The sequence below is a fragment of the Urtica dioica genome, chromosome 3, assembly GCF_054948205.1.
Source record: "Urtica dioica subsp. dioica isolate 48M chromosome 3, U.dioica_male_clone48M_v1_H2, whole genome shotgun sequence".
Lineage (NCBI taxonomy): Eukaryota > Viridiplantae > Streptophyta > Magnoliopsida > Rosales > Urticaceae > Urtica > Urtica dioica.
In genome coordinates, this window is record NC_142758.1 from 36983631 (window position 1) to 37055550 (window position 71920).

Sequence of the window (71920 nt, forward strand, 5' to 3'; positions counted from 1 at the left end):
GAATTCAGACTGCATTTGTCGCACAAAAAGGTCCACCATCTGGTTCGACTTTCCTCCAAAGACAATGTCGTCAACATAGATTTGAGCAATCATGAGGTTGCCATCCTCCTTCTTTATAAACAAGGTTTTATCAACTCCACCTCTAGCATAACCATTCTGCACGAGAAACTGAGTTAGTCTTTCATACCATGCCCGAGGTGCCTGCTTAAGATCGTAGAGAGCCTTTCTAAGCTTGTAGACATGTTGGGGCGAGCTGGGATCTACAAAACCTTTAGGCTAGGCAACATAGATTTCCTCATTCAAGCACCCATTGAGAAAAGCACTTTTAACATCCATATGGAAAAGTTTAAAATGGATATGACAAGAGATGCCAAGAAAGAGTCTGATGGCTTCAAGTCTAGAACCAGGGGCAAAAGTTTCATCGAAATCCATGCTGGAATTGATCTAGGGTTTAAGAAAAAGTTTAACGCTTCCGTAAGCGGCGGAATTTTAAAAAATTTCTTTTACAAGTAAAACAGTTTTTACTAACCTAGACAAAGAGCAAGCACATGTAAATAAAAACTAATATGAGCATAAAAGATTACTAACCTTTTTAGAAGTTTGAACGTTGAGAAGCTTTTGGAAAAGGTTGCAAAGTTCGTCTCCCCTCGCAGCACGTCTCTCCTCCTTCCTCGGCAACTCGAGCAACCACGAAAGTTTCTATCACTAAATCACTTGAGAGAAAAGGAATTAGTGTGTGGGCACTTTTAAACACTACGACTTAAGAACGAGTCTTGAAGTCGAAGAGCTAAACACTATGTCAAATGAGGACCTAGGTGCCAAAACAATAAAACGAAATTGAATAGAGAGAGAGAGAGGAGTTCGACCACAAGGTCTAGAGAGAGAGTCTCTCAATCTCTAACTTATGTGAAATGAATGAAATGAGAGGAATGAGGTGGGGTATTTATAGGAGAAGGGTTGGCCTTGGAAAGAAGTAGTTTCCTCTTATTTTCCAAGCCTTTATGAGCAATCCCTTATTACCCATTCCTCCAAAATAGGCGCACACCTCATGCAAATCCCCAAGGGATTAGTTTCCTCTTTTGTTTCTCTCTTGGTTGCCTTGGCCGAAATTCCCTATGCATGCATGGGTAATTTGTTTCCTCTTTTTCTTTTGGCAAGTATCTTGATACATTTATGCACAAAATATTCTCTCTTTCTTTAGGGTAGTGTGCGCCCAAGTGGCTTTCTAGAAGGGGCTTCTAGAAGCTTCTTCGTTTGTTCATGACAACATGAAAAAGGCACATTAAGAATTTTCAATAAAATTCATAGGAAATGAAATTAATCCACAAGGCCCAATAAAACTAATTTTGGCCGAGTGGGTTTAAGTCATCAAATGACCTTGTCAAAAAATTTATTGACATTCATTACATCCTATGTCTCAAAAGACAAAAATACCCTTTTGACAATTTTCGTAAAACTTGTCTCGTTTTTGTTTTGACTTAGCTTCTAGTTTGACTATTCCTACTCGATGTGATTCGTGACAGTGACCTCATGGATCCAAATGAACAAAGCTTGAGCTAAACACTTGGACTCAAAAGTTCACAAACCTTTTCCAAGTTTAGCTTAATGTCAACTGACTCCACTAAAGAGTTGACACTGAAAATCTCTCGGTTCAAATGAATTTATTTTCTACTCAAGAATTCAACCAAATTATGATGAGCGGATCCACTGAATATTATATATGTTTACCCTTCATGAATATCATCAGCTAGTCGTGATTTACAATATTACCATTTTACCCTTCTAGCTGTTATTTCCTCAACTCCTTTGTCGCTTGTGAATAAGTCAGAAACAATATATTCACGAGGAGCAAACAAGTCACATTGTTTCATCCAAAAGAGTCATGACTCAATTTGGACACTGGCCAGTTCATTTATTCACATTCTAAGGAACAAAGCATGACGTGATATACATTGCATTTCAGCAATCTTGTACATGAATTCCATATCTATGAGAACTTCACAAAGTTACTCATCACATTCTCACAACTTAGTACTTCACCAATAGGCCCTGTTCGGAATCACATAGTGAGTCCGAACTCTGAGTTTCTCAAATGAGAATACGTAAGTTGTGAGATGGCATGTCTCATTTCAGGATTAAGGTAAGCACGATGCAACTCATACGTAGTGACTTCGAGACATAAGAGGTTAAATGGTTTGTTCTTATTTTGTCTCTAGAAGTACACTGGTCAATTCAGTACCTTCGGAAGATACCTAGAAGAACTATAGAGTCTCCAACTCTCAATGCCCCATAACCAGACATCATAGATTCTCCTAACAATCATACTGAGGTCAGTAGTCCTTTGACCCTTAGATTGCTAATATATCGTTTTAAGCAAACTACGAAGAGTTTTTTCATGCAAATCTACATTTTTCTCTTCGTAAGTTGTTTAGTTTGCTTATGGACTAAAGACTAATGTTTTATCATAAAGCTTCAAACAGACAAGGAGGAATGAATGAACGTTTCAAGGCTGTCGGTGCTAGAGTTCAACATCCTAACGGATTTAGTCATCTGGTCAAGCTCCTCATTTAAGCGGATGACTTCGCGCTTTAGATCAACAATGGTTTCTAAGAGTCTTGTCTTGTCTTTAGTAAGAGAGAGAATGAGTGCACTCTGCTTGTCAAGAACCTGAGAGTCTTCAACTCAGTTAGTATGTAAAACATTATAAGCATCATTCATAGCGTCATCAGATAGTTCATCATCAATAACAAATTTCTTTGAGGATTCAGCAGATTCGTCAATGTCGTCGCACGAAAATGAACAACGATTAAATACCTCAGGCGATTCGATCCAAGGCCGGACCAAGTGACTGCGCCCGAGCCAAAAATAGGAGCTCGTAGACCAAGCTGCACCCTCCAGACCCTGAGGTGTGTTTTGGAGGGTGTAACCGTGCCAAAGGTTGGCTGCCTACGTACCCTTTAGTCGGGATCAGGTCATAACGTAGTTCAATTTGAATGGTGGGGGCTATCTTGGGCTCGGAGGCTTGAGAATACAAGGCTTTAGAGTAGGCCTCGGCTTGTAGCTTCTAGTGAAGACTTTAGAGGAGTCGCTTGCCTCGTATTTCGGAGTTCTAGCTAAAGGGCCAAGAAGCAGGAGAGCAGTGTGTACTGCAGAAGCTCGGGTCACAGAAGAGGAGCGCGCTCCCTCTCGTGGAGGGGGGTCCTTGTATTTCTGAGCCGAGGGAGGAGGACCGTGCGCTCTTGGAATGTCACAAGAGCGCGGGAGAGGAGAGAGCTCTCGAGTGATAGAGAAGTGGAGATGTGTTGGTATGAACCAGGATGATTTTTCCTCCCCCTAAAGGGGGGGGGGGGGGGGGGGGGGGGGGTGGGGGTATTTATCGCATTTGGAGGAGGCCTTGGGCCGGCCCCCTCAAGGCCCACCGGGTGGCCGGGAGCGGGGCGCGCGAGGCCTAACATCTTGGCAGGCGCGGGGCGTGCTGTCTGGATGGGCGCGGGGTGCGCGTTGCGTGAGTCATGACCGGGTGCGGGGTGCCCGGCAGCAGGTATGCCCGGCCGAGGCAGCAGGGCTCTCGGCCAGGGGAGCAAGAGCCTCCGGCCGAGGCGGCAGGGGCGCTCGGCCGGGGAAGCAGTGGCGCTCGGCCGGGGCAGCAGGGGCACCCGGCCGAGGCAGCATGAGCGTCCGGTCGAGGTAGCAGGGGAGCTCGGCCGGGGCAGCAGGGACGTCCGGCCGAGGCAGCAGGCGTGCTCGGCCGGGTTGCTGAAGCGCACGGGCCGGGACGCCCAGGGGCGCGGGAGCGCGCGCGGGCCAGGCCTGCTAGGGCGCGCGCTCAGGCCCACTGGGCCGGGGGCACATGTGCGTGCGTAGCCTGTGGGCGCAGGTAGGCTGGCGCGCGCGCAGGCCCATCGGGCTGTGGGTGCGTCGGGGCACTCAGGCCTAGTGGGCCGGGGCCCGTTGGGCCTTCTGGCCGGGGAAGCCCGGCCGGCCTTGAATTGTTTTTGAATATGCGGTGTCCCGAAAACGACGGGTAACATTAGCCCCCCAAGTTTACGGCTCACGGGACGCAAGTCGTGAACTTTAGAAAAGGAGAGGGCGTTGAGGTCATTTACCTTTGGTCGTGTGTGAACGCACATACACACGCATTTTTTTTTGTTGGTCGGACCCTGTTGGCTACGTGCTTCATGGAGTGGCATTGTCAGACGCGGCGTGCGATGACCGTGGATGACTTCCGCAATCTGGTTGCTGTCTTTCCTGTGCCAGGGCAGCCGGGGTTTAACATGGCCCGTGCCCGGGGCAACGTGAGGTTGGTCGAGGACAGTGACCCGCCTAGCCGCCGGGCGTGGGTGTGGGTCTCATCGGACGCCTTTGGTGAGGTGCCCCTTCGCTTTGGTCGTTTAGCCGACTTCCGAGCAGCTGAGGGGGCAGCGGAGCTCCCCTTTGTGAGAGAGATATCGGGGATGTCGGAAGCCCACAAGGCTGGCGAGCGGTTCCGTTCTCCCGACCTGATGGCGCTTACCGGGTGGTTCCCGCCCTTTGCTCCGGGCACCGAGGAGGCGCGCCGGGCGAGCAGGCCCCCGAGTCCCGAGGCTCAGCCAGTCGCTCCTGCTTCTCGAGGTAATTTTACGGTTTTATAACTTTTTTGTTTGACGGGAGACTGGCTTCCGCTTCTCGGGACCCTAAGTCGATGGCGAAGATTTGCTTTAGGGTCGCTGACCGCAAGGTGAGGGGAGAGCGTGCCGAGACTGCTAGTCCAGCTGAACCAGAGCCCCGCGCCTCTTTGAAGAGGGCTTCGACATCGGCGCCTCCTGACGAGCGTTCCGAAGCCAAGAGGGTAAATTCGGCGGTGGAGCTGGAGGCGATAGAGGCTTGAGGTGACTGCTTTCGTCATCTTGAGGAGTCCCCACTGTCCTGGTGGAAGGGCGTAGTCTTGAAGAGCGAAATTGCCTTCTTTCAGGCGGGGGTTACCGACGCTCAGAGGGTCAGTATTTCTATTCATTTTGTTGTAAGCATAGGTTTAGTCTTAACCCTCGCTTTTTGTCATCGCAAGCGTATGTGAGGGCCGTACGGAGCGACAAGATTTTGCACGACTTCATCCGGCGCTTGGGGGCTGCCCAGGAGGAGCTTGCTCGGATGAGGGCTAGGCTGGCTCAGGTCGAGCGAGGTTCGCGCCCGGGGGCGGAGACCGAGACACTTCGCGACCATCTTCGTGAGGCAAAGGTGGAACTCCAAATCACACGGGATCAGCGCGACGGAGCCCAAATGTCTGTGGCCAAGATGGCGGGGGAGCTGACCGAAGAACGGCGAGCTTGCGAGGTGGCGTCCCGATCAGCGGAAATTTTTCGCACTGAGGTTACCGACCTCCGGAGACAGCTGGATGCCCGATCCGATGCTTTGGAGACGTCGCACCGCCAACTCACTTCGAGCGAAGCGGCGCGTGTTCGAGCGGAGCATGAGCGCGACTCTCTGGCGGAGGAGAATGCTCGTCTCACGTCCCAGCTTGCTGAAGCGGAGTGAAGAGCGTCCGACTTGCAGGATGACTATGACATAGGGACCGAGGAGGCCCATCATGCCGGAGCGGTGGAATGTCGAGATGCGACCGCAACCGAGAACGAGGCCCGGGGGGCCACTTTTGACTTCTTCGACACCTTGTTTCCCCCACTAGATGAGGGTGCTGCATGAGCCGTGTGGCTTGTTTATAGCGCATATGTTTAGCGCTTTGCTTTCTTTTCCTTTTTTCAGGATTTTATTTATTCCCCACGCACTTTTTCATTCAGCACGTGTTCATTGGATTCAGAGCAGTGGCTCTTTTTATTTACGAGATACTTTGTCGCTTTCATGTTGAATGTTTATCTCATCTTTGAGTAGTTTCGCTCACATGTGCCTCCTTTGTGGGCTAACGTGGCCCGAAGGGCTTATATCCTTACCAATAGTTTTGGCAGGTTTTGCGTCCTTAGTTGGGATTCGTCCTCCGCTCATTTTATCGTTACGACTCGTCGTCGTTTAACGTTCGAGGTGATGGGGCGTTTGTGCCCAGTTAGGCGATGGGCCGACCCGTGTCGAACGGTGATATCGGCCTGTCGGGTTAGGCCGACGATTCAGTGCGCCTAATGTGGCTGTGGCCCAGTGACTTCGCTTCGTGCCATTTGGCGATCGAAGAGGTCGCACCGGGTAGTTCCCGGGGGCTCTGCGTCCGTGCCATCGGCGACTAGACGTGCATGTTGCGTCGGGTTGGGCCGGCGTCTTTTGAGTTCGCGCCCTGGAGCAAGCGAACGTATATCGCGCCGGGTTAGGCCGGCGTCTTTGGAGCTCATTCTGTTGAGCGACCGAGCATATATGGTGCGCCGGCTGTGGCCACGTCTTTTGGCGTTCGCGCCCTGGAGCATCTTAACGTAGATTGCGCCGGGTTAGGCTGGCGTCTTTTTGGCGTTCGCGCCCTGGAGCGTCTGAACGTAGATTGCGTCGGGTTAGGCCGGCGTCTTTTTGGCGTTCGCGCCCTGGAGCGTCTGAACGTAGATTGTGCCGGGTTAGGCCGGCGTCTTTTTAGCGTCCGCGCCCTGGAGCGTCTGAACGTAGGTTGCGCTGGGTTAGGCCGGCGTCTTTTGGGTTCGTGCCCAGAAGCAAGCGAACGTGGTTGCGTCGGGTTAGGCCGACGTCTTTTGGGTTTGTGCTCTGGAGCAAGCGAACGCGGTTCGGGTTAGGCCAACGTCTTTTGGGTTCGTGCCCTGGAGCAAGCGAACGCGGATTGCGCCGGGTTAGGCCGGCGTCTTTTGGGTTCGTGCCCTGGAGCAAGCGAACGCGGTTGCATCCGGTTAGGCCAACGTCTTTTGGGTTCGTGCATTGGAGCAAGCAAACGCGGATTACGCCGGGTTAGGCCGGCGTCTTTTGGATTCGTGCCCTGGAGCAAGCGAACGCGGTTGCGTCGGGTTAGGCCGACGCCTTTTACTCAAACTCTGTTGCGCCGGGTTAGGCCGGCGTCTTTGGTGCTCGTGCCCTGAGGCTAGCGAACATTTGTTTGGCTCAAATTTGGCCATTTTTAGGGTTTGAGGCAGCGCCTTTACGTGACTTACATGCGTCCCGGGAGACGTCTTTCACCTGCGCCTTTACGCGTCTTACGGCACGCCGGGAAGGCCGACGTTTTACTCGAACCCGTATGCGCGAAGGGCCGTCGGGGTCCGAGCTTCCTAAGTCTATATCCCCGTGGGGGGCTTAGGCCTGGGTAAAAGTGTTCGTGCTGTTGAGCGACCGAACTTATGTGTTGCGCCGGGCTGAGCCGGCGTCTTTGAGCTTGTGCTGTTGAGCGACCGAGCATACGTGTTACGCTGGGTTAGGCCGACGTCTTTTCTCAAACCCGTATGATTGATAAGCTGTCGGGGTTCGAGCTTCTTAAGCCTCTATATCCCATGAGTGGGGGGCTTAAGGTTTTTTTTTGTTGGGCCGTGAATTCTTGAGTGTATGTCGCTGGACCCATAGCCCCCCAAGTTTTTAGTTTACAGGTCGTGCCGTGATGACTAAAAACTTTAATAAAGTGGGTAAAAAGACCGCTAACTTTATTTTTTATTAATTTTTTGCTAACGGGGAACATCCTCAAACAGTTGCGCATAGGCCTTATTGAATAAGGGAAATCAGAGCAATAAGGGGGGACTCAGTCACTGGTGGTACTGCCTCAAGTGTTCGGCGTTCCACGGGTGCCGGATTGGAGTTCCGTCCGTGTGTTCGATGTAGTAGGTTCTGTCATGTATGACTTGTCGAACTCTATACGGTCCTTTCCAATTCGGGTCCAAGACCCCGGCGCCTTGTACTTGGGTGTTTTGGAACACGCGCCTGAGTACGAGGCTGCCGACGGTGAAGATCCGCCTTTTGACTTTGGCGTTGTAGTATCTCTCAACCTTTCGCTTTTGTGCAGCGAGTCTGGTGAGGGCCTCGGATCTTTTTTCGTCGATTAGATCCAATTCGAGGCGTATGGCTTCGTCATTTTCTTTTTCGTCGAAAGTGTCGACCCGGTAGGTGGGGACCTCTGTTTCCACGGGGACCACAACCTCAATCCCAAAAGCTAGGGAGAAGGGGGTCTCTCCGGTGGCGTTTCGAACGGTCGTTCGATAAGCCCACAAGATGAAAGGTAGCTCTTCAGCCCAGGCGCCTTTTTTGGCTTCGAGCTTTTCTTGAGGTTGCTTTTAATCGTCTTGTTGACGGCTTCCACTTGGCCATTAGCCTGTGGGTGTCGCGGGGATGAGAATGTCTTTTTTATCCCTAGTTGGGCGCAGATTTCTCTAACCCTAGCATTGTCGAATTGCGCGCCATTTTTGGTCACAATTGACGCGGGGATGCTGTGGCGGCATATTATGGACTTCCGGATGAAGTTCGTAGTGTTGGCCTCGGTGATCCTGGCCAGAGGCTTGGCTTCGACCCACTTGGTGAAGTAGTCGATAGCGACGATGGCGTATTCGTATTGTCTCGGAGCTTTAGGAAGCTTGCCGATAATGTCTACGCCCCATTTCGCCAAGGGGCGTGGGACGACGATGCTACCCAGAGGAGATGGCAGCTGTCGTGGAACGTTAGAGAAACGCTGACACTTGTCGCACTTTCTCGCCCAGTCGTAGGTGTCTCTTTTCATCGTCGGCCAGAAATAGCCTTGTCGAAGCGCTTTGAGCGCAAGGGACCTCCCAGCGGAGTGGTTCCCGCAGAGGCCTTCGTGAATTTCGCGGAGGACCTTGGTCGACTTGACGCTATTGAGGCATCGGAGCAGCGGGGTTGAGTACCCGCTCTTGTATAAGGCTTCGCCTCTCAATACGTATTTAGACGCGAGGGCTTTCAGCCTTTCGGCTTCTTTGCAGTCTTCGGGAAGTGCCCATCTTCGCAAGAAGTCCGTAAGCGGAGTCATCCAAGTTGGATGAGCGGCGCTCTTAATCGTTCCAACCTCGTCGCGTGAGACAGATGGTCGCGAGAGAGACTCGATTGGGATAGTTCCCAACCCATCTTCGGTGATACCGGATCCGAGGCGAGCTAGAGCGTTAGCCTCGGAGTTCTCTTCTCGTGGGATCTGGATGATCTCGAACCAGGAGAAGGCATCTAACTTGGCATTTGTCTTTGCCAAGTAGGCGATCATGTTAGGCTCTTTGGCAACGTAGTCACCTTTAACCTGATTTACGATTAACTGCGAGTCACAGTGTATCCGTAAATTTTGTACGTTGAGCTTTTGAGCGAGCTCTAGCCCTACGATGAGGGCTGCGTACTCGGCCTCATTGTTGGAGGCCTGGAATCCGTAGTGGAGGGCGTAGCGTAACTTTTCCCGGTCGGGATTTGTTAAAATCACGCCAGCGCCTGCTCCCTGGGCATTAGATGCTCCGTCTACGTGTAGTTCCCAGATGGGACCCGTAGGGTCGACCTTTCTCTTTCGAGCCGACAAGTCGTCGGTCGAGTAGTCTTCTGCTCTTCCCATGTCGGGAGTGTAGGAGAATTCTGCCACGAAATCGGCTAGGGCTTGAGCCTTTATTGCCGGTCTCGGGTGAAACTCAATCCTGTACTCGCTCAATTCTTGGGACCAGATCGCCATGCGAGTCGATGTTCCCTTTTGAAGAGCCTTACCGATGGGGTGTCCGATTCGGACAACAATTGGGTGAGCCTGGAAGTAGGGGCGCAGCTTTTTGGCGGCTACGAGGAGAGCGAGAGAGAGTTTATCTATCTCTGTGTAACGCGTTTCGGTGTCAAGTAAGGCTTTGCTCACGTAGAAGATAGGCCATTGAGCGTTATCTTCTTCACGGATCAGCACAGCGCTTACGGCTCGTTCGGAGACGGCGAGGTAGACGTAGAGCGTATCGCCTTCTTTTGGCTTGGAAAGAAACGGAGGTGTCCCGAAGTAGGCCTTCATTTCTTGAAAGGCCTTCTCGCACTCGTCCGTCCATTCAAAGCCGTCCGTCTTCTTTATTGCTTTGAAGAACGGTTGACACTTGTCGGTTGCCTTGGCCACAAAACGTGAGAGGGCGGCAATCCGACCGGTCAGACTTTGGACTTCCTTGACACGTCGCGGAGATTTCATGTCAAGGAGTGCCTTGATTTTCTCGGGGTTCGCTTCGATACCTCGCCGGCTAAGTATGTAGCCTAGGAACTTCCCGGATTCGACCCCGAACACACATTTGTTGGGGTTGAGCTTCATTTTGTACCGGCGGAGGATTAAGAACATCTCCCTTAGATTGTCTACGTGATTGGTAGCCAATAGGCTTTTAACTAGTATGTCGTCCACGTAGACTTCCATAGTCTTGCCAATTAGGTCAGCGAAGATCCGGTTTACCAATCGTTGGTAAGTAGCTCCTGCATTTGTAAGGCCGAAAGGCATGACCTTGTAGCAGTAGAGGCCGCGATCAGTGATGAAGGTCGTCTTGATCTGATCGGGCTCGTGCATTCGTATCTGGTTATAGCCCGAGTAGGCGTCCATGAAACTTAGCAGTTCATGTCATGTCGTGGCGTCGACCAGTTGTTCGATGCGCGGGAGTGGAAAGCAATCTTTTGGGCAAGCTTTGTTAAGATCTTTGTAATCTATACAAATGCGCCACTTCCCATTAGGCTTTTTGACCATGACCACATTGGCCACCCATTCGGGGTACTTGGCTTCTCGGATGAAACCAGCGGAGAGAAGCTTTTCGACTTCTTCATTTATCGCTAGGTATCGTTCAGGGTTGAACGCGCGTCTAGCTTGTACCTTTTTAGCGATAGTTTTATCGTCATTCAATCGGTGCACAATCACATCGGGGTCTATACCAGGCATGTCCGCATGTGTCCACGCAAAGACATCCTTAAACTCCCGAAGGAAGGACGCGAGTTGAGTTTTGATGGCGAGAGGGAGTTGTGCACCGATCTTCACCACTTGGTCAGGTTTAACTTCGTCGAGGACGATCGAAGTGAGATCATCGAGGGTGTCAACTTTCAACCTCTCGATATTGTCGCAGGGGTCTAGTTCCCCGAGTTGCCGTGCGTCTTTTTGATCACACGGGTAGTCGTCTTCTAGTTGGTAGATCGTGTTGACCCTTTTTTCAACGGGCTTGCCGTCCACGCCCTGGACGTAGCATATCCTCGCTTGGGTCTGATCGCCAGCCATAACGCCAATCCCCTCCTCTGTGGGGAATTTCACCAGTAGGTGATATGTGGATGTGATGGCCCTTAGTCTGTTCAACGTAGGTCGCCCAATGATAACATTGTAGGGCGACTCCTGGTCACCCACAAGAAAAGGGACCATGTGAACGACTTCGATACCTCCGGTAGTTCCGAAGGTGACTGGTAAATCAATGATTCCTTCAGTCATGACCTTTTCTCCCGTGAACCCAAACAGAGGTGTCTGAGTTGGGACAGGGCGGAGCCCCCCGAGCTTCATGCGCTCTAGGGTGGTCTTAAAGATTATATCGGTTGCGCTGCCGTTATCAATAAGAACTCTTTTTACCAAGTTGTTGGCCACCTGGGCCTTAAGGACTATAGCGTCATTATGCGAGTGCACAACTCGCTTGGCCTCTTCATTGGTGAATTTTATCATCTCGTGAGGTACGGACGGAGGTTCCTCATAGGTGAGGTTAACTTGCCCGACAAGGCCTTCTTGAGAGGCAGCTCTGAGGAGCTTTTTTCTTTGCCAGGCCGAGTCCCTGTCTTGCAAGCCACCTAGGATGGTGGTGACGACGTGGAGTTGCCCATCGGCCATAGCCGCGGCCGCGGTGCGGTCGGTGTTGGCGTTGGCCCCTCTACCTTTCTCAGGCTGTGGCCTGTTGTCGGTGGGGGCTGTAGCTCCTACCATGCGGAGGACAAACTCTTTGAGTTCTCCTTTTTGGATTAATGTCTCAATTTGCCTCCTAAGATGGAAGCATTGAGCGGTCGTGTGACCGTAATCCCGGTGGAACTCACAATAACGGGACCAGTCGCGAGATGCAAGGCCGCCTTTCATCGGAGTCGGAGCGGTGAACTTGTCACGCGCCACAGCGTAGATTTGCTCTACCGGGGCGTTCAAAGGGGTGTAACTCGAGTAGTCTCTAAAATTGCTCGCAAGACGCGGATTTTGAGACATAGGGGGTCGGCTATCGGAAGCTTGACCTCTCTTGTTCACCCTTTTGCGGGGGTTTCCTGGCTCGTTGCCGGACTCATCCCGACGGCGGGAGCTTTGGTTGATGTTGCTGCGGCCGTCGAGGTAATCTTCCACCCCCATGAATGTTTTGGCTCGGTTCATTAACTCGGCCATCGTAGAAGGGACTCTGCCGACGACGGACTTTAAGAAGTCTCTGGTGCGCAAGCCCTCGATGATGGCTGTAATTGCGTCACTGTCGTCAAAGCGATCAACCTTATTTGATTCTGCGGTGAATCGGGTGAGATACTGTCTCAAGGACTCGTTATTCTCTTGCCTGATTGACCATAAGTACATCTTGGTCTTCTTTTGGACCATCGATGTAGCAAATCGTGCTAGGAACATATCTTTAAGGTCTTTGAGCGATTGGACGCTCCCTGGTCTTAAATTCTTAAACCACTCAAAACCGGGTCCGGCGAGGGTAAGACTAAAAGCCTGGCATAGAGCCCCAGGTGAAACGCCCTGCATCGTCATCCAAGTTTCGTAATGTTGGATGTGATACGTGGGATCAATTTTCCCATTGTATGGAGGGAGATTTGGGAGTTTGAAGTTTCCCGTGCACACCTCAGCAAGGATTTGGGCAGTGAAGGGCGAGGAATGTTCTTCTACGACCCCGTATGTATCACCGGCCATACCTCCTTCACGCAGATCACGTACTTCGTTGCGAAGATTGTGAATTATGGTGACGACATCGAGGCCAGTGTTGGGGGTCACTCCTTGTTCAGGAGGAGTCACCTGGTGCCTTTCATTCGACCCTTGAGCCATGCGAGGGTCCCCATTGATTGGGGCCGCAGGGTTGTGACCCTTGCGAGCACTTAGCCTCTCCCAGAGGTCTTCACCACGGTCGTTCTGCTGGGCGGTAAGTCGATCTGTAAGGTCCGGCCCGGCGGTATGGGAGTGTTAGCTTCGAGCCACACGCCTTACTCGCCGAGTCGTTGGACCTTCCCTGACATTGCCTCTCTGACCGAGTCGGTCATGGGTTGAACGTCGGGAGGTCTCTTCCTGAGAGGAGATCGGTATTGCCTTTGTTTTAGGCGGCGGGATCGACGGACCGGCTTCAATCTCAACAGGGAGTTCCCCGTCTTTGGTGAGAGAAGTCTCGATGTCCGCTGAAATTTCCAAGCCTTCATAGTCGGGGTCATAGTCATGCCCCTCGTCCATGAGGTCCTCGGATTCCCCGTGGAGGGTGCCCAGTTGACGGTGGTACCTTGCATTGGCTATCTTTAGTTGGCAGATTTTCTCCTCCATCTCAAGGATGCGGTCATCCCGACTGTCCTGAGGTGGAGTGGACGAGGGAGTGTGGCTCTCGTCGTTGAGAGACTCCTCGTCGCCTTGCGCTCGGGAGCGCATGAAGTATTTCTTCACTCCAGTTGCGTTTTCGGGGTTATTCACGCCCTCAGAACGAACGGGTGGTTGACCACTCATGTCTTTCTCAAGTTGAGAAGAAAGGGGTCGAGCTGTAGAAGGGATTTCAGGCTGTGTAAGTCGGGAAGTCCCCTCCTTCTAGCGCCAAAATTTTGTCGCACGAAAATGAACAACGATTAAATACCTCGGGCGGTTCGATCCAAGGCCGGACCAAGTGACCACGCCCGGGCTGAAAATGGGAGCTCGTAGACCGAGTTGCACCCTCCAGACCCTGAGGTGTGTTTTGGGGGGTGTGACCGTGCCAAAGGTTGGCTGCCTACGTACCCTTTAGTCGGGATCAGGTCAGAACATAGTTCAATTTGAATGGTGGGGGCTATCTTGGGCTCGGAGGCTTGAGAATCCAAGGCTTTAGAGTAGGACCCGGCTCGTAGCTTCTAGTGAAGACTTTAGATGGGTCGCTTGCCTCGTAGCTCGGAGTTCTAGCTCAAGGGCCAAGATGCAGGAGAGCAGTATGTACTGCAGAAGCTCGGGTCGCAGAAGAGGAGCGCGCTCCCTCTTGTGGATGGGGTCCTTGTATTTCTAAGCTGAGGGAGGAGGAGCGCGCGCTCTTGGAATGTCACAAGAGCGCGGGAGAGGAGAGAGCTCTCGAGTGAGAGAGAAGTGGAGATGTGATGGTATGAACCAGGATGATTTTTCCTTCCCCTAGGGGGGGGGGGGGTATTTATAGCATTTGGAGGAGGCCTTGGGCCGGCCCCCTCAAGGCCCACCGGGTGGCCGGGAGCGGGACGCGCGAGGCCTAACGTCTTGGCAGGCGCGGGGCGCGCTATCTGGATGGGCGCGGGGCGCGCGTGGCGTGAGTTCTGACCGGGCGCGGGGTGCCCGGCGGCAGGTGTGCCCGGCCGAGGCAGCAGGGCTCTCGGCCGGGGGAGCAAGAGCCTCCGGCCGAGGCGGCAGGGGCAGCAGGACCCTCCGACCGAGGCAGCAGGGGCGCTCGGCCGGGGCAGCAGTGGCGCTCGGCCGGGGCAGCAGGGGCACCCGGCCGAGGCAACAGGAGCGTCCGGCCGAGGCAGTAGGGGCACTCGGCCGGGGCAGCAAGGACGTCCGGCCGAGGCAGCAGGCGTGCTCGGCCGGGTTACTGGAGCGCGCGTGGGCCGGGACGGCCGGGGCGCGGGAGCACGCGCGGGCCGGGACGGCCGGGGCGCGGGAGCGCGCGCGGGCCGGGACGGCCGGGGCGTTAGGCGCCCGCTCAGGCCCACTGGGCCGGGGGCGCAGGTGCGTGCGCGGCCTGTGGGCGCGGGTAGGCTGGCGCGCGCGCAGGCCCATCGGGCTGTGGGAGCGTCGGGGCACTCAGGCCTAGTGGGCCGGGGCCCGTTGGGCCTTTCGACCGGGGAAGCCCGGACGGCCTTGAATTGTTTTTGAATTTGCGGTGTCCCGAAAACGACCGGTAACAGTCAATATGTTCAAGATTATAGGTAGGAATAGAGGGCAAAAAGGCAACAAAATTTCTTATATGATCATAGTCACTGTCTTCTTCTTCCTCATCAGAAAGAGTGGCGTTGTATCCCTTTTGCTGCTTTTTCATAAAGTTTGGACACTCCTTCTGAATGTGCCCAAATTCTTCACACGCATGACACTGAATGCCTTTGCCTTTTCCAGAGCGTTCACCACTTCTGCTGTTTCTGTTAGAATTTCCATTCTTCTGGAACCTTTGCTGAAAGTTGTCTTTGACATCTTGCGAGACATTCTTCTCAGTCATCTGGTTGAATCTCTTCATAACCCTGCTATAGTTTTTGGCCAACATAGCAATAGTATCTTCAATTTTGTTATCAGAATCAGGGTAAACCTGCTCCTTCTGATCATGAATAGAGCTTTTGAGGGCCATTCATTTGTGTTTCTTCTCCATCTTGGGAAGAGAAAGCTCAAAGGTCATGAGGGATCGCATAAGTTCATCAAACTTCAGAGTTTTGAGGTCATGCACTTCTTCTATCGTTGTGATCTTCATTTTGAATCTTGGGCTTAGAGCTCTCAGGGTTTTCCTGACTAGATCTTCATCGGTCATAGGTTTGCCGAGAGAGTAGGATTCTTTCGCAAGATCACGAATACGCACATTGAAGTCGGCAACAGATTCATCTTCATGCATAGTGAGTGCTTCAAAGTTTGCAGTGAGATAGTGAAGCTTCTGCTCACGAACTTTAGTGGTTCCCTCATAGGCGACAGCAAGGATTTCCCAAGCTTCTTTGGCACTCGTGCAGGTGTTTATAAGCTTGAAAAAATTTTTATCAACCCCGTTAAATATAGCATTGAGTGCACGAGAGTTACCCAGAGCCGCCTCATCTTCTGTAGGACTCCAGTCCTTCTCGGGTTTGGGACCAGTCACAGCCCCTTTGTCATCAACAGAAGCTGGAGCTTCCCAACTACAGATCACAACCTTCCAAGTTCTGTTGTCGAGGGATTTCATGAAGGCGCTCATACGGGCTTTCCAGTAACCATAGTTGGTTCCATCAAGAACTAGAGGACGATTGACCGAGCCTCCTTCTCTGGAACTATCCATATCTGGTAATCAGAATAAAATACCCAGGAAACCACCCAAAGATCTAGATGCCTGCTCTGATACCAATTGAAATTCTGATTAGTCACAAAGATAAGATGTCGCACATAAAGTGTTGACAATGTGTCCGACAACTTGCTTGAACACAGATAATGGATAATCAACAAACAGTGCGATAAATAAACGACACACAATATGGCTACCTAGTTCGGTGCAATATCACCTACGTCTGGGGGCACTCTGCCAGTGGAAAGGATTTCACTATATAGTAGTCAATAGTACAAACAAGGTCTTATATGATTACAACACAAAATTAAAGCCCTATAAACTATTACCACATGTGAATGCCTAGACCAGGGACTCCCCCTAAATTTGAGATCATATTCAATTCCACTATTCGACCAAACACCTATGCTCGGATGACTTCAGTCTTCAAACGCACATGAGTCTTCAATCACGTATACACAGAACCCAAATAACTCAAACACTCTAACTTCTCGAATAGTATTTGGTGAATGACACCGTTCTTATCAGAACACAAAGCCTCCCAATCCGCCGATCTTGCACGTCTAGGAACTCTAAGTATTTTGAAAAAGCGTCGAGGCTGCTAAGGGGAAACGCGGGGCTTTTATAGCAGCTGTACAATCCTGGAAGTGTATCTAGGGTTTCCTTACCCGTACTAGCGAGAATATTACGTAATAAAGATATCAGCGAGGCAATAGCGAGGTAATCTGTTCAAACCGAGAACTTGTCAGAAATACAAACGGAAAGATGTCTTATCAGAAGCTGGAGCATGAAGACCGATATTTTTTTTTGCACTAAAAAATAAAATCAACAAAATAACGTAACAACATATGAGTTTTATGATATTTTTGGTAAATGTCAAAAGACTATTGTTGTAGTCAGTTCTCTAACAAATGAACGCCAAATATCACCTCTTTTTATTACATGTACCTCCAAATGTCAAAAAGCTTCAGATTCACTTTCTATATCTCAAACAGCGGATCTGCGTAGGAGACAAATAGAATAGAATGCCAAACAGGTTTTCGCTTGTATTTTAGTTTATTTTATCATGATATATATATATATATATATATATATATATATATATATATATATATATGTATTATAGAAGAGAAATTTCATTAATTGGGCTTAATAACCCATTAAATATCAAGATTAGACCCTAATGTTTAAAAATATCTAAATATGGACTTTTGTACCGAAAATGGACAAAAATGCCCCTGAGACTATATCAGCTCAGCCTCACTCTCACTCTCACACTCGCTCAAACTCTTTCAAATCCACTCAAATCCACTCAAATCCTCTCTACTTAAGCGGGTTTCAAAAGAATCATGGGTAAGATTACTAACTTAATCATTTTTACAAAGTTTATGAATGTATATGATAGAATGTAGCATAAAAAATCGATCAGATCTGAAGACAAAGTCCAAAATCTGGGTTTAACTTGTTTGTACGATGGTATACGATGAAATTTAAATTTGTGTACGATGAAATTTAGAAAAAAAATTGGATTCTGTACGATGGTGTACGATGGTATACGATGTTGTACGATTCCGTACGATGCCTCTTTTACAATGTACGATTCTGTACGATGGTATACGATGCTGTACGATGCAGTACGATGTCTATCAGTAAGATGATGTACGATGATGTACGATAGTGTACGATGGTATACGATGTTGTACGATGCAGTACGATGGTGTGCGATATAGAAGCTTATTTTGCATAGTTTGACTGTTTTTTTGCAGTTTTTGTCATGATTAACGGCACTTGGGAGAAGGAAGGACACCAATGGGTTTTCACCAATGCAGAATTTCGTGCATTTGTAATTCCGAAAGAGGTAACGTACACGGAGTTAGTAGATTTCTTATACGAGAAGTTCGAGTTAGACAGATTCGCGTTCGACTTAAAACTCGAAGTCCCATACGAAGTCGGTACAATTCCAGTAGGCCCTGCCGTATTGAAGGACAATGGTGATGTTTCGCATTTTATGAAGCACAAATATCGTAATAGATTTCCACTCTGTGTAAGTTTGGTACCGAAACAGATCGAGGTCATTGCACCTATTGCGTATCGAGGATTATGTAAAGGGAAAGATGTGGAAGTTGGAATGGTGTCTCGCAATGAACCGAAGAAGAGACGGAATACTCTTGTTATCGAGGATCGACAAAAAGATCCTATAATTGAAAACAAAGACGGTGGCTGTGACGATGACTTGTTTAACGAGTACAAGGGTGCCGGAAACGGTGACGAAGTATACAGGCGTGATAGAGATTGTAATCACAACAGTGACGAATATGATGGACACAATGGTGATGAATACGAAGATGGCGAAGGTGATGAAAACGAAGGTGGCGAAGGTGATGAAAACGAAGGTTGCGATGGTGATGAAGAGAATAGTGATGGATATGACGGAGATAACAATGGTAGAGGTGAAGAATTTGAAGAATTTGCCAATCCCGAAGAATATGAAGAATTTGTGGAAACGTTTACGGTACCAACGGGTCATTGTGAACCATCGGGTCAATGTCAGCGTGAGCCTCCGATGATCGGATCACCTATCGTTCCTTATTCATGGAAAGCACCCGAGTTCAGCGCCGATGATGTTGTGAAGGAAAACCCGAGTCATTATCCAAGTCATTCTTCTACAGGTAATTTAAGTGGATTCAAATGAGATTCAAGTATAATATGAAACCACATATTGTTTAACTAACCTTTGAAAGTAACAGGTAGCTCAGAAGAAATATATATTGGGCAGCAATTTGAAAACAAGCATGAACTGAAGAAACATATCCACTTGTACGCGTTGAAACATAATTTCGAATTTAGAGTGAAATCTTCTTCGAAAAAGAGATGGTATGTTCTATGCAAAAACGAGAGATGCACATGGAGGTTGAGGGGTGTCGTGCAGTGGTCTGAGATGTGGGAGATTACGTCGTACGAGGGTAAACACTCATGTGGGCGTGTTGTTCGAACAGAGGGCCATCGAGGAGCGGCACCATGGGTCATCGGTCACGTATTTAAAGACAAGTACTCAATTAACTCTATGGCGGAGTATTCGGCGCATAACGTCAGGGAAGAAGTGAAGACAAGATGGGGTGTGAACGTATCGTATTTGAAAGCTTGGAGATCCAGGGAGAAAGCTATTGGGTACGTGCGGGGTACGCCGGAACAATCGTACCAGAAGTTACCGTCTTGGCTGTACATGTTGAAGCAAAAGAATCCTGGGACGTTAACAGACTTTGTGCGAGATGGTGATAAATTCAAGTATGCTTTCTTTTCCATTGGTGCGTGTCGTAGAGGCTTCAAAGCATGTCGGCCGGTCATAGCATTGGACGGTGCATTTCTGAAGACAAAATACGGGGGACAGTTGCTTTGCGCAATTGCAATGGATGCGAATTCACAATTATATCCACTTGCATTCGGAGTTGTAGATAGCGAGTGTCATGCTTCTTGGATTTGGTTTTTGAGAAGATTGCGAGAAGCTATCGGTGAAGACGTACCTAATTTGGCGTTCATATCCGATCGCCACGTTAGCATCATACATGGTGTCGAGGTTGTGTTTCCTGGTATCCCTCACGGAGCATGTTACCATCATTTACAACTGAATGTCCAACACAAGTTCAAGACAGACCATTGTCGCTTTGAACTTTACGATGCGGCTTACGCCTTCAGTAAAACAGCATTCGAAGCTAATTTTAGACAGTTGAGACGTAAGGATGTCGAGATGGCAAAGTATCTTGAAGAAGTTGGTGTCGATCGGTGGGCCAGAGCTTTCTTTCCTGGAAAACGGTAAGAGTCTAGAACTTCTTTTGTACTGAATTTTTTATGTCGTTGATTATATAAATCAAGTATGTTTTATATAGGTACGACCTAATGACGAGCAACAACGCAGAAAGCTTCAACAACAAAACAAGGAATGCGAGGACGTTTCCCATTACGACGTTGCTCGAGTTTATTCGATTCACACTCCAAACTTGGTTTTTTGAACGAGAAGAGATAGCGAACAAGTTGAACACAAAATTGACACCAACGTGGCAAAATGATCTCGCACAGCTAAATAATAAGGCACAGTTCGTCAATGCGTACGGACTTGGTCTATATGAATGTCATGTCAAAGACGTAAGAGGTGATTTCGATGTAGACCTTATGGCGAAGACGTGCACTTGCGGACTACCACAACAATTGAATATCCCGTGCGAGCATTCTATCGCAGCAGCCCAACATCGAAGCGTGGACGTGTACTCGTTATGCAGTGACTTTTATTTGAAGGAGACGTGGATTGAGATGTACAAGGAAGCCATATATCCGGTTGGCAATGAAGATCAATGGGATGTCCCGGATGAGATAAAAAACATGAAAGTTTCGGAACCCGTTGAAAAGAAGCAAGCCGGTCGACCGAAGAAAAGTAAACAAGGAAGAAGAAGAATTAATCGATACCCATCTCAAGGCGAAAAGATTGTCGTGCAGCGAAAATGCGGGAAATGTGGTGGTAGGGGACATAACAGAAAAACATGCACTTGGAGGGATTAAAACTTTAGACTTTGTGTGTTATTTTTATTTTTAAGTTTAAAACTTTAACGTTTATTTGAGTCACTTTTTTATCTTGTTTAATGGCGTCAAGATGCAACTTTAGTTGTTTATAAATGTCTCGAGTTCTAAACCCTTTGTGAATGTGTGAATTTTTGATGTTTTTTTTTTGTGAATCTCTTTAATTGAATTACATGTTTATAAGGTACAATAAAAAACACAATAGTCAACAAACCATCTCGATAATATGTTTATAAGGTACTATTACATAGAAAACCAAAAAGATAAAAAATAAACATCCGAAAATACAAAATCACGGGATAAGGTGGTTGTAGAATAAGTCCACGCACCATTTCTTCCTGAACATTCTCATATTCTCACTTTGAAGAGTGTCAAATGATTCGTTCAGTACTACGTGCTCGACATACTTCAATGCGAACATCCCGCAATCACCGCTACAGCACAAGAATAAGTTGTCACAAATAGTTGAAACATAACTTGAAAAAACATGATTGTTTAGAGAAAGTTGTCAAAAAAAAGTTCAAATAACTAGTAAAATAACTTGTCAATTAAAACTTGTAAAAAAAAATAAAAACTTCTAAAATAACTTGTCTTGAAAAAACATGATTGTTTAGAGAAAGTTGTCAAAAAAAAGTTCAAATAACTAGTAAAATAACTTGTCAATTAAAACTTGTAAAAAAAAAAAAAAACTTCTAAAATAACTTGTCAATAAAAACATGATTGTTTAGAGAAAGTTGTCAAAAAAAAGTTCAAATAACTAGTAAAATAACTTGTCAATTAAAACTTGTAAAAAAAAAAAAAAAACTTCTAAAATAACTTGTCAATAAAAACATGATTGTTTAGAGAAAGTTGTCAAAAAAAAGTTCAAATAACTAGTAAAATAACTTGTCAATTAAAACTTGTAAAAAAAAAAAAAAAACTTCTAAAATAACTTGTCTTGAAAAAACATGATTGTTTAGAGAAAGTTGTCAAAAAAAAGTTCAAATAACTAGTAAAATAACTTGTCAATTAAAACTTGTAAAAAAAAAAAAAAACTTCTAAAATAACTTGTCAATAAAAACATGATTGTTTAGAGAAAGTTGTCAAAAAAAAGTTCAAATAACTAGTAAAATAACTTGTCAATAAAAAGATAATTGTTTACCTGTAAGCACATTGTGGGACCTTGTCATCGACGATCCACGTCGGCACAGTGAACTTAATTTCACCATGTTCACTTTCCCGGTAAGAGTGGGGATGGTTCTTGAAGAAACCACCTATGGCCACAACCCTAGCAAATGCTCGACTCCAAGTCTGAATAATAAACATTTTAACAATGTTAAGTAACTCTTAATTTAATTAATTGTTGCTCTAAGGTAATAATTGTGAATAACATAACATTTTACGTACCTCCATCAGCTCAGTGAAGTCCTTTTGATGTCTCGACGACTGCATGAGATCCTTTTGGCAGTCGAAGACGGTAATGGTCCAGGCCTCGATGTCGATCCGAAATGTGAACCAATGAAGGTTTTGGAAGTTCACGACGAACAGGATCTCTCGAGCACCATCCCAAGGCAAAATATCGGCGTCCCTATACCCAGTCATCGGGCTAATAGTTGCCCTCATGTCCCAGTCCACGGGTTCGGGCTCTGCTCCCAGTTCGATGGCCTTGTTGATGTTCGCTTCTTCCGTTCTGAATCGGCCGTACACGTGCTGGACCCACCGACAATCCATGATTCGGACGTCTTGCCGATAACCGTCGAGACCTCGTTGGCGAGCCCGAACCATGTGAATCATAGCATCAATATGCTGAGACATTACAAACATATAGCGTTATTTTAAATTGATTGGAAAAAGTGAAATTATATAATAACGTACCGAATCATGTAGCCATTTGGTTTCTGTCAATATCGTGTCGAAGAAAATCGTGTCTGCGTCGCACGTCTTCAGTCGAACAGACTCCATGAATTTGCCGTCCCACTTTTTTATCCGCAACCACTTAACGAAATTATCAAACTCTTTTTGCTTCGCGTCCTTCAACGGCTTGAACTTGGGGATCGGCTTTTCCAAATACTTGGGCCTCGTCGGATCAGTGAATTCGGACCAACGCGACGTCTTCTGTCGCACTTGCCGATGTGGACGTGCCGGAGTAAGCTGTGCCTTCTGTCTTTTCCTTAGAGGAGTTGTGAGCGGGCGTAGCTTATCCGAAATGTCTTCTCTACGAGGACTCGACGAAGACGTCGACAACCTGGGAGAAGTCACCGGCCTGATCTCCGATCGCTTCGACGACTCGCGATGCGTTGAAGATGGCTTCTTCGACTTCTTCGATGACTCGCGATGCGTAGAAGACGGCTCTGACTTCTTCGATGACTCGCGATGCGTAGAAGACGGCTCTGCCTCATGCGATGGAGACGCCGGCTTTTGACTAGCCGCCGGAGGAGGAGGAGGAGGAGGAGGAGGGGTCCGGCGTTTACGACCATCATCTTGGGTCGTGGGAATTTCACCCCCAGGCAAGCCCGTTGCGTCCTCGAACAAAATGTTCAGCCTCCTCCACATAGAAAGCTGAAAGTCAAAGTAATAAAATATGTCACAAAATTTAAACTTGTCAAAAAAATTTAAACTCAACTCTAAAATTTAAACTCAACTCTAAAATTTAAACTCAACTCTAAAATTTAAACTCAACTCTAAATTTTAAACTTAACTCTAAAACGTTAAATTATATTTAAACTTAACTCTAAAACGTTAAATTATATTTAAACGTAACTCTAAAACGTTAAATTAAATTTAAACTCAACTTTAAAACGTTAAATTAAATTTAAACTCTACTTTAAAACGTTAAATTATATTTAAACTTAACTCTAAAACGTTAAATTAAATTTAAACTCAACTTTAAAACGTTAAATTAAATTTGAACTCTAACCTGTCTAACACTCATGCGCTCAACTCTACGGCCGGTCGTGGCAAGAGAACGTAAGACTATCCCTTGTGACTGAATCATTCGTTTTTGGGATGCTAGCAGTTGTTCTTGAGATGCTCGCAGTTGTTCTTGGGAAGCTCGCATTTCTCCCCACATTTCCCGTGTTATGACAAAGGCCTCGGGAATGTCGGCGCGAGAGGTCGCTGTAGGCCTCGATCCCATTGCGGGAGTGGTCGGACTAGCAAGACGAACACGTGGAGTGTCTGACACGTGTTCGTCGTCGGAGTCTCCGACGATGGCATCTTCTGCAACAGTCGCGACTCGATCTATTTCTTCTTCGATGTCTCGCGGCTCTGTCGCATCTTCGCCCTCGATGTCTATGGGATACAGACATTTGCTCGTCTGTGTCTCGAGGAGAGTGAACATTTCTTTCTCTGGTGCCCTTGGTCTCAGCATTTGAAGAACACCCACCTACAATACATTAATAAACGTTACCAATATTCCAAAATAATGTAAAATACATTAATAAACGATAAATAATAAAAAGTTACCGTTTTTTTATTCAAGACCGCCTCGATGTCTTTGCCCATTATGAGCACATTACTAGACCACGAGTGCATCCGGGGCACACGAATCCCCTGGTTCGACCCGAACCTCATCCCGATCTCTGGGATAGCCTCGTACGCCCAGTAATGAAGGGTATGGAGATTACCCGTCAATGTGTACTTGGCCTCTTTCTGTGCCACATCTGGCTTGTCCTTCAACTTCTTTTGCAGCGTTTCGTGATAACGCCGTAGGTTCACCGACAAGCTGGAATACGTCTCTGCCCAACTCAAATTTCCCCAAGGCATCTTGAAGAAGAAGGGGAGGTCTTGAACGATGTATAGAAATTTCTGCCACCTTTCTTCGATGGCTTTGTTGGCCGGCTGCCCCAGAAGATACCCGTAGACGAATACGAGCAGCCCGAGCTTGAACGCAGCGTCAGGGCTTCGACATATGGTGAACGCGTTGATCAACGCGCTCAACTTGCTTCCGGCAACGCCGTTCAAGTGATCCGTGATCAATCCATCGTTCTTTCGCTCGTCTTGTTCGGCTTTGGTCGGACCGTCTTCATAAGTCATCCCCGAGACGAGTGCGTACTCGAGGCGTCCAAATCGTACCCGTTTGCCTCCGATACCAAAATGTATCTCGCCGCGTACCGTCGCCTCGATCTTCTTCTGAAGGAGAGTATGTACGAGCACCGGTGAGAAACCAAGCTCGCTCTCCGTAAAAAATTGCTCGAACGGAGTCCCGAGGATTCTTTCTTTTATCCCGAGCTCATCGAATCTACTCCGTACAAGCTTCAAGATCCCCGTCCCACCGTACGTGATACGCCCCGGGAATGAGACGTTGTACATGTAGTTCAAATTGTCCTAAAAAAACAACAAAATTAGGTCAGAAATTAAAAACATCGTACAGCATCGTACAGTATCGTATATCATCGTAAAACAAGAAATTAAATTTTTTAAAAACATCATCGTATAGCATCGTACAACATCGTAAGACAAAAATTTATTTTTTTAAAAAACCATCGTATAGCATCGTATATCATCGTACAGCATCGTAAAACAAAATAATTAATTTTTTTTAAAAACCATCGTACAGAATCGTACAGCATCGTACGACACTTTTTTTTTAAAAACATAAACCCATCGTACACCATCGTATCGCATCGTACAGACCTATGCATTTCATCGTACGACATCGTACAGCATCGTACGACATCGTACGATGCATGAATATCATCGTACACTGCCCCCAATTTTTAACCCTAACTTTCTAAATCCGATCATAAACAGCTCAAATAACCACAAATCAGATAAATCCTAAGTCCTAATACATATTCTGACTATTTTTTATGAGATTTAACAAGAAATTAGTTGAAAAACTCACCTTTTTCGACGTTTTGAGATGTCGGGATTTCTGAGCATCACCGCCGCCGGATCTCGAAGAATTTCCATCGTACGCCATCGTTATCTATCGTACCGACTCGTACAAGATCGTCTGCCGTCGTACCGACTCGTACACAATCGTAGAGTTTTTTTTTTAGTGAGCGAGAGAGAGATGAGTTGTTTTCGGGGGGAATGAGACTGAGTTGAGATTCAAATAGGTTATAAGGGCATTTTTGTCCGATTATGGTACAAAAGTCCATTTTGGGATATTTTTCAATATTAGGGTCTAAATGAGATATTTAATGGGTTTTTAAGCCCACTTAATGAAATTTCTCTTATAGAAATCATAAAAGTGTATATGAATATCTTCGCACTATTTTTGGCAGGAAAACTATAATAATAAAACTGTGGGATTAGAAAGTATATGAAAAAAAAAAAAAAAATTAGAGATGATGATATCCCCACATTTTTTTTTATTAGAGAGCATCTTTCAAACGAGAGAAAAAGGTTAGCTGATTTTCTTGAAGTTTGATAAGAGCTTGATAATACAATCATTTCAAAACATTATAAAATGTGCTTGGTAATCATGTTTGCATGAAATTCACAATAAATGTGGAAATGAATTAATAAATCTGATTTGGATGACATCCTTTCTCTAGTCTCCAAGTTTCTCATTTGTATAGAGTTATAAACTTAAAATTATTTTAATTATATGTGGATATGCAAATGCCGAAATGGAAGTGTCTATGACAAAGTCAATTAACCCAATGAATTTTCTTGATATATATCCATAGCAAAGTTAATAAGAGACAATGCCTTTTCAACTTCAATACTGGTGCCGTCACGTGGCGCCGCCTGGCGACACGTGGCGGCCAATTTTTTTTTTTTTTTTTTTTTTTTGCCTTCCGATTTGATTTTTTTTTTTTTTTGCCACCCGATTTTGATTTTTGTTTACCCTTCCAATTTTGATTTTTTTTTTACCTTCCAAACATCAATATATTTTGTATAAATTTTTAATGTATATTATAATCATAATTACTAATACTATATTATACTATATCAATAACATATATTATCCTTTATTTTTTTCCGACCTTAATTTTTTTCTCTCTCTCATCAATATATTTTGTATATCTTTTTATTTGTATTATTTTCTTTTTTCTCCCTCTTTCATAAATATATTTTGTATAATTTTTTTATGTATATTATAATCATAATTACTTATATTATATTATACTATACCAATAACATACATTATTTTGAGTATATGTTATTATATATCTATAACATAGTTAATAAAGAGCAACTCATCTCCCACATGCATCCTAGGGCCATCACGTGGCTCCCCCTGAGAGCGACACGTGGCGTGTTATTTTTTTTTTTTGGCCTTCTTTTTTTTCAGCCTTCAATTTTTTTTCATCTTTCATCAATATATTTTGTATAATATTTTTTATGTATATTAATTTTTTTCCTCTCTCTCTCTTATCAATATATTTTGTATAATTTTTTTAATGTATATTATAATCATAATTGCTAATAATATATTATACTATACCAATAACATACATTATTCTGAGTATATATTATTATATATATATATATATATATATATTCTTGGAAAAACTATGTGGTATTAATATTATACGTAGATTTTATATGTTATTGTTTGATGTATAATACACTTTTGCAATTTAACATAACAATATTTATTATTAATATAAGTATAAGAATTTTTTTATACTTTCTATTTCTCTATATCTTTGTTTTTTAATTTCTTTTATCAAAATTTAACTTCAATTTTTACTTACCTAAAATTTATTTTTCCCATAGTACTTCTAAGAAATCTGACAGATAGGAAAACATGCAGTATTTTGAAAACCTTTGAATCATAAAAGAATTATTTTTCTACGTTTCGTTATTTTTTAACCAACCTTTGCAAGATTTTGCTAGATTTAATTTAATACAATTAAAAGTCTTCAATTTACTCTATTTTATTTATTTTTCTTTTTCACTTTTGAAAAATAAATAAAAAATTGCTAAGAATGAAAAAAAAAAACTATCTTTTATTTTAGCAAAAGAACATGGATTGTGTCGTTACACGTGTCAAAATTCACAATTGGGAAACTTGATTTGAACAATTAATTCTACACGCTTTAAGTAAATTAGAAGAATGAAATCAAAAACATTATGAATGCGTAAGCGGAGATTTTTCTTCTTCTTTTTCTTACAAAATAAAGAATATACAACACATGATCTGAAAGTACTCTATAGATATTGCTTGCAGATAAATAAATAAAAAATATCTACAATTGCTTGGAGTTGGTGATATAATTAAAACTTCAAACGTGCCGTGTGCAATTGATTAGAACGCAAGCTCGAGGACTACTTTATAATCAATAAATCTATATATATATATATATATATATATATATAGTCCTTGATTGAGGTTAATTAAAGAATTGTAAAGCTCCGGTAAATAGATCTCGAATCCCCAACTCCCATCCCATGTTGCAATGGATGGGATTTGGTTTGCCTAGTTTTAGCTTTCCCAAAAGGAGAGCCATGACAATCATTAACCAACTCTCACTACCTTATAATATTCCACTTCATACATACGTATACTATATGTACCGTTCATAAGTAATTATTATTTTTGTAGTTTACATGAATTGACACCAATCGATAGGTCGTATATCCCTTATTTTAAAGGAAAAATTGTACAAATTAACCGATTCAAACTCTGACTTTTACAAAATAGTCATAGTTTTATTATTTATAACAAAATAGTCATGTCTCGATTAATTTTATTATTTGACTTTTACAAATTGTACAAATTGAGAGTACTATGATTTTTAATCCTGTCTCGATTAATTTTAATCCAGTCTTCATAAAACTTACATTATGTCTTTATAGTTCGTTGGGATTAAATTTAATACAGCCTAGATTAATCTTACTTGGGCTAATTTACTTATAGTTGGCAAATTATGACTATTTTGCAAAAGCTTAAGTTTTATTTAGCTATATAGTCGATTGACCCTATTTTAAAAAAAAAAGGCATCACTACACGTGTCGGTTCCCCACTAGACGTGTTTTTGGCCTTCTCATATTGTAAGATAAAAACTATGCTACCAAAGAATCTAGTCCCTATTTAATTTAATTATTACTTTGTTCTGTATGGCTCAGTGGCTTTGATTTCGTTGTCTTCTCCTTTGGACTATATTTTTTTTTAATATTGTAATATTCTTCATAGAAGCACAAAAAGTTAATATAAATATAATACTTAAAGAATGATTTATATATGTGTATGAATTAATGAATAATTATTTAGTGGCACTTTTTTTTCTCTTTTGTTTCCTTCTCTCTGCACACATTGTAAAGGTGACCCAATAAATAAAAATCATTTTCACTTCGTTGAGAAATTTTCTGAAGCCTGGCTTGAGTACAATTTATAGCTGGAGTATTTTAGTATAAAGCTTATTGGTGAGATTCTATTATTGTAAAGCCTAGGTCAATGTGAATTCAAGTCCCTAGGCCAACTAATAATGACATGAGAAAAGAGAGGAGCAGTCCAAAATAGTAAAGTATTACCTAATAAATAATGGATGTTTACATAAATAAATATTACTACTTTCTTATGTGATTTTTTGTTTGTAGTTTCATTTATGGATAACTCTAGTAAGACTTGTCAATAAAGCGTTCCTAACTAATCGGTCAACACTCAGAAATGTAATTAATTTATCTAATATATTCCGAAAATGCTCTGTGATACGGGTCACGACCACGAACGACCCACACACATTTTGACACGTGGCATTGTGCTGCCACGTGTCAAAATGTGAGTGGGTCGTTCGCTGGTCGTGATGCTCAATATATTCGGTATTATGATATTAACATTTTGGTGTCATCTTTCTGCCCGAGGCATATATATATATATATATATATATATATATATATATATATATATATATATATATATATATATATATATATATATATATATAACCAGCTTGTGTAAACAATTTTTTTTTAATAAGCGAATCAGAATTGCGATAAAATATATAAAGATACATATATCTAACATCTTTTTAGAATATACAATATGATTATAAGCCGGACTTGATAAATTCAGTGGAAGCATGGGTATTCCCCCGAACAACTTATTGATCAAACATTAAGTTGAGAGATTTATCTTAAGGCCATATCAGGCTTTGTTATGAGATTTTTTAAATTCTCCAAATACCTCATCACTGAAATATATTTATTGTTAGTTTTTAGTAGGATACCACCGACGGAGAACAAAACGCATCAGTGGACTTGACAGTTTCCTTGTAAAAGCAAATCTAATAGTGGCCTTGAATATCACAATCTTAAAGCCTTTAACCAAGTCATACACGTCCGAACAAATTTACAAAGTTATTTGTTATCCAAATTTCATAACATCTCAAAGCATGTTACTAGTATACATTGCAAAAGCTCCATATTCATTACAAAAGCTCTATTTTTTTAGCGAAGCCTCCTTTTGAGACGATAGTTTTTTCTCCCTAGTTCCCGATGCAGCATCGGGAATCGTGAGAACATTTAAATCCTTCCTGATAAATGGATGTTCGGATCTTCGTCCGTCTCTTTCTTCGAGCGTCCCCAACACTCCACATAATCTTTGAGTCACGGGCTTTCTCCTTGAAAACGGAGAGTAGAACAACCGAGTCATATTTAACTCCGATGACACTGCCCCTCGTACTAATTAAGTATCTCAACCCCCACTCGTGACATTAAAGACCATCTTCATTGACATACTTAAAAGACAGTGAATATGATGTCAATAATGGTTACCACATTGCCGATCAACCACCATTACCCTTCCGCCTCTTTTACTCTACCATACATCGAAATAGTAGAAAAAAACTTTGAAAAGTCAAGTGCACCCTAAAAATAAAAAGTTCTCGTGATAACCAGTTACAGATGGCTCCCAACCAACGTTATCCCCATGAGGAGTAAAATTAGTTTTAAGTCTTTGTGTTATTTTGCATCTTAGCCACCAAAATGGTCATCCACACCAATTGAAAATGTCCCGATGCACATGCCTTTTGGAAAAGTTGTGACATTAACAACATCATTGACTCTTAAAGCAACACAAACTATATCGGCCTCTTCTCCACAAGGGACACCAAATCAGCCCGGATTCTTTCCAATTATACGTACTCCTCAGCTCGTAATTTGGACTTACCGAAATCGAGTCCTCCATGTTCAACCTCGACTCGATCCTCGCTACCTCCTCAATACGACATCTTACCTTCTCGATGATCTCTATTTTAGGAGCAGCTCCACGATCCCCTTTGACGGACTTGTTCCTTCCACCACATATCCCCTAACAGCGTTTTAAAATTTCAACGTCACCACAAATGCTTATTAATGTCCACGTTGCCATTTTCTCCCTCAACAACCAATGTTTGTTTTGGAGATTATCTCATTTAGTAATGAGTAACATTGTTTCTATATATCGTCTCGTTCTCTCTCTATATCAATATCATTGTCGGGTTACGTCTCTCCATAAATGTATATATGTATGTATGTATGAATGTATGTAGGGAGTAACGATAGTTCTACTTAGTTCATTAAAAGTAATGTATACTATTAAATCTAACCACTAGGGCTGAGCCAGAAACTACATTTCTGGAGATTGCAAACATAAATTAAGTGTAAAAGATATAGAAAATTCAAGAGAGAGACAAAAAAAAATTGAACTTAAAATGACTAATTAAAATGATAGTCGCAATCAAGATTTAGAATATCGCTTACCAATTAAGCTACGCTTCTAATTTTACTAATAACATGTGTGCCGCCTTGATATTACGGGATATTTGGAGCATACCAGATGTATATATGTTATGTATACTACATATGAATATAAAAATTAAAAATATTAAAAATTTAGATTTGTTGTAAATGTGTGATATTTTAGGTTTTAGGAAATCATTAGTTTAGAATTTTTCGGTATTCGCAGTATATGTGGTGTATTTATGTTGTTTTAAGAATATTTGTGGTTTTTACATAAATATTTCAAAATTTGACCCAACTCGCGGGAAAATACCAAACTTCTCCCTCAACCAGGTGAGAAGCTAGATATACCACACCAGATACTCATATCATGCACGACATTTCAGGCTTTAATCACCGTTAGGAATCCCACTTTGAAAGTGAAGAAAAAGAACAAGTGTTTATAAATGTAATGTGTTACTCCTCTTATTATGAATTGATTCTAAAATGAAACTTCGTGATACTTTCACACGGTATCAGAGTTCATTAAGCACAACCATGCATTTGGTCCCATTAATGAAATTTGACCTAAGATGAGAAAATGCAAAAAGCAATCATCTTGAGGGCCATATTGAGAATAACACATTGAGAGTGAATGAAATTTGGCCTAAGATGAGAAAATGCAAAAAGCAATCATCTTGAGGGCCATATTGAGAATAACACATTGAGAGTGAATGAAAACTAATAGCTAATTTTAAGATAACAATTTGTGAACTTGGGCGACTCGATTCAAGGTCAGACCACGTGATTGTACCTAAGCCTGATTGTGTGGAATTCAAAGTCTCAAGTGCTATCTCTTCATTTCAAGAATTTTTTTTTCTTTCGCGGAGACCTAAGAATAAGAATAACAAGAAAACAGGTAACTGGTGCAGAGGCGGTCCTCTGACGCGTTTTTTGATGCTCAACATTAGTGTGATTATGTATGAGTCTTTGTAGAAGAATTAGTTAAACGGGGTACGGAGAGTCCTCGATAGCGTTTCAGAATTCTCAATTCAACTATTTGTGATTATCTTGTTCCCTCCGTTAATGGGGATATTTATAGGTATTTGGACGCCCAATGAGCCATAAGTGAGGAGATTGGGCGTGCATGACGAGGAGAGAGGCCGGGCGCGTTGGGCCTTCAGCCGACGCCTGCTTCTGGAAGCGGCGCACCAAAGGCTGAGTGTTGCTCTTTTTTGTGACTTGTTCGCTTTCGTGGGCCCATGTTGGGTTTAATCGTGGCTCGACAACAAATGCTTTTTTTTATACTATACGAATGGCGAGGACTCCATATTTTTGGTTTCTGAGAATGACCAATAAGACTAACAATTGTTTATAAAAATCATGTGTTACTCGTGTCGTCATCAATACTAATTGGTTATAAGATAGAATTTCATGATACTCACAGTAAAATGTAGATATTTTGAAGGCCTGATTTTTAATTTTATTGGATAAATATAAAATAAATTCCATTAATAAATTAGACGGGTTAAAGTTTGAAACTATTATTCAAATGGAAAAAAGGCCAATTCTAACATGCAACTTATTACGATAAACTATTTAGTGCAAAAAAAGATTTGAACTACACATATTTAGTTTTGTACCACTTAAATTGATTTATTTTTATTTCTAACTGTAACCTCTCTAAATTATATATCAAGGTCAAACCGCCTCTCTCTCCATGGAAAAATAAAAATAATAACCGTATTAAACATATATTATATACCATCCTGAGTTCATGTTTAATACATAGTTATTATCTTACTATAAGACATCTCCAATGTAGTTTTGTGTAAGTTATTATTAAAAAAAAAAAAAAAAAAAAAAAAAAAAAAAAAAAAACATGAACACAAAACTGAGATAGTTATCTTACCATAAGACATCTCCAACGTTAATATTATATTTGATGTAAGTTTTACACCGATTTTTTTTTTGCTCCAATGATACCAAGGTTTTAAATCCCCGGGGAACCGGACGAGAACCGGACCGGTTCCCTCTTTTTTGAAGTCTCCGGCACCGGAAGGTGCAAAACCGGAATATTCCGGTGATTCCGGGGGAACCGGACCGTGAACCAGTTAGGAACCCGGTTCCCACTTCCCGGTCCGGTTCAATGTAATAAAAAAAAAAAAACCAGGTATAAAACCCGGAAAACCAACAAAAAAATTGAAAATCAGATGGGATTAGGTCTTATAGTTTCCGCCGCGAGCCAGACCAAATTTTCAGAAATTCCGCCCGGATCCCGCCGTCCCGCGACCTTCCCAACGCGACGAAGGCCAAAATTCACCAGATCCCGCCGGTTTGCCCAGTTCCCGGTGAGCTTCCCGGCGTTTTCATGTTTTTTGATGACTTTGAGTTTATTTTTTTGGAATTTCTTGATAATTCTTGAAGATTAATTATAAATTGGTAGTTGTGAGCATGAATGTAGTGTTTATTTAGAGTTTGTGGTCATGTTTACTATTTTTTTAATTAATCCGAATTATTTTGTAATGTTTTTTATTAGTTAGTGATGATTATGGTTATGTTGAACTTGTTTATTGATTTATGACGAAATTGTTATGACTTGTTTTCAATTTTAGAATTTGTGTTCATGTTTTTTTTTTAATTAATCCGAATTACTTTGTAATTTTTTTATTAGTTAGTGATGATTATGGTTATGTTGAACTTGTTTATGGATTTATGACGAAATTGTTATGACTTGTTTTCAATTTTAGAATTTGTGTTCATGTTTCTTATTTTTTTAATTACTCCGAATTATTTATAATTTTTTTTATTAGTTAGTGATGATTATGGTTATGTTGAACTTGTTTATTGATTTATGACGAAATTCTTATGACATGTTTTTAATTTTAAAATTTGTGTTCATGTTTCTTTTTTTTTATTTAATCGAATTATTTTGTAATTTTTTGATTAGTTGGTGATGATTATGGTTATGTTTAACTTGTTTATTGATTTATGACGAAATTCTTATGACTTGTTTCCAATTTTAGACTTTGTTATGAATTATTTTAAATTTTAATTTAGATCCGGGAATATGTTAGTTTAGATCCGGGAATGTGTTAGAATTTGTGAATATGTTAGAGTTTGTGAATATGATTCATGATTGTTAGTTTAATTTAATTTACTAAAGGTGATTTGTTAATTTGTAAGTTACGAGTTATAAGAATGTCGGCCCCCGGCCCAGCTAGGAGGTATTGTACGCTATTTTTAATTTTATGAATTTTATCCTATGTAGTTTGTATATTTTTTGTATATTTTTTTCGGATTCTTCTCGGTAAATACGGTATTTGACGGTATTACTCAACGGTAACGGTAAGTTCAACGGTACCGGTTTCCTTTTTTTTCCTGCTTTCCCTGGTATTCATTTATGATATCAGGGGTTACCAGTAAATTCTGAAGCTCGGAACGGTAACGGTAACGGTATTTCGATCCTTGAACGATACTATTCTATATCCTTAACTAAAGGGAATATTCTAAAAATATATTTTTTATTAGGCTTTTTAAAACCTAAGTTGCTTTTAGATTAATGTCTTAATTTTATTACTAATTGGTTAATTCTAATTACATATAAAAATATAATTCTATTTTATTTATTAATTATGTGTAACATTTACCATAAATAAATAATATATTATTTAATATAAAAATGTAATTAACAAAAGTGAAAAATTAATCAACTTCATTACACAAATAATATAACGTTTTTTTAGGGAATAAAGAATACACCATTAAAAAAATAGGAAAATTAGATATTACTAATTGAATTGATTTCTATGAAAAATATATAAAAATAAAAATTATATATCACCATCATAGATAAAAATTTTGTGGTAATAGTATTTGTAGCAGTATCTTTTAATTATCGGCTTAATTTGACTTGATATCTATAAATTATTGTCATTAATTATCAGCTTCATTTTGTTTGATATCTATATTTTTTTTTATTATTGGCTTTGTGTAAGTGGTATTGAAGAAATTAATTTGGATTATAAATAAAGCTCCAAACAGTTAAAAACATATTGATTAAACTTGGATTAACTAAAATATGTAGTTCTTATTATGAATTTGTTATATTAAAATAATACTTAAATATTTTTTGTAATTTTTACACTAAATTTGATGCAATACTATTTATTTTGAGTAAAAGTTACACCAAATATGACGTCGTAGAGTTTTTATTATTGGTGAGATTTATCTCTATTTATAGGGTTATAGAATTATGCATTGAAGAAGCTCCAAGCCAGAGACTTTTTTACTATTCAAAATTGAATTTTCCTTATAAAAATAGATGTAGTGACTTTTTTTGCACTGACATAATGAAACAAACATTACCGAGTATAGTATGGCATGTGATATTGGTCAAGCCATCAGAGTTAGTTGCTGCAGATCCTCCTGACTGTGTTTGGCTCGCCATCTGAACGGCTCATTTCATTCAAACTGTTCCATTATAAATTAATCATTCAAACTGTATATTTGAACTATCCATTTAAATCTTCGTTTGGAAAGTTACTTAAAAAAAGCAATTCAAACGGAAAACTGATAAATTAGGGCTCGGAAAAAATCATAATCTAAACAATATATGATGTATGTGATATAAAAATTATAACTCATGTAATTGAGAAAAATTACTCATAATAAGTGTTGACGTGGAAACTGCAGAGGTCAACGATCACAAATATTATATTAATGATATTTGATTTCTTACTTTGAAGTGGGATAAATCTTCCTTATCGGAAATATGAACTTTCTGCGCGTTAATGTGTATAAAACAAGAGTTACTCAAGAATTTTTGTAAAAAGAGAAAGTAGATGAATGCTTTGCATTTTTTTATTGTCGAATCTTGTGTATCTCTTTTTTGGATTTGATTTTACACATTTACCTGCAGATAACAAGGTTAATCTCATTTATCGAGATTCATACGTTAATATTTGTTATCGGTGCGTCCCGGACCGACGAGGGCAAAATGGTCATTTCATCCGGCCCGGCCGACCTCGGGCTCGCCCGGCTGGCCGTCTCACTCGGCCATGGGCCCGTCCCGGCCGGCCATTGGTTCAACTCGCCCGGCCAAAGGCCCATCTCGCCCCGCTTTTGGCCCACTTCGCTCGGCCGTTCACTCGCTTCGCTCAGCCATTGACCTATCTCAGCCGGTCAAAGGCCCATCTCGCTCGACCTTTGGCCCACTTCTCTCGGCGGTTCACTCGCTTCGCTCGGCCATTCATTCCCTTCGCTCGGCCATTGACCTAACTCACTCAGCCGGCCATTGGCCCATCTCGCTCGGCCATTCCCTCAACTCGGCCGGCCATTGGCCCGTCTTGCTCGGCCATTGGCCTCATTTGCTCGGCCGTTGACCTCCTTCACTCGGCCAAGGAGGCATTTGGGCCGACCCTCCATCCTATAAATAGAAACCTTGACTCTCTCCGATAGGTAATCCCATTTTGAGCACTGAAACGCTGTCGACCTCTCAAGTCACTCTATTCACTCACTCTCGGCCTCCATACACTCTAAACTCATCTTACCCACCTCACCACTACTAATGTTGAGCGTCGGAGAGGTAAACAGAGACAACTCCTCTATTTCCCCTTTGTAACTTCTCGTTACCCCATTTTGAGGTACAACGACGAACACATCCACCATCAACTGCTAAAGTAGACTTGGGATACCAAGTCTAAGACGCTCGAGCCCGAACGCGACCACTTGGTTCAGCCTTGGATCGAACCGTTGCGGGTTCCTAAATAGTTGTCCGAAAGTGGCAACAACATTTTGGTGCTAGAAGGAGGGGATCTCCCTACATGGTGACACATTCCTTCTACCACTGTCATTCACACTTCAACAAGCAAGACTCTCGATAGATGAGTCACTTACCAATGACCTCCGCGGGTACCCGAGCGACTCGCTCGAGGTACGGCCTTAGGAACTTAGCACACCGCATAAGAAAACAGCCTCATGATAACGAGAGCCAGCCTCAAGACCCAGCCGCCGACGTTGAGGCCGTCCTCCGAGAGGACTCGGCCCGAAGACTTTCCGAGCTCCTTGACCGGTTGGGCATCAATGACACACTGATTACCAACCTTCTTGGCTACGACGTCGAGGATGGTTCCAACCACGGTGACACCGATGCCGACTACGAAGGAGAGTCGAGGACCGACGAGGCAACTCCTAGCCACGCACGCTCCCGGTCCGAGAGGCCGAGAGGCCCGCCAGAGGGCCCGACCATGGCCACCTCCCCCCGCCAAACACGAAGTGGAGACCATAGAGAGCATCTAACGGCTTAGAGGAACTCTAGAGCACTACTACAAATATAGTTTTCTGATGCGCATGACTATCAGGTGCGACTAGTCGCACCTAAAAGTCGCATCTAAATGACTTTCTGGTGCGACTAGTCGCATCAGATTGTCAACCAGAAGTCCAAAAAAATTCGCTAAATTTTTTTTTTTCCTTTTGAGTATCAGGTGCGACTTTGTCGCACCTGATTGTTTAAAATTTTAAGCGGGCCAATTCTCCCCCTCATTTTTTCATTCAGTTTTAAAATGGGAAAAAATTTAAAAGAAAAGAAACTGCTCGGGAAAGAGAAAGAGAAGAAAGAAAGAAAAGAAAGAAGAGAGAAAGGGAAAGAGAGAGAGGGAGCCGAGAAAGAACGCCGGAGCAAGAGCGACCACCGAGCAGCTCCACCGCGCGCGCGTCCCAGCCGAGCAGAGCGCCACCGCCGCGAGCTCGCCGTGGCCGCCGTGACTCATCCTCCACCGCGCGCTTCAGGCCGAGGAAAAGAGACGTCGCCGGGAGTCGCGAGGACGCCGGAGCCTCATCATCACCACTCGACCTAGCCTCTCTTCTTCTTCCTTTCTTCTTGTTGCGCGCTGTCCCGCCCGAGTCTCCATCGCCGCGTGCTCCAGCTGAGGAAGAACAACGCCGCCGCAAGCCACGGTGACGCCGGAGCAAGAGAAACCACCGGGAAAGAAGTGAGAACCCTCCAAAGAAGCTTGAATTCGTGGATTGAGGTAAGAATTCCTCTCCTTGGATTGAAATTCGAAGCTAGGGTTCTTGGTTCCATATTTGGGGGTTTTTGGTTCCGGGTTGAAATCAGTAAAATTGGTTGGTTTTGTGTGTTGATTGGGATCAATTATTGATGTTAATGATTTGAAATTGAGGATTGAACTCGGAATTTCTTGGTTGTGGTTTGAATTTGGCCGAATTTTTGAAAAAGAAAAACTGTTTGAACAGCCTTTGTAAATCGACGTGGACAGACCTCTATGACCTGAGTTCTTATTTTTGGATATTTTTCATGGATAGTAGACTGTATGAGTTTTCTAAAATGACCAAGAACATGTAAATCCATTGAGTATTGAATGAGTTATGAATTTCCAAAGTTTGTGTTTCGCAGCAGTAAAACGGGATTTCCAGAATTGTAACAGCGAATTACGGGCTGTTTTTGAGATAGCTATTCTTGTCGTATATATGCTTGTAATATATCGTTAGAAAGCTACATGAGTCTACATTCATTTTCCGCTAGAATCAATCGATTTCAAGTTTTGTAGCTTGAGTTATGATGGCTTAAGCGCTAGTGGGTCAGGCTGTCGGGAATCAATCGATTTTGTTTTTTCTCGCCGTGCGCTCAGCCCCTGCTCACTCTCCGCCGTGCGCTCGCCTCGTCCCGAGTCTCTGCAGGTTAGTTTGTGATATACTAATATGTTTAGGTTAGTGTTTAGTTTAAATTTGTTTTTGTTTTAATTAGTTTTGATATATTGTAATTTATCAATTAGGAATCGTAATTAGTTAATGAAATTAAAATTAAGATTAATAATTGTAATAATGTAATAAAGTAATTAGTTAATTGATTAGTAATTGTAATAATGTGATTAGTTTAAATTTGTTTTTGTTTTAATTAGTTTTGATATATTGTAATTTATCAATTAGGAATTGTAATTAGTTAATGAAATTAAAATTAAGATTAATAATTGTAATAATGTAATAATGTGATTAGTTTAAATTTGTTTTTGTTTTAATTAGTTTTGATATATTGTAATTTATCAATTAGGAATTGTAATTAGTTAATGAAATTAAAATTAAGATTAGTAATTGTAATAATGTGATTAGTTTAAATTTGTTTTTGTTTTAATTAGTTTTGATATATTGTAATTTATCAATTAGGAAAGGTAATTAGTTAATGAAATTAAAATTAAGATTAATAATTGTAATAATGTAATAATGTAATTAGTAATATATAATCAGCATATTAATTTATTTTTTTAAAAGATAAAGAGCATCAGGTGCGACTAGTCGCACTTGATAGTCAAGACTTTCAGGTGCGACTAGTCGCACCTGATAATATAAGACTTTTCGGTGCGACTAGTCGCACCTGATAGTCAAGAGGATTATCAGATGCGGACTTTCGGGTGCGATTTTGTCGCATCTAAAGTCGCACCTGAAAGTACTTTCAGGTGCGACTTTTGCACTTTCAGGTGCGAAAAAAGTCGCACCTGATGCTATATTTTGTACTAGTGGAGGCGAGGACCTCAGGCAGAGGCTGAACTCCCAAAGGGACGCGCTGCCCGCCACCACGTTAGGCCGAACTCCGGTCAATGTTGTGGACCAAGCATCCAATGAGCGCTAACAGGTGACTCACGTGGCCCTGGCTGTCAGCTCGGTTAATGGGCTCGACATGGTAACGATGATTCAAAGCCTCCAAAAGAAAATCATCGAGATGAGGGAGTCGGGGGCCAAAGACCTTATCGCGGCATTAAGGAGTCTTAGTCACCGTTCTCCGCTCAAATCCTGGCCCAGCCATGCATTTGGAACTTCAAGTTACCCTCGATTCCTCCGTATAATGGGCGTACGGACCCAAACTTCCACATCCAGCACTACGAGACATTGATGGCCATGCAAGGGCAGTTTGACGCCATCCTGTGCCAAGCATTCAGCCTGACCCTCACCGGGTCCGGGTTCGAATGGTTCAGAAGTTTGAGGCCGGGGAGCATCCAATCCTTTCGAGCCCTCCGAGAGGCATACCTCGCTTGATTCGCCACGCTAATGGCACAAAAGAAGTCGAAGACGTACCTCTTGTCCATCCGACAAGAGAGTGACGAGACCCTGAGGCAATAACTCGCTTGCTTCACCGAGGAATCCCACAAGGTTGAGGTGTTTGATGACAAGGACGCCATCACAGCCATCACCAAGGGAGTTCGCACGAGCGACTTCCTTAAGTCTACAGTTGGCAAGATCTCGAGGGACATGGCGGGGCTCATGGCGAGAGCCCGCACTTACATGGGGATCGAGGACTACCTCGACGGCCGAGATTGCCGAAAAGCTGGCGGACAAGGTGGTCGTCGTCAAGACGACCAAGATGGAGATTATCCCGATCCTCGAAAGAGGAGGACCAAAGAAGGCCAGACCCCTAACGGTCGCTCCCTTCCTGTGGTGATGCCATCGCAAGCCGATAGCTTTCGAAAGTTCTTGGCGTTCACCCTGCTTTACACCCTGCAAGAGCAGATCTTAGGTTTGCACCAGGACAAGCTAGGAAGCCCTGCTCCTCTAACAAAGTATCCCGCAAAGCGGGATCATGGAAAGTTCTATGAGTACCACCAGGATCACGGGCATCTGACGTCAGAATGTTACCAACTCAACCGTCAGATTGAGGCTCTCATCCAGGATGAGAAGTTGAAAGAGTACATCTGTGAAATCCCAATTTTTTTTTAGCTTAACTAAAAAGCTAAAATTTTTGTGTTGAGTTACGTTAGTTTTTTTTTTAATAAAGTAGTAGTAAATGATTTATTTATGTGGTAGTTTTTGAAGTTTTATTTTTTTATGTGTGCTTTAGAGGGTTTTTGATTTTTTTTTACTATACTCTTTAGATTACAAAATATATATATTATAGAAAAGTAAAGTTAACGTATATTAGTGTATATATATATATATATATATATATATATATATATATATATATTACTTTATATTGTATAACATTAGATTCTTACGTTTTTATATATATATATATATATATATATATATATATATATATATATATATATATTTATATAAAAGTTACTTGATGTGATCCGTGTAGTTTTAGGTTTTAATAATAATAATAATAATAATAATTAATATATTAATATTAAAAGTAGGATTAGGGTTTGGGCTTTTAGGGTTTATTTAAACCCTATTTAAACATCCCCTCTTCTTTTTTTTAACGCTTCTTCTCTGCTCTCTCTCCCCCATTCCTCTTTTGGCTTGAAAAATTCGTAGCTCCTAATAGGTATGCTTTCTTTTCTCGCTGATTCGGATTCCCTGAAAACGTTTTCTTAAAACGCTTGTGCTGATTTCAAAAAAAAATTTTTTGCGTTGATTCTTTTTGGAAACGTTAGTTTTAAGTGTCTTCTATCTAAATCTGCAATCGAAAAATATTTTTATCAAATACAGAATATTTTCCGATTATTTTCAAATCGGCGCACAGACCTGAAACCTATTCCCGATTTTCAGACTTTAAACGCTTACTTTGGATTCAACAAATTTGCTTTTGCGTTGATTCTTTTTGGAAACTTTAGGTTTAAATGTCTTCTATCTAAATCTTTAATCGAAAAATATTTTTATCAAATACTGAATATTTTCCGATTATTTTCAAAACGGTGCGCAGACAGTTTTTGACAAAAACTTTAAAGATTGATCTTAGCACTTCTTTTATTTTTAATAAATAGTTAAAATATTATTTTGGCCGTGATGCCTTTACAAAAAGTGCTCAAAATTATATTTTATACGTACTTGTTTTTTTACAAAAGTTTTTCCAGAGTTTCAGTTTTCTCCGAAACCCTAATAGCCAAGGGTATTTTAGTAATTTCACGTCGGATCTCGTTTCTGAAAATTTCCAGAAACTAAGTCATGTATTAAATCTTTTTCTTACCTGATAAGTAATAGTCAACCTTTTCCGTTTAGGTTCCGAGTCATTAAGAGCATCTTTTTCCTTCGACGGTCTTCGATCGTAATTCCGATATCCAGGTGAGAATAATCTCACTGCAACACGGATTAGTTAAAAAAAATATATATATAATACGTATTATGTGATATGAAGTATTTATGTATTGTGTGAATTTTTGTGTGTGCGTGTTTGTTCGGAATGTGCTTGTTATGATATGATATGACGATATGTGAGTTTATGTTATTATCTTATGCTTGTGTGTTAGAATATCTATAACACGTCTTATGTTTCTAGCTATGTTATCATGTATGTTTTTATCTTATGTCGCTCATGCTTTTAACGTAATAAACACGATTAATAAGTTAAGTAAGCAAGAGAGTCGTACCGCCTCGAATTACGGAGGTACCTAGAGGAATTTCTCGAGCCGAACTACGGGCTCACATAGAGAGTTCCTCATATGTTTATGTATGTGACGGAGCGTACTATGGGAGGTCGCAGCCCCATGGTTCGTTACCAAAGTGTACACTGAAATCGGTACGGCTACTCTAGGGGACCCCCGAACTAAAATACGATAGACTTTTAATAGGGTTTTTCATGTCACAGTTAATACGAATAACCGGTTCATGCATTTTTGTTTTATTGCTTATGTTTTGTGAGTTATAGTTATTCTCGCTGAGCGTTAGCTCACTCTATGTATTTACGTCCGTGTTGTAGGTAAACAACATATGAGCAAGTGAGGAGGGTGGATCAGCGGCGGCGATAGCGAGAGGGTTGGGTTATGGTTGCCGTTTTCGAAAATAAAAGACTTCCGCTTTGCTTTCAGTTTTCAATAATCCAAACCCAAGGTTTTATTTTTCATGGTTAAAGTTATGTTTTTTTCAATTTCGTTAAAGGTTACGACTTTATTTATGGTATTTATTTCACAATAGTATTTTTGGGTTTTAATTTCCGATTATGCAACTTCGACTTTTTGGTTGTTTTCGTTCATCAAGTTTTAAATGAAAATTTATTTTTAGGTTATGAGTTTCCAAACTTATATTTTAAGTTATGTTTTAAAAAAAAAATTTACCTCAAATTTTCTTAAGTTTTAAAAAAGTAAGATAAGTAAGACGGTCCGAAAAGTCGGGTCGTCACAGTTGGTATCAGAGCAACGAACCTACGACCTCTCTTCGCTATCGATCGCACGGCTTCCCCCTACTCAAGTAAGTTAATTTTGTTTTATTATGTTGTATGTTTAGCTTTTATATTTCTTCTTTGTTAGATGGACGTTGAAGTAACAAAACACGTGATCGCGGAAAGCCAGAGCCGCATTGCTGATGGTGACCTCATGATCAAATTCTTAGAGACAAATCCTCCAGTTCTTAGCAGCGCGATGACAGATATCGTCGGCACACGAGAATGGTGCAATAACATAGACATCCGTTTTAAGGTGTTGCAAGTTCCAGAGAGATTGCAAGTTTCCTTTGCACAACTAAAGGTCCACTGGAAGGTATTGGAGTATTGGCAAGAAAAGCTAAGGGATCACCCCGGAGCTGGATGGGAGTACATGAAGGATGGGATTATACGAAATTTCACCAATAAGGGCTGGCGTGCGAAAATGGAAAGAAGGCGTTATCGTCATGTTTTGAGGTCATGGAAGATGAAAGATGGGGAGACTGCAAAGGAGTACCATAATCGAACCTCTGACATGCTATCCCATGTTCCTTTTCTTTTGGATGATGAAGACGCGATTAGTGTGTACTGGAATGGACTTTCTGATTTTGAAAAACAGGAAGGGAAGTATTGCACCTATGAACCCGCGCCTGGAATAACTTTCGAAGAGTTTAATAGATACATTAAGCATTATATGGAGCTCGTCGACGATGACCTACCTCCAGAGGGCGATTCCAATATGGACCCGGTAGAGAAAGAATCGGAGGAAGATCCTTCTGAGGATGATCCAGTCGAGGATTAAATTCTTCTTGCTATTCTAGGATTTTTGGTTTTATTTGTCTTTCCTTAAAGTTTGAAATACCTTTTATTTATTTTTTTTTTGTGAGGTTTTAGTTTTGTTTTTTTTGGTTTTGAGTATCACTTTTGAATTTGGATTATATGTTTAAGTTACTATTATCTTAATAGTTTCATAAAGTTCTTTGTACGAGGGTGTTTTGCATGTTAAGTCTTTTATATAATCGATCCTAATAGTTTTAGAAGCCAAAAACCCTAATCGCGAAAATGTCTTCGAAATCTTAGATGGAAAACGTTCAAGCTGCTCGTGGACAAGGCAGAGGTAGGCCACGAGGCCGAGGTAGGGGAAGAGGCAGAGTTGCCGCTGATGTCCCAATGCAAGATGCTCATCATGCCGCTCCGTTTCCCGCACAACAAGGAGCATCAATGAATCCCGACGGTCAAGCCCCCGCACCTCAGCCAGCGGCCCAGCCAGAGCTTGCGGTACTCGTTACTGCATTGCTACAACGTATCGAAGCCCAAGAAGTGGAGATACAAGAGTTGAGGAACCACCTCCCCCAAGTGAATGGAAATATGGGAGAGGATCAACAAGCACCACCAGTACCTCCTCAGGGTGTACCTCAGATGGGCCAAGTTGTCGTGGCTGATGATCTTTTCGAAAGGTTCAGGAGGATGAGAGCTCCAGATTTTGAAGGTTCCACCGATCCTTTAGTGGCTGACGAGTGGATGTCAGAGATGAAGAAGATCTTCAACTTCATGAATATCTCGGAAATTGAGAAAGTCATATGTGCGCCTTTTGTTCTGAAGAAGGATGCACGCTACTGGTGGGAGACAGTAGCAGCTAGAAGAGACACACGCGCTATGTCTTGGGAAGACTTCACTGAGGAGTTCAACAGTAAGTATTTCAACATGCGAGCGATGAACACTCAGCAGAAGGAGTTTGCGGAGCTGAAGCAAGGGACGATGACTGTGACTGAAGCTGTTAGTAAGTTCAATCAATTGGCCAGACTGTGTCCTCACTTGGTTCCAACAGAGACAGAAAGAGTTAGGAGGATGATGGGGATGTTCCGACCGGAATTGGCCTTAGCCATTGATAGTGGAAGTCAGCCACCTACCACAGTCGCCGACTGCCTCGAACGTGCCATGCGAGCTGAATACCACTTGATCCAAGTAAAGGAGGAACGTGCTCAGTTTTACAAGGCTCGAAAAGAGGAGAAAGGTCAAAGCAGAGGTCCCGACAACAGGAAGCCAAACCAATCAGGAAATCCCCAGCCTAACCATAACCGTCAAGGCTTCAAGGCACAACCCCAATGGAATGGGAATGGAAAGAAGAGAAGTCATCCTGGAAATGGGCAACGCCAACAACAAGGTCAAGGTAGAGGGAACGACCTTTCCAGTATGCAAGACTTGTGGGAAGATGCATCCTGGAGAGTGCCGGAAGGGAACCATGACTTGTTTCAAGTGTGGTCAGCCTGGACACTTTCTCAAGGATTGTCCGAAATCATTTTCCTCTCAGAATGGACAATATCAGCAGCACAACCCAAATGGACGACTTAACTTCATGCAAGCTGCCATCGAAGGGCCACAGATTTCCCAAGGTCGTTTAGAAGCACCTCCAACCACCCAAGTTCCACCACCACAACAAGCCCGCATCTACGCCTACACCAACGCTGATGCTCTAGCCAGCTCTTCGAATGTGGTAGCAGGTCAGCTTCCTATAGCTCATTTTGACGCTTTAGTATTGTTTGACTCTGGTGCTACACATTGTTTTATTTCGTTAGAACTGGCTAGGAAATTAGGCGATAGTGTAGTGAAAACTAGGAAAGTTTTCAGGACGGCATTACCGTCTGGTGATGTGCTATTATCAGAGTACTGTTTAAAAAGAGTACCGATAATAATTGGTGGTCATGAGTTAAGGATCGATTTCATTGTCTTAGAAATGAAAGACTTTGATGCCATCTTGGGTATGGACTTCTTAGGCGAGAATAATGCAATGATCGATTGTCGCCGAAAAAGGGTAATCTTCAAACCGGTAACGGGAAGAGGGTTTACCTTTGAAGGCAGGCCACTCAAGAAATCTAAGATGTTGGTGTCAGCATTACAAGCTAGAAGATTGATGAGTAAAGGGTGTTATGGATTCCTAGCGTCGGTAGTGGACAAGACTAAGGATGTAGAAGCAACTCCTGACGACGTGCCAGTGGTGAGGGATTATGTAGATGTTTTTCCCGAAGAATTACCAGGCTTAGCTCCAGAGCGTGAGATTTCTTTTGGGATTGAATTACTACCTGGTACGGGACCGATCTCTAAAGCCCCCTACCGAATGGCGCCAGCTGCAAACACAACTTCAAGAGTTGTTGGATAAAGGATTCATCCGCCCAAGTCATTCACCATGGGGAGCACCAGTTTTATTCGTGAAGAAGAAGGATGGATCTTTCCGTATGTGCATCGACTACAGAGAGCTTAACAAGGTCACCGTCAAGAACAAGTATCCGCTTCCTAGGATTGATGACTTGTTTGACCAACTCAAGGGAGCAAAAGTATTTTCGAAGATTGACTTGCGATCCGGTTATCATCAATTACGAGTCAAGGAGGACGACATTCCAAAGACTGCTTTTCGCACCCGCTACGGTCATTACGAGTTCACGGTCATGCCTTTTGGACTCACTAACGCCCCAGCAGCCTTCATGGACATGATGAATAGGATCTTTAGCGACGTCTTGGATAAATTTGTAATAGTCTTCATTGATGACATTCTGATTTACTCTAAGAGTGTCGAAGATCACGAAGAACACCTGCGAGTTACACTACAGACTTTGAGACGACATCAACTATATGCCAAATTCTCGAAGTGCGAATTTTGGCTGGATAAGGTGCATTTCCTTGGTCACGTAGTTTCTAAGGATGGGATCTCCGTTGATCCTTCCAAGATAGAATCCGTCAATGATTGGAAACCGCCTCGAAGTGTGACAGAGATCAGGAGTTTTCTCGGTTTAGCAAGCTACTATAGAAGATTTGTTGAAGGGTTTTCTACATTAGCTGCTCCACTCACCGCCCTCACGAAGAAAGATAAGAAGTATGAGTGGACCGAGAAGTGTGAAGAGAGTTTTCGCGAGTTGAAGAGAAGACTCACCAGCGCGCCAATACTTATAGTCCCTGAAAGTGGAGAACCTTTGTCTATTTACAGCGACGCGTCAAAGACAGGTCTTGGTGCTGTGTTAATGCAAAACGGAAAAGTAGTGGCTTATGCGTCACGACAACTCAAAAATCACGAGAGGAATTATCCTACTCATGATTTGGAGTTAGCCGCAGTGGTTTTTGCCCTCAAGATTTGGAGACACTACCTGTATGGTGTTCGGTGTGAGATATTTACCGATCATAAGAGCTTAAAGTATATTTTCACTCAAAAGGAGTTGAACATGAGGCAAAGAAGGTGGCTAGAATTGGTTAAGGACTACGACTGTGGTATCCATTATCACCCCGGAAAGGCAAACGTGGTAGCAGATGCCTTAAGTAGGAAGGGTGAGGCTAGTCTATCGATGATGCGAGCTTTATCTCCTCAACTCACTGCTGAAATCAACAATTTGGGAGTTGAAATTGTCACACAAGGATTAGCCAATATGACCTTACAGTCAGATCTTTTTGAGAGGATCAAGGAAGCGCAAATGCGTGATCCGGAGATGTCAAAGTTGAAGGACGATGCGTTGGAAAGCCAAGAGTCAAAATTTTCCATTTCGGAGAATGATGTACTCTTTTTCGATGGACGGATTTGTGTACCCAACGAAGATGAGTTACGAAGGCAAATTCTTACCGAAGCACATGAGACACCGTATTCAATTCACCCAGGTTCCACGAAGATGTATCAAGACCTCCGAGAACACCTTTGGTGGAACGGAATGAAGGGTGACGTTGCAAAGTTTGTCAGTAAATGTCTTACCTGCCAGAAAGTGAAAGCCGAACATCAACGACCAGCTGGAGAATTACAGCCAATCGAAGTTCCTGAATGGAAGTGGGAACAAATCACAATGGATTTTGTGGTTGGATTACCTAAGACGGTTGAGGGTTATGATGCTATCTGGGTAGTGGTGGACCGTTTGACCAAGTCTGCTAGATTCATCCCGATGAAGGTCACGTACTCCGTGGAGAAGTTGGCTGAGTTATACGTGAATAACGTGGTGAGACTGCACGGCGTTCCTCTATCCATCATCTCTGATCGCGATGGTCGTTTCACTTCTAACTTCTGGAGGTGCGTGCAAAAGTCGCTGGGATCGCAACTGAAGTTTAGCACCGCTTTTCACCCCCAAACGAATGGCCAATCCGAGAGGACGATTCAGACCCTAGAGGATATGCTAAGGGCATGTGTCATGGATTTTGGTGGGAGTTGGAGTAAGAGGCTGCCACTTATTGAATTCTCATACAACAACAGCTACCAAGCCTCAATCGGTGTTGCACCGTATGAAGCTCTCTATGGGAGAAAGTGTCGATCTCCAATTCACTGGTTTGAAGCGGGAGAAAATAATCTCGAGAAAACAGATTTTATCCGAGACACAACAGAGGCTATCAAGAAAATTCGTGATCGAATGGGAACTGCCCAAAGTCGACAGAAAAGCTACGCCGATAAGAGAAGGCGACCACTGGAATTTCAAGTCGGAGATTTGGTGTTCTTGAAGGTAGCACCTCTCAAGGGTGTGATGAGGTTCGGTAAGAAGGGAAAGTTGAGCCCGAGGTACATTGGTCCTTTCGAGATCATAGAAAGAATCGGAAAAGTAGCCTACCGTCTAGCCCTGAATCCCGAGTTAGCATTGGTGCACAATGTGTTTCATGTCTCGATGCTCAAGAAGTACCTACCTGACCCAACGCACGACTTAATCCAAGAGCCCATCGAAGTTCACGAAGACTTGACGTATGAAGAGAAACCTGTCCAGATTCTCGATCGCGAAGAGAAAGTTTTGAGGAACAAGGTGATTCCTTTGGTAAAAGTGCTATGGCGGAATCATAGGATAGAAGAAGCTACTTGGGAACGGGAAGAAGACATGAAAACACGATATCCCGATCTTTTCAGAGATTTTTAGTATGTCCAAGTAAGAATTCTTATGTTTTTCTCGACTTTTGTTAATTTTCGGGACGAAAATTCTAATAAGTAGGGGAGATTGTGAAATCCCAATTTTTTTTTAGCTTAACTAAAAAGCTAAAATTTTTGTGTTGAGTTACGTTAGTTTTTTTTTTAATAAAGTAGTAGTAAATGATTTATTTATGTGGTAGTTTTTGAAGTTTTATTTTTTTATGTGTGCTTTAGAGGGTTTTTGATTTTTTTTTACTATACTCTTTAGATTACAAAATATATATATTATAGAAAAGTAAAGTTAACGTAATATATATATATATATATATATATATATATATTTATATTTATATAAAAGTTACTTGATGTGATCCGTGTAGTTTTAGGTTTTAATAATAATAATAATAATAATAATTAATATATTAATATTAAAAGTAGGATTAGGGTTTGGGCTTTTAGGGTTTGGGCTTTTAGGGTTTATTTAAACCCTATTTAAACATCCCCTCTTCTTTTTTTTAACGCTTCTTCTCTGCTCTCTCTCCCCCATTCATCTTTTGGCTTGAAAAATTCGTAGCTCCTAATAGGTATGCTTTCTTTTCTCGCTGATTCGGATTCCCTGAAAACGTTTTCTTAAAACGCTTGTGCTGGTTTCAAAAAAATTGTTTTTGCGTTGATTTTTTTTGGAAACGTTAGTTTTAAGTGTCTTCTATCTAAATCTGCAATCGAAAAATATTTTTATCAAATACAGAATATTTTCCTATTATTTTCAAATCGGCGCACAGACCTGAAACCTATTCCCGATTTTCAGACTTTAAACGCTTACTTTGGATTCAACAAATTTGCTTTTCCGTTGATTCTTTTTGGAAACTTTAGGTTTAAATGTCTTCTATCTAAATCTTTAATCGAAAAATATTTTTATCAAATACTGAATATTTTCCGATTATTTTCAAAACGGTGCGCAGACAGTTTTTGACAAAAACTTTAAAGATTGATCTTAGCACTTCTTTTATTTTTAATAAATAGTTAAAATATTATTTTGGCCGTGATGCCTTTACAAAAAGTGCTCAAAATTATATTTTATACGTACTTGTTTTTTTACAAAAGTTTTTCCAGAGTTTCAGTTTTCTCCGAAACCCTAATAGCCAAGGGTATTTTAGTAATTTCACGTCGGATCTCGTTTCTGAAAATTTCCAGAAACTAAGTCATGTATTAAATCCTTTTCTTACCTGATAAGTAATAGTCAACCTTTTCCGTTTAGGTTCCGAGTCATTAAGAGCATCTTTTTCCTTCGACGGTCTTCGATCGTAATTCCGATATCCAGGTGAGAATAATCTCACTGCAACACGGATTAGTTAAAAAAATATATATATATATATAATACGTATTATGTGATATGAAGTATTTATGTATTGTGTGAATTTTTGTGTGTGCGTGTTTGTTCGGAATGTGCTTGTTATGATATGATATGACGATATGTGAGTTTATGTTATTATCTTATGCTTGTGTGTTAGAATATCTATAACACGTCTTATGTTTCTAGCTATGTTATCATGTATGTTTTTATCTTATGTCGCTCATGCTTTTAACGTAATAAACACGATTAATAAGTTAAGTAAGCAAGAGAGTCGTACCGCCTCGAATTACGGAGGTACCTAGAGGAATTTCTCGAGCCGAACTACGGGCTCACATAGAGAGTTCCTCATATGTTTATGTATGTGACGGAGCGTACTATGGGAGGTCGCAGCCCCATGGTTCGTTACCAAAGTGTACACTGAAATCGGTATGGCTACTCTAGGGGACCCCCGAACTAAAATACGATAGACTTTTAATAGGGTTTTTCATGTCACAGTTAATACGAATAACCGGTTCATGCATTTTTGTTTTATTGCTTATGTTTTGTGAGTTATAGTTATTCTCGCTGAGCGTTAGCTCACTCTATGTATTTACGTCCGTGTTGTAGGTAAACAACATATGAGCAAGTGAGGAGGGTGGATCAGCGGCGGCGATAGCGAGAGGGTTGGGTTATGGTTGCCGTTTTCGAAAATAAAAGACTTCCGCTTTGCTTTCAGTTTTCAATAATCCAAACCCAAGGTTTTATTTTTCATGGTTAAAGTTATGTTTTTTTCAATTTCGTTAAAGGTTACGACTTTATTTATGGTATTTATTTCACAATAGTATTTTTGGGTTTTAATTTCCGATTATGCAACTTCGACTTTTTGGTTGTTTTCGTTCATCAAGTTTTAAATGAAAATTTATTTTTAGGTTATGAGTTTCCAAACTTATATTTTAAGTTATGTTTTAAAAAAAAAATTTACCTCAAATTTTCTTAAGTCTTAAAAAAGTAAGATAAGTAAGACGGTCCGAAAAGTCGGGTCGTCACAACATCCTCCGAACGATTGGGACGGTCGCTCCAGGCAGAGAACGCCTGCGGCACGAAAAGAAAGGCCAGGTGACGGTCACTGTTACCGACCCCACAGTGAACAACGAACTTGAGAGCTCACAAATGCACATTGTGGGCTCGATCATGGGAGGACCGAGCTCGAGGACTCCAGCACGCAGAGGAAGAAATACGTACGGGAAGTGTCTCAAGGGAAGATAGCCTACCATATCAACCACTCCTATAAGGTTCCACCCACATCCCCATTCGAGTCCATGTTCTTCACCAACCAGGATGCGATGCGCGTGCTGCACCTGCACAACGACGCGATTGTCGTCTTAACACCGGTCACAAACAACCTCGTCCGAAGAATTCTGATTGACAACGACAGCTCAGCCGACATCATTTTCAAATCATCCTTGGACAGGATGAAGCTGACCGGGCTAAAGCCAACCCCGATCTCGACCTCGCTCTTCGGTTTCTCCGGGAAGAGAGTGATGACGGAGGGTACAATCGACCTTCTGGTGACCTTCGAGACTCCTTGAGGGATCGAGGTCACCCACATCTTGTCATTCATGGTGGTGGATCAGCCGTCCGCCTACAACATCATCGTGGGCCGCCCCACTTTGAACTAGTTAAAGGCCATAACCTCTACCTACCACCTGATGATGAAATTCCAGACCGAGAAAGGAATCACCATAATGTTGGGAGACCAATTGATGGCAAGGATGTGTTACGTGCAAGGGGTGGACGGAAAATGAAGGGAAAGATGGTGAGTACCATCTATCAACTCGGGGACAAATTCCCATGCAAGCTTGAGGAATGAGGCACATTTGGGGAGCCAGACCAAAGGGACGAAGTCGAGTGTCGGAAGGTGGAGACACCGGACGAAGTCGAGTGTCGGAAGGTGGAGACACCGGACGACCTCATTCCTGTCGTGTTGGATGACGTCAAGCCTGACCAGGTAGTCAATATCGGCGCCCAAATATCAACCGAAGTCCGGCTCCAACTCGCGGCTTTCGTCTGCAAGTTCAAGGATGTCTTCGCGTGGACACACGCCGATATGCCGGGGATCGACCCTGACATAAAGGTTCACTGCCTCAACGACGACAAGAAGATAACTGAACGCGTCCATCGAAGGCAAACGTTTAGTGGAGAAATTTATGAAGCCATTGGAGAGGAAGTTGACAAACTTCTCGCTGCCAACTTCATCAGGGAGGCGGAGCACCTCAATTGGGTATCCAATGTGGTAATGGTGAAGAAGCCCAACGGGAAGTGGCGGATCTGCATTGACTATAAACATCTCAACAAAGCCTGGTCGAAGGATAGCTTCCCTCTCCCGAGGATCGAGCAGCTCGTCGACACCACGACGGGTCTTGAGCTGCTAAGCTTCATGGACGCCTATTCAGGGTATAATCAGATCGTTTCGTTTTACGTTTGTTGTTATTTACTTTTATACCATGTTAATAAAACACATATAAAAGCTATAACAACTCTCTAAATGTTCCATTACACTCGATTCTTTTGCACTCAACTCCGAACTTTAATTATTTCCAGTTTTCTTCGAGCTCGAGAAAAATCCGCGGTAAAAGTGGCATAATTCTCTGCTCATAATTCGAAATTTAATGATTTTTTAATCAAATTAAAGGTCTGTTTGTCCTCTTTCCAATGCAATTGGTTTTAAGTAAAAAGGACATCGGAGCCACCAGCTATGGAAATTTCACTCCGAGATGTGTGGCTATTCCGAAAGTCCAGTTTTTTAGAATTTTTGAATTCAGGATTTAGGACCCACTCCATGAGTTATAGAACTCTGATGAGAAAATTTCCTTGAGAAAAATTGTTTTTTATAAGATAATAAACATAATGTGAAAGATTAAAATGTTTTGATTTTTGAAAATTTAATTGAAATTAATTTTTTTACAAAACTAGTTTGAATTTTGAAAAACCATTTTTCGTTTTCAAACTTGAAAATATTTTGTCATCCAAATCAAATAAGTTTTGAAATTTTTTTCAAAACTATATCTATATCACATATGTTCAAAATCTATATGCTCTTGAAAATTTGAGTGGGAGGTCTCCTCGTAGACGAGCCGAAAAATAAAGATGTGTAATCTCAAACTTTCAAGTTTTCGAGTGAGTTGAAGTTCACACTTCCCTCATTCACTTTCCCGAATAGAAAATAGGAAAATGTCCGAGTATGTATATTGTGCCTTTATGCACTAACACTGCTCTTCCTTGAACATGAAGATCTAGAATTCTATTCTAGAAGTCAACTCTATCTTAAATGAGAGTACTCAACGGCGCTTTGCTCTGATCATTGCTCAATGAGCTACGTCCGAGAGTGAGACAATGAGACAAGACCTCCCCTCGGTGGATTTTTTTTTTCAAAGTTGATCTTTTGGACTAAGTGGTTGGTTACACACTTAGACTCCATCCCTAATAATCCTCCCTCGAGGCCTTGTGAAAGGATGTGAGTGATCAAACTTTTATATAAGGTGGCTAGTCAAATATGATGTATTGACATCTTGGCTATGCATTAATGATGAGTCATTTACTTATGAAAGGAAACTCGTTGCGGCCTTCCCTCGAAGGAGTAAAGTGTCATTTCGTTCATAACACCTTTGGATTTTTCCTATCTTGTTCATCCTAAAAACTTAAACAAACTTAAAATCCTAAACCAAAAGACTAATCATAAACTTGTTTCAACTTTTCAGCATAATGTGTCTCAACCCTCTCTCAACCATCCTTTCCTCGAATAAACTTGAAGGGGAAAATTACGTCAACTGGAAACGTAACCTCGACATCGTCCTTACCGTCGACAAGCAAAAATGGGTACTCACCACGCCTTGTCCTCAAACCAATGATGATTCGACACAAGAGGAAAAAGACGCCCTGGCGGCCTGGCTCCGATCCGATGAGATTGCAAGGTGTTATATCTTAGCATCAATGAACAATGTGTTGCAACAACAACATCATGACATCGAGACTGCCGCCGACATGCTCTACGATCTCCATGAGATGTTTGGAGGGCAAGGAGGTCAAGCAAGGCAACAAGCGGTCCGACAGTTTATGAAATAATATGATGCTGAACATTAGTTATCTAAACGAAATGGAGATCATTGGATCTGAGATTGATGGGGAGACCAAAATAGATATGATCTTGGAAACTCTCCCCGAGTCTTTTGATACCTTCAAGCTGAACTACTCCATGAACAAGCTAGAGTACACTGTTACCGAGCTTATGAAGGAGCTTTACACCGCTAAGGGACTCACTAAGAAAAAGAGGACTCAAGGAAAGGTACATGCTACTGCCTCCACCTCTGGATCTAAGAAGAGACCTCGCAAGGCCTAGAAGAAGAACCAACCAAAGGTTCAAAAGAAGAAGAAGACGCCAAAGGTTCCTAAGGAGGACAAGTCTAACGACAAGTGCCACCACTGCAACGAGCCTGGTCACTGGCGTAGGAACTGTCCTGCCTACCTCAAAACTAAGGAAAAAGGTATTGTACTTGTTACTGAAGCTTGCTTAGTAGATGATAATGTATCATCGTGGATTATTGACTCCGCTGCTACTAACCATATTTTCTGCTCCTTGACTGGTTTTAGGAAAAGCAAAAGCTTAGAGGAAGGCGACTTCTGCTTCAAGTGGGGTGATGGGAGCTTAGTGTCTGCGAAGGCTGTGGGGTCCGTGACGCTGTCTTTTGAAGACCGCACTTAAAATTTGAATAATGTTTATTATGTCCCTTCCTTTGGGAAAAACCTAACATTTGTTGCTCGACTTTTAGAGCAAGATTATTGTTTAAAGTTTATAAAGAATGGAATTAGTATTTCTTTTTCAAATTCTTTTGTCACTAATGAATGTATGAAGAATATTCTTTTCTACATTTATCCCACGCAACCTTCTCTATTAGACACTGAAATAGATAATGATCTACTTATGGAGCCAAAGAGGATCAAACTTTCTGATTCCTCCGATCTAATAAAATCAACATATCTCTGGCACTTAAGACTTTGTCATATCAGTCTAGACAGGATTAAGATACTTGTGTGGGACGGTCCACTCCAAGCCTCTGCAATAGGTTCACTGCCTACTTGTAAATCTTGTATAGAAGGAAAAATGACTAAGCGACCTTTCTCAGCTAAGGGTCGAAGAGCCACTGAGTTACTGGAACTTGTACATTCTGATGTATGTGGTCCGCTCAGTACACATGCACGAGGAGGATATGAATACTTTGTTACATTCACCGACGATTACTCAAGATACGGTTTTTTTCTATTTCCTCAAACACAAATCCGAGACCTTTAACGTATTTAAGGTCTTTAGGGCTTTAGTGGAAAAGCAAACTAGCAAACAGATCAAAACCCTTCGATTCGATTGAGGTGGTGCGTATATGTCTGGAGAGTTCGATGACTTTCTTAAAGAAGAAGGTATCGCTTCTCAGCTTACAGCACCCGGCACACCTCAACAAAACGGAGTGTCAGAGAGAAGAAACCGAACTATAATGGAGATGGTTAGATCAATGATGAATTACTCACCACTCCCTCTTTCCTTTTAGGGATATTCCCTCGAAATAGAAACTTACATTATGAACCAAGTTCCATCCAAAACTGTTCCTGGTACTCCTTATGAACGATGGACTGGCCGTAAAGTAAATCTTGGCGACATCTGAATTTTGGGTTGCCCTACACATGTGCTAAGGCAAAAGACTAGCAAGTTGGCTAGTAGATCAGAATTGTGTCTGTTTGTTGGATATCCAAAGGAAGCCAAAGGTTTCACATTCTATAGTCCCAAGGACGACAAGACTTTCGTCAGCACGAACGCTCGTTTCCTTGAGGAGGACTTTATGAAAGATGTAAAACCTAAAAGCAAAATTATGCTTGAAGAAAAGTTGGGTGAGGATGCTTCTACTTCATCTGTAAGAATAGTTCTTAACCCAAATAAAACACAATCTAACTCATTAGAACCTCGTCAAGTAGTACTTCGACGTAGTGGGAGGGCTACTCAAAAGCCTGGCAGTTACATGTCTTACGGAGATACTCTGGTAGCTGTCTCTAACATGGATGACCCTGCTTCCTGCAGCCATGCAATGGCTGATTCTGAATCAAACCTTTGGCTTGACGCCATGAAAGTTTAAATGCACTCGATATATGTCAACAAAGTCTGGAAACTTGTAGACCTTCCCGAAGGGATTAAAGCCGTAGGGTGTAAGTGGATATACAAGAAGAAAAGGGGTCCGGATGGGAACGTCGAGACGTTCAACGCACGACTAGTGGCTAACGGTTATACCCAAAAGATGTTGGAATTGATCTAGGGTTTAAGAAAAAGATTAAACGCTTCGGGAAGCGGCGGAATTTCAAAAAAATTTCTTTACAAGTAAAAACAGTTTTTACTAACCTAGACAAAGAGCAAGTACATGTATTAAAAACTAATATGAGCTAGAAGTTTACTAACCTTTCTTGAAGCTTGAACTTTGAAGAAGCTTTTGGAAAGTTTGCAACGCTCGTCTCCCCTCGCAGCACGTCTCTCTTTCTTTCCTCGGCACCTCGAGCAACCACGAAAGTTTCTATCACTAAATCACTCGAAAAGAAGGAATTAGTGAGTGGGCACTTTTAAACACTACGACTTAAGAACGAGTCTCGAAGTCGCAGAGCTAAACACTAGGTCGAGTGAGGACCTAGGTGCCAAGACAAGAAAAAATCGAAAATAAACTAGAGAAAGAGAGAGAGGATTTTCGGCCACAAGTTCTAGAGAGAGAGTCTCTCAAATCTCTTAAACTTGGATGAATGAAATGTGAGGAAATGAGGCTCCTATTTATAGGAGAGGTTTCACCTTCTATAAGGTAGTTTCCTCTTCTATAGAATATCACATATTCATGAGCCAATTACCTCTTTTCCCACTTGAGATGCTCGGCCAACATAGGCTTCAATAAGCCTTGGATTTGTTTCCTATTTTGTTCCAAGCCTTGCTTTGACTCTCTCTTGGCCGAAGTTATGCTTTCCTTCTAGAGGAAATTTGTTTCCTCTTTTTATTTTGGCAAGTATCTTGATACATTTATGCAAAAAATAATCTCTCCTTTTCCTTGGGTATTTGGGCGCCTATCCTCATCTAGAAGGAGCTTCTAGAAGCTTCTTCATTTGTTCATGACAACATGAGAAAAGCCCATTAAGAATTTTCAATAAAATTCTTATGAAATGAAATTAATTCACGAGGCCCAATGATCAAGTCATGGCCGAGTGACATTAAGTCATCAAATGAACTTGTCAAAAAAATTTATTGACATTCATTTCATCCTATGTCTCAAAAGACAAAAATACCCTTTTGACAATTTTCGTTCTTGTTTTGACTTAGCTTCCAGTTTAACTATTCCTATCGATGTGATTCGTGACAGTGACCTCATGGACCCAAATGAACAAAGCTTGAGCTAAACACTTGGACTCAAAAGTTCACAAACCTTTTCCAAGTTTAGCTTAATGCCAACTGACTCCACTAAAGAGCTGACACTGAAAATCTCTCGGTTCAAATGAATTTGTTTTCTACTCAAGAATTCGACCTAATTATGATGAGCGGATCCACTGAATATTATCTATGTTTACCCTTCATGAATGTCATCAGCTAGTTGGGATTTACTAAATTACCATTTTACCCTTCTAGCTGTTATTTCCTCAACTCCTTTGTCGCTTGTGAATAAGTTAGAAACAATGTATTGACGAGGAGCTAACAAGTCACATTGTTTCATCCAAAAGAGTCAGGACTCAATTTGGACACTGGCCAGTTCATTTATTCACACTCCAAGGAACAAAGCATGAGGTGACATACATTGCATTTCAGCAATCTTGTACATGAATTCCATATCTATGAGAACTTCACAAAGTTACTCATGACATGCTCACAACTTAGTACTTCACCAATAGGCCTTGTTCGGAATCACATAGTGAGTCCGAACTTTGACTTTCTCAAATGAGAATACTAAGGTGTGAAATGGCATGTCTCATTTCAGGATTAAGGTAAGCATGATGCAATTCATACATAGTGACTTCGAGACACAAGAGGTTAAATGGTTTGTTCTTATATTGTCTCTAGAAGTGCACTGGTCAATTCAGTACCTTCGGAAGATACCTAGAAGAACTATAGAGTCCCAAACTCTCAATGCCTCATAACCAGACATCATAGATTCTTCTAACAATCATACTGAGGTCAATAGTCCTTTGACCCTAAGATTGCAAATATATCGTTTTAAGCAAACTACGAAGAGTTTGTTCATGCAAATCTACATTTGTCTCTTCGTAAGTTGTTAAGTTTGTTTATGGACTAAAAGACTAAGGTTTTATCATAATGCTTCAAACAAAGAAAGAATGAATGAACGTTTCAACTTTATTAATGAATGAATAGGCAATTAAAAGCAAGAGTCTTCATGAGACTTTATTACATCAAATGTACAAAATAAAGACTACAACTCTTCTTGTGGGCACCATTGACAACAAACTCCCACTTGACTCAAAGAAGGTGTGTGTAGTCCTTCATGCCTAATCTTTCACGATGTTGGTCGAAGACCTTGTTCGCTAGGGCCTTGGTGAATGGATCTGCGAGGTTGTCCACCGTTGAGATCTTCTTCACTTCCACGTCTCCGCGCTGCACGATCTCTCGAATCAAATGGTATTTCCTCTCAATATGCTTAGAGAGCTTATGGCTTCTAGGTTCCTTTGAGTTAGCGACAGCCCCACTATTATCACAATAAAGGGTCATGGGCTCGTCGACGTTTGGAACAACTTCCAAATACTTAAGGAACTTTCTAAGCAATACAGCCTCTTTGGATGTTTCACAAGCAGCCACATATTCTGCTTCCATTGTGGAGTCAGCAATGCAAGATTGCTTGATACTTCTCCACACAACAACTCCACCATTAAGGATGAACACAGATCCCGAAGTAGATTTCCTGGAATCCTTATCCGCTTGAAAATCGGAGTCGGTATATCCTGTCATAGTCAGGTCAGTACCTGAGTATGTAAGCATCAAGTTCCTAGTTCTTCGAAGATACTTAAGAACATGCTTAACAGTAATCCAGTGCTCGGGTCCAGGGTTGGATTGGAAATGACTAACTACGCCAACGGCAAAACAGATGTCAGGTCTAGTGCAAAGCATAGCATACATGAGGCTTCCTACGGCAGAGGCGTAAGGAATCTTCCTCATGTCTTCAATCTCTTGTGCAGTCTTGGGAGACTGGTCCTTAGAGAGTGAAACTCCATGCCTAAAGGGTGTTTGACCCCTCTTGCAGTCTTGCATCGAGAAGCGATCCATCACCTTATCAATATAAGATGCTTAAGAGAGCGACAGGGTCCGGTTTTTCCTATCTCGAAAGATTTGGATTCCCAGAATGTATGCGGCTTCTCCTAGATCCTTCATATCGAATTGCTTTGCCAGCCAAACCTTAACCTCAGATAACTTACCCACGTCATTACCAATGAGTAGTATATCATCGACATATAGTACCAGAAACACAACTTTGCCTTCGTGTATTAACTTGTAAACACAAGGCTCATCTATTGACTGTTCAAAGCCAAAGCTCTTTACAGTTTCATCGAATCTAATATTCCATGACCTAGATGCTTGCTTTAATCCATAAATGGACTTAAGCAACTCACAAACCTTGGTCTCTTGACCTTTATCCACGAAACCGTCTGGTTGAGCCATGTAAATGCGCTCGTCAAGATTGCCATTCAGAAAGGCTGTCTTGACATCCATTTGCCAGATCTCATAGTCGAGAGCTGCAGCTATGGATAGGAGTATGCGGATGGATTTAAGCATCGCGACTGGCGAGAAGGTTTTTTCGTAGTCAATCCCTTCTTGTTGGGTATAACTCTTCGCCACAAGTCGTGCTTTGAACGTCTCGACGTTCCCATCAGGACCCATTATCTTCTTGTATATCCACTTACACCCTACGGGTTTAATCCCTTCAGGAAGGTCTACAAGTTTCCAGACTTTGTTGACATACATCGAGTGCATTTCAACTTTCATGGCGTCAAGCCAAAGGTTTGATTCAGAACAAGCCATCGCTTGGCTATAGGAAACAGGGTCATCCATGTCGAAGACGGCTACAAGAGAGTCTCCATAAGACATGTACCTGTCAGGCTGTTGAACAGCCCTCCCACTACGTCGAAGTACTACTTGACGAGATTCTGATGAGTTAGGTTGTGTTTTAGTTGGGGTAAGAACAGTTCTTACAGATGAGGTAGAAGCTTCCTCACCCAACTTTTCTTCAAGCACAATTTTGCTTCTAGGTTTCGCATCCTTCATAAAGTCCTCCTCAAGGAAACGAGCATTCGTGCTAACGAAAGTCTTATCCTCCTCGGGACTATAGAAAGTAAAACCTTTGGTTTCCTTCGGATATCCTACAAACAGGCACAATTCTGACCTACTAGCCGACTTGCTAGTCTTTTGCCTCAGCACGTGTGCAGGGCAACCCCAAATTCGGATGCGGCCAAGATTCACTTTACGGCCAGTCCATCGTTCATAAGGAGTACCAGGAACCGTTTTAGACGGAACTTGGTTCAGAATGTAAGCGGCTGTTTCGAGGGCATATCCCCAAAAGGAAAGCGGGAGTGATGAGTAACTCATCATTGATCTAACCATCTCCATAAGAGTTCGGTTTCTTCTCTCTGACACTCCTTTTAGTTGAGGTGTGCCAAGTGCGGTAAGCTGAGAAGCGATACCTTCTTCTTTAAGAAAGTCATCGAACTCTCCAGACATATACTCACCACCTCGATCAGATCGAAGGGTTTTGATCACTTTACCAGTTTGCTTTTCCACTAAAGCCCTAAAGACCTTAAATACGTTAAAGGTCTCGGATTTGTGTTTGAGCAAATAGACAAAACCATATCGCGAGTAATCATCGGTGAAGGTAACGAAGTATTCGTATCCTCCACGTGCCTGTTGACTGAGTGGACCACATACATTTGAATGTACTAGTTCCAGCAACTCAGTGGCTCTTCGACCCTTATCGGAGAAAGGTCGCTTAGTCATTTTTCCTTCTATGCAGGATTCACAAGTAGGTAGTGAACCTATTGCTGAGGCTTGGAGTGGACCATCCCTCACAAGTCTCTTAATCCTATCTAGACTGATATGACCAAGTCTTAAGTGCCAAAGGTATGTTGATTTAGTTAGATCGGAGGATTCAGAAAGTTTGATCCTCTTTGGCTCCCTAATTAGATCATTATCTATTTCGTTGTCTAAAAGGGAAGGTTGAGTGGGATAAATGTAAAAAAGATCATTCTTCATACATGCATCAGTGACTAAAGAATTATCAGGAAACGAAATACGAATTCCATTCTTAATGAACTTTAAACAATAATCTTGCTCAAGAAGACGAGCAACTGATATTAAGTTCTTCCCAAAGGTAGGAACAGAATAAACATTATTCAAGTTTAAAGTGCGGTCTTCAAAAGACAGCGTCACGGATCCCACAGCACGATGCAATTCATACGTAGTGACTTCGAGACATAAGAGGTTAAATGGTTTGTTCTTATCTTGTCTCTAGAAGTGCACTGGTCAATTCAGTACCTTCGGAAGATACCTAGAAGAACTATAGAGTCTCCAACTCTCAATGCCTCATAACCAGACATCATAGATTCTTCTAACAATCATACTGAGGTCAATAGTCCTTTGACCCTAAGATTGCGAATATATCGTTTTAAGCAAACTACGAAGAGTTTGTTCATGCAAATCTACATTTGTCTCTTCGTAAGTTGTTAAGTTTGTTTATGGACTAAAAGACTAAGGTTTTATCATAAAGCTTCAAACAAAGAAAGAATGAATGAACGTTTCAACTTTATTAATGAATGAATAGGCAATTACAAGCAAGAGTCTTCATGAGACTTTATTACATCAAATGTACAAAATAAAGACTACAACTATTCTTGTGGGCACCATTGACAACAAAAGAAAGGGATTGACTATGAAGAAACCTTCTCGCCAATCGCGATGCTTAAATCCATCCACTTACTTCTATTCATAGAAGCAGCTCTCGATTATGAGATATGGCAAATGGATGTCAAGACCGCCTTCGTGAATGGCAATCTTGACGAGCGCATTTATATGGCTCAACCAGACGGTTTCGTGGAAGAAGGTCAAGAGACCAAGGTTTGTGAGTTGCTTAAGTCCATTTATGGATTAAAGCAAGCATCTAGGTCATGGAATATTAGATTCGATGAAACTGTGAAGAGCTTTGACTTTGAACAATCAATAGATGAGCCTTGTGTTTACAAGTTAATACACGAAGGCAAGGTTGTGTTTGTTGTACTATATGTCGATGATATGTTACTCATCGGTAATGATGTGGGTAAGTTATCTGAGGTTAAGATCTGGCTAGCAAACCAATTCGATATGAAGCATCTAGGAGAAGCCGCGTACATTCTGCGGATCCAAATCTTTCGAGATCGGAAGAACCAGACTTTGTCGCTCTCTCAAACATCTTATATTGATAAGGTGATGGATCGCTTCTCGATGCAAGACTCCAAGAGGACTAAACAAAGGCAGTCCACACGACTCAAAAGCAAAAGTGACTCGCGCTCTGACAGGCGTTACATCCGCGCACCGGAGGTGAGTCCCAAAACAACAAGACATATCACGACACGCAACAGGCGCACCGACAGTTGCCACACTCGCTGGGACTAAGTCTACGTCAAGCCCATCCAAATGCATAACGCGCACACCGATAGGCAACACACATACCGAGAAAGTGGCTCACTCGTCGCCCAGCTCATGCGTCGATAGGCAATGAGTCACAATTGGGTTCAATGGCTTGTGCCCGCCGAACAAGTAACTGGTTTGGTCAGCGTCCACGGAAAACCCGACCACGCAATGTGGCACCGAGGCCTCCCGAGGCCCAAATCTTGAAAATCGATTACGCCTTCATCGGTAAATCGAGAAAATAAGACACACATCAACAAAGTCATGCTAATCGATTACGCTAAACGCGGATGAATCGAGAAAATAAGACGCGTAACAAACCTGAGAAGGTTAAATGAAAATTGATCAGGTTCAAAAGTAATCCAATGGGAACGAAAAATTTCAAAGATCCAGATCAGAATGGAAAGCGAGCGCTAAACAAGTGCGTGAAAATAAAATAAAACCAACTACTCGGAGCCAATTTCGACCTGCTCCTTGTCAATCCGGGCAGGGGAACACCCGAATCCCCAGTGGCATCTCCGTCAAGGCGACAATTCGTCGACTGAGCAGCCTCGACGGGAATATCGGCACGAGGGCTGACCGCTGGCGGCACATCGTCCAACGGAGGGAACATGCCGTCAAAGATGACGAAGGTGGTCCCGCGAGACGGATTCTCCTTCGCGGTCGCATCACGAACTCAAATCGCATGTCGAGCCTCCTCCAGAGCGATGTCTTAATCATGCTCTAAGTTTGCCTTGGCCCGCACGGTATCGTCTCTCTCCTCGATGACGGCATGCATCTCCACCAACAGTGAATCACACTCTCTCTCCGCCTGGACACGAGAAATCTCATCGTCGTCAGTCGAGCGTGGATGATCTTGAGATCCTCGTCCCGACCTAAGAGCACCGCCTAGAGCTTCTTTGCCTCCCCCAAGAAAGTGATGGCCGACTGCTCCGCCTTCTCCTAAGATGTTTGCTCGATCATTCGCAACGCTCTTTCGACAGCCAGCTCTGCGCTCAGACGAGCCATTTCCTAGCGGGTTCGCTTCGACTCCTCCTCGAGCGCTTCAAACTCATGGGCGGATCAAACCCCCACTAGCGCAACAGCGTGCTTGACCGCGGCGTTCTCCATGTTGGTCTTCATGTGCCGCATCCGTCGTAATAAGTCTCGGAGAATGCGGTCGCCCCGCTCTTGGCGTGCAAGCATCTGTGGCAATAGATAAACATAAGCACGACTACAATGAGCACGATACTGACAAATAATATTGATTGAAAAGCGAGTCTTACCTTGCGGGTGTCACTAATCTCGTCTTGGAAGTACTCCATGTCACTCTTCGCCAAGAGACCCTTGAAGTCCTTCAGAGAGGAGTCCGAAATCCCTTGGGAGCATTGACCCCTCAACTCCACCGTTTTCGCCAGGAGCATCGAGTCCATATCGCCACTTGATGTTGACATGTGGGTGAGCTTCGGACGAGAAGGCGAGTTTAGCGTGACCGATGACGAGGGTCTCTTGCTTGATGAGTTCGCCTTATTTCGTGTTGAGGGTGGAGCCCGCACGGGGGACCTCTCGTGTCGGGCTGCGATCCGAGAGCGGGCTGCTGCAACGGCATCAGTGGAGGGCTGCGCACGGGAAGGCTCCCCAGCCATGGTACCTGTTACAAAAACATCAAACAGTTAGTTCGAGAGTATACGCAAAGCACAACAATAATAAATATGGTGTCATGGAACATCAAGTACCCCCTGCGCCTTGGGAAGGGGTTGTGGAACCCCCTGCCTCGGACCCAGGATCCACTGAAATCTCATCACAAGAAGAGGCTCGCCGAGACGTGTTTGCAGTATCCACAAACCACCCGGTGGTCGCCATCGGATCCGGAGACTCGAAGAGCGACCCTAGTTGCCTTGACTCCGGGACGGCCTCTACAACGAGCGCGAGCTTGGGCACTTCGATGTCATCGTCAACTGGGAAATCGACAATAGGCCCAAAAATGAGGGGCGCCTTCCCGAACGCGGATTCGGTCACCCACACCCAAGGATATCGATGCTTCGAAGTCACCCCGATTAGAGTGGTGAAGCGCTTGTGGTTCAAGACTTTGTAGAGACCGAGTTTCCCGAGAATATCACAAACACTCAAGAGGTTTTGGATGTCGTGAGCGGTCACGGCTCTCTTTCTCCCATGATAGAGCATCATGTGGCAAACGAAAACTAAGCGGTAAAAATATGGAGACATCTGTGTCGCGTGTATGTTCATCTGAATTAACAAATCCTGAATCACCGGCTGAAAGGGTAATTTTAAGCCGTGAAGACTCAATTCATGGACGGCGACATATCCCTTCCGCAGACGTGTGTGAAGATCGTTGGGCAGTGGGCGCCGCAAGGATATGGACTCGAGGATGGCGTATCGCTTCCTAAGTCTCCTAAAACTACCAAGACTAAGAGTACTCAGAACGTTAATACCAGAACATTCGACGCCATCTCGAATCGCCGCTTCTTTGATCGGGAACGCTGAGGTCCTATTCTCTTCCCGAGCGGTCAAGGTGTGTACTTCCACGACGCCAGCGTCCGTCACATTCTCGCCTGGCCCGTCCGCCGTGTCCGCGCCCGGCCCGGCAGGATCGCTTGGGCCGCTCACCCCGCGCGTGCCCGGCCCGATTATCACGAGTGTTCCCAGCCGGATAAGAACCCCCTGGCCGACTGCCTCACGCGCGCTCGTACCGCCCGGGCTGACTACGTAGCGCGTGCCTGTCTCGCCCGGGCTGACTGCCTCGTGCGTGTCCGCCCTGCCAGTGTCGACTGCCTCGCGCACGCCCATCCCGCACAGGCCAACTGCCTCGTGCTCGTCCGTCCCACTTGAGTTGACTATCTCGTGTGCATCTGTCCCACCCGGATCCTTCCTGTCGGCCGCCTCGCCAAGACCGCGTCGCCTCGGGCCGGCGCATCTTCTCTCTCGCGTGACTCGCCTGGATCGGCCCAGCGCGGTTTACGCGGCCCTCCACCTGTACCGATGCTGGCCCAAAAGCGTCCCCTAGGGCCGGCGCAACCCCTCTTGTGCGTGTCTCACCCAGGCCGGCCCTGCCCAGGCCGTGCGGGTCTCCAACAGCGCGCGCCTCGCTCAGGTCGGCATCGCCCGACCTCGCCCTCGACAGCATCAATGCCCGCCAAAGCCGGTCCGCCCTGGGAGAAACCGTATCCCTGCCCAGAGGGCTCCATGGCCGGCTCCTGCACTACAACGGCCTCGCCGGTCACTGGAGAACCACCATCGCCAAGCAGCCACGCGTCCACGGAGAAGAAATCTTGGCCGTATGCAGTCATTGTCGCTGCCCCTGAAAAATAAAGACCTAAAGAGGGAGTCAATGAAGGGACGTCTGGGGGTATGGCAAATTGGCCCCAGAAACCGTCCATATCCATGTGAGGAGCAGATAAGAGGAATGATAAATCATATTCGGGGGACCCACTTACTGCTAGCTGGTTGGGAGAACTCATTGACACATGGAATGAGGAAAGTGTATCGGGAAGCGTAAAATAATATTATTAAAAGGGAAAAGATGACAAGCCTACGATACGTTTTTTGTTTCGGTGACGAAACGCTCCGACGACGGACGGGGTGATAATCCCGGCAAGTTTCCGAAGGATGGCGGGTGATCTCTTGAGTTTATTACATGAGTTATACCCGATGATAAACTCGTGGGCTAATGTTATCGGCCCATCCCGGACCGAAGAGGGCAAAATGGTCATTTCATCCCGCCTGGCTCACCTCGGATCGCCCAACCGTCCACCCGATCGGCTGGCCGTCTCACTCGGCCATGGGCCTGTCCCGGCCAGCCATTGGTTTAACTCCCCGTCCAAAGGCCTATCTCGCTTGGCCTTTGGACCATTTTGCTCGGCCGTTCACTCGCTTCGCTTGGCCATTGACCCGTCTCGGCCGGCCAAAGGCCCATCTCGCTCGGCCTTTAGCCCACTTTGCTCGGCCTTTGGCCCACTTCACTCGGCCATTCATTCCCTTCACTTGACCATTGACCTAACTCACTCGGCCGGCCATTGGCCCATCTCGCTCGGCCATTGGCTTCCTTCGCTCGGCCATTCCCTCAACTCGACCGGCCATTAGCCCGTCTTGCTCGGCCATTGACCTCATTCACTCGGCCAAGGAAGCATTTGGGCCGACCCTCCATCCTATAAATAAAGACATTGGCTCCCTCCCATAGGTAATATGATTTTGAGCACTGAAATGCTGTCGACCTCTCAAGTCACTCGTTTCACTCACTCTCGGCCTCTAAACACTCTAAACTAATCTTACCCACCTCACCACTACTAATGTTGAGCGTCGGAGACGTAAACAGAGGAAACCCCTATTTTTCCCCTTTATAGCTTCTCATTACCCTTTTTTTAGGTAGAACGACGAACACATGCACCATCGACTGTTAAAGTAGACTTTGGATACCAAGTCTATGACGCTCGAGCCTAAACGCGACCACTTGGTCCGGCCTTGGGTCGAACCGTTGCGGGTTCCTAAATAGTTGTCCGAAAGCGGCAACAACAATATTCGTTAGGAATTCTTGCCCATGAGAAGGCTTATGTTAATTCTCGTTGAAATTATTAATAAAATAAAGTTTTGTCATTTATAATTTATTCGAATCGAAAGCCTTATTTCTTATGCATTAAGATTTATCAAACATTCATCAACCCAAAGTCTCTCTATCAAACTGAGTCACATGCTTGGCATCTGAGCTTGGGCGGTGAACTAAAACTGGTCGATGATTGATTCATGCTTGGGTAGCTGAATCAGAAATCATATATGTGGAACACAAGTGAAGGTTGATCACTTAGTGAGAGTATTCTACACTTGTGGTAAGCGTACCACCCGGACAGGTCTTGATTGTAGATATGTCGTTTAAGGACCGTTACGACACACTAATCGAGGTCGCTAATGATGATCACAGTGAGACTTGATCTAAATCCTGTAGTGATCATCGACACTAGATCATGTTACTGTGCTCTTTGACTCATTCGCTAAAAGGCCACTATTAATCACAACTTATGTCTTGAGAGTTTCGGAACATTGTTCTAGTGGGAATTGATTTACACATAAATAAATCAAGCCTTCCTGAAAGAAGGTAAATATTTTCTCACCTAAGGGTTGATTCCAGAACCGATAGATTGCGCGCACTTCTGAAGTATGAACGTTCGGAAGAATCTTTCGCTGGGGAAGCAACAATGCTTAGGGCTTATAAGTGTCAAGAAAAGTATAACAGAATACTTGACTTTTCTCGACAAGGGTAAAACTTGGAGGATCTTGATCACGAACTGACTATATCAGTGGACACTCTTCACGATGAGTAAATATAATTCTAGCATAAAGAAGGGTTCAGTCTTGGCTTACATGGTGGAGTATTTGACCAAGATTAAACGAAACGATGGAAAAAAGAAAAATGGCTATTTCATCTTTTTCATCGGATTTGTTAAGCTTCTATTACTATGTCCATAGTCCCCGATTCGGCTCTAATAAAGACGGATAAGAACTCTTTGGTTTTAATGAATATTATTATTCATTCATTCGGAAATTTGTCTATTTCCCGAATTAAATAGTTATTGTGGAATTAATTATTTATTGTTGGATCAAGTAGATAATTAATTGAATTTTAAGCTGGGCTTCCTGGACACTGTAAAATTAATTGAATTTGGCCCATGACCATGAGGTACGGGTCTACATTAGGGTATTAATTACCCAAGATTCTCTCTTTAATTAGTTGCTAGATTTGTCGTAACTAATTAAATAAGAGAGAGAATAATAATGCAAGATATTGTCTTTTATTCTCTCTCATAATTAATTTCCTAATATCTAGTAGAATAATAATGGTAGATATGTTCTCTCCATTAAATAAAGAAATGAGATATTGTCCTCATTATTCTCAAATATCTAGATTCCTTAAATATAGGAGAAAAATAATGACATAAATATCCTAGATTATGATATCATGGATGAGACAAAAAGTAGGATTTGTAGTCAAGATCCAATGGTTCATGCTGAACTACAAAATAGAAAAGAATAAAGGAGAATTAAATAGCTCTAGAATCTTCTTAAAATATCTCATTTCTACCACTATGAATAGGGGTCTAAGAGAAAGCAAAAATGACACAATTGCTTAATCAAGAATTTCGACCAACTCACCTAGATGTTGGAAGAAAATTCTCTCTCTCCTCCTCCCTTGGAATTCCGTGATTCTAAATCCATAAACTCGGTATGATCTGAAGTCATAAATCAGAGTCGTAGTGAGATTTAGAGTATGCCTACCTTTTCTTCTTATTCGTCTCGGAGATTGCGTTTCGGAAGACTATATTGTCATCATCTGAGTGCCATACGACGAGAGTACTAAAGCCATTCTTGGAGATCTGATCGCGGAAGATAAAGCTTGAAGAAGGAGTTCGAGGAACTCAGAACAAAAGCTTGAAGAACGCATTGAAGATTCTATAGGTAAGGAGAAACCCGCACGTTTTTTCTAATGAATCTTCTGTTTAAATCGGTTGCTTGATATTGCTCTCATGCTTATATTAATTAAAGTAAATCTAGATCTTGTTACATATAATCAATATCAATTAGCTCATGTGAGTGTAATTAATTTTCCGCAAGGTTATATGGGTGCATAATCACCAACGAGTGGTATCAAAACTAGTTGATTTACATAATTAATCGATTCGTTCTTGTGACTAAATTTAATATGGTTTGAACGAAATTATATGTGATTGTGTTTTTCATGCAATTCAATATATGATTATGTGAATTGTGATTCGGCGTTGATCGTAGAATATTTGATTCTTGCTTTTCTAATTTTTTGTAAACCCGAAATTCAAAGGGTATAGATTTTTTTGTAAATATTATTATTATTGTTGTTGTAATTTGACGAGCAACGTTCTCGATCAAAACGATCGGTGAGAGACAGACCCACAACAAGGAAAAGTGAAGGACCCATGGTGGTGGGGCCGATGACCAAAAGAGACGGACATGATGTCTGCCTCTCCTCTACTGCCGCGGCTGTGGGGCCGTGTTGCCCTTCTGGCATAGGACCCGACCACTCCGTTCGAGTCCCACTGTGGCAGGTGGGCTCGAGGATAGTCCGGGCTTGGGTGTGGATGCCAAGTGGGCCCACAGGCCCACTTATTAATAATTAAAGAACTATTTTTAAAATTAATTAATTAAATAGGTTGGGCCTTATTAATTATTTAAAAACATTGAAAAATAAATAATTGTTATTGATTTATTTTTCAATGGGACATAGATATGGGACCATATTCTATCCATGGGCCAATGTGATTGGTTTCATCTCGTTTTATTTATTAAGATTCAAGTAGGACACGATCAAACTAAATCAAACAATGCTTGCTTGTTATGCTTGTTTATTTAATTAGTTTGCCATGTTTGAATGCTATAACTTGGATTTTGTATCGTGGGTTTGTGGTTATCATAGGCTTTCATTTATTTTAAATTATGTAATTAGATTAGGATAGTTTTAATAAATGGGTTGAACGGATCGGAGAGCTTTGTCACCAAGCCGATAAAAGGCTAAGCAGAGGGGTTGTTAATAGGTCTAGCGCCTTTTCTCTCTACTGGAAGTTTTTCTGTGATGGAATATTATTAGGATAATCAAGAGTAGATGTCACGAAATTCCTAATATCGAAACTTATGTTTTTAAGGGTAGCTTAGAAACACTCGAGTTTTTTTAGTACGATTTAGTTAACTCGAGTGGATCACCTTGATTAAATATAATGCTTGGATAATTAAAATAATAAGTATATTGAGTCTATAAGGCCTCCGGCATTAACACATCACCGTGAGGGTGGTCTTGCTCGCCTCGTGACCGGCGGTCTTTTAAACATGGTGGTCCATTCCCTTCAGAAGGTGTAAGCGCATTCCAATACCAAGGTTGTGTTTCTGACGATAGGTGGAGAAGTGGATCTCGTGCCTGACCTAGGCTTCCCTAGCACGCACTGGCTAAGCTTTGTCTGCTGAAATGTTGGGTCGACTCAAGTATGGAATGACTGTTGGTTGTCTCATATGGCAAACGATTCCTATAAAACTAGTAGTTATTAATCATAGTTATGAATGTACATGAACCACGATTGTTTTACTAATATGAGATGGTCCTCATTTTCGCTAGGTGCACTCCGTTACGTCACCTTAGTGAAACGGACTGTGGCTATTGGTGAATTACCATGGAATATAAAAAATGGGTCTTTGTAGAGATTAGTATTTTCCCCCATGCTTATGCATTATGTTTTTATTTTCCTAAATATTATTGATAGTTGTTTCTTTTCATATTGCTAATAATTGCCATTATAAATTGTAGTAATGATGTCGAATCCTATTATGGCCTTGTTGTCGAAAGACGTTCTCACTGGTGATAACTCCCCAAAATGGAAGTCAAACCTTAAAATCGTGCTGGTGAGTGAAATCATACGTTTATCCTCACTGAAGAGAGACCTCCCTTTCCCGCTCGTAATGCCTCCAAGAACTTAAGCGAGGATTATGACAAGTGGTTCATGGCTAACAACAAAGCTATGGCCTACATGCTCGCGAGCATATCTGATGCATTGGGAACAGAAATGGAAGGGGAGGAGACTGATGTGGAAATCCTTGACTCGCTACAGGAAATATTTGGGATGCAAAGACAGCAAGCCCGCATAGAGCTCACCCGTAATTGCACTAGCACTAGGAGGACAGTGGGAACCCCAGTTAGGGATCATGTCATGAAAATGACTAGCTACTTCACCGAGGCTGAAGTCCATGGAGTACA

At 42.7% G+C, this 71920-nt stretch overlaps 4 protein-coding genes across 4 annotated transcripts; 2 read left to right on the forward strand and 2 right to left on the reverse strand.

Moving 5' to 3' along the window:
• Positions 1-15338: 15338 nt before the first annotated feature.
• On the reverse strand, positions 15339-16007 carry LOC149402683 (uncharacterized). Its single transcript, XM_089608487.1, has one exon. It carries the CDS (start codon positions 16005-16007, stop codon positions 15339-15341), a length of 669 nt encoding a protein of 222 aa, XP_089464613.1.
• A 1612-nt stretch (positions 16008-17619) lies between these two features.
• Positions 17620-19357, forward strand: LOC149402684 (uncharacterized). Its single transcript, XM_089608488.1, has 4 exons — positions 17620-17679; positions 18076-18679; positions 18758-19299; positions 19331-19357. The coding sequence occupies exons 1-4, from the start codon at positions 17620-17622 to the stop codon at positions 19355-19357; spliced, it is 1233 nt and encodes a 410-aa protein (XP_089464614.1).
• LOC149402685 (uncharacterized) lies at positions 19304-20615 on the forward strand. Its single transcript, XM_089610140.1, has 2 exons — positions 19304-19820; positions 19895-20615. The coding sequence occupies exons 1-2, from the start codon at positions 19417-19419 to the stop codon at positions 20559-20561; spliced, it is 1071 nt and encodes a 356-aa protein (XP_089466266.1). The 5' UTR covers positions 19304-19416; the 3' UTR covers positions 20562-20615.
• Positions 20616-20729: 114 nt separating this feature from the next.
• Positions 20730-25722, reverse strand: LOC149402686 (uncharacterized). Its single transcript, XM_089610139.1, has 7 exons — positions 25405-25722; positions 24024-24884; positions 23476-23943; positions 22434-23117; positions 21966-22364; positions 21721-21869; positions 20730-21013 (listed from the first exon to the last, which is right to left on the reverse strand). The coding sequence occupies exons 1-7, from the start codon at positions 25480-25482 to the stop codon at positions 20872-20874; spliced, it is 2781 nt and encodes a 926-aa protein (XP_089466265.1). The 5' UTR covers positions 25483-25722; the 3' UTR covers positions 20730-20871.
• Positions 25723-71920: the final 46198 nt, after the last annotated feature.

Coding starts and splice junctions, on each gene's coding strand:
- LOC149402683 (XM_089608487.1), bottom strand. CDS start 16,007: ATGGATAGTTCCAGAGAAGGAGGCTCGGTCAATCGTCCTCTAGTTCTT.
- LOC149402684 (XM_089608488.1), top strand. CDS start 17,620: ATGGTATACGATGCTGTACGATGCAGTACGATGTCTATCAGTAAGATG. Junction 18,680..18,757: donor TCCAAGTCATTCTTCTACAG/GTAATTTAAGTG, acceptor TGAAAGTAACAG/GTAGCTCAGAAGAAATATAT. Junction 19,300..19,330: donor ATGGTGATAAATTCAAGTAT/GCTTTCTTTTCC, acceptor CGTGTCGTAGAG/GCTTCAAAGCATGTCGGCCG.
- LOC149402685 (XM_089610140.1), top strand. CDS start 19,417: ATGGATGCGAATTCACAATTATATCCACTTGCATTCGGAGTTGTAGAT. Junction 19,821..19,894: donor GCTTTCTTTCCTGGAAAACG/GTAAGAGTCTAG, acceptor TGTTTTATATAG/GTACGACCTAATGACGAGCA.
- LOC149402686 (XM_089610139.1), bottom strand. CDS start 25,482: ATGGCGTACGATGGAAATTCTTCGAGATCCGGCGGCGGTGATGCTCAG. Junction 23,944..24,023: donor CGGTCTTGAATAAAAAAACG/GTAACTTTTTAT, acceptor AATGTATTGTAG/GTGGGTGTTCTTCAAATGCT. Junction 22,365..22,433: donor CCAAATGGCTACATGATTCG/GTACGTTATTAT, acceptor GTAATGTCTCAG/CATATTGATGCTATGATTCA.